Genomic DNA, 72089 nt, shown 5'->3' with positions numbered 1-72089 from the left:
GCTTCAAAGCTATTAACAGACTTTCCAGTTAATTCTGCATTCAGTACATTAAGCCAGAAGAGAATTGTAAAATAAAAATAAAAAATCTTATGATTAACCTGCGTTGTTCCACATTGCAGACATCTGGCTGTAGTGAAAAACAGCTTACTTCAGTTTTTGTAAAGCAAAGATGAGACTTACGAATGAATTTTCAACTGTAAGCACTGATGTCCTGTCTAGAGCCTTGCATTACCATGGAGAAGAAAAAAGTGATTTTTTTCTTAGCAGTTTTGTTTTTTTATTGAAATGGAGATTATGTTGTTGGAGAGCCTGAAGCATGTGAATTCTCAAGTCTTATTCCTAATAGGAGTATTTACATAGGAATATTTTTGAATAGTGGGATTTTTCAAAGGTGCATGAAGAAGCGTTTTAAAATGTTTGCCTTAGAAGTTTCTAGAATACACCATTTAAAGAGCAGTAAAAATACCTTTGTGTGTCTGCATTAAATTCCTGGCATATCTGTTCTTTTATTGAAGATCTTCTGATGTAAAAATAGTCTGGAGACCAGCAAATATAAATGAATGGAAAATATACTGTGCCCGGTAATCCAAAAGCACACTGAAGTATTTAACTTCAATGAAGTTTGTATAGGAATGTTTCTTTTGAAATGAGCTCTTATAGGTTGTCTTGGTGTTGAAAGAGGCATTTGTGCACCATAAATATTAAACATACTCCTATGCTGGAAACATGGATGCTGATTTTTGCAGTTGGATACATATGTATAGAAACTCACTCTTAGTGGGGCCCTATCAGAAAGCAGCGGGGCTCGGCACAGGCACGTTAGCATGCCTGAGTCGGATGACAGAATATAGGCCAGATTTTCAGCTGCCTGGAGAGCAATGACAAAAGTCATTGTTACCTTAAATCAAAAGTGGTAGCGAAAGCAGAACAAAGCAGTTCAGGAGGCAGAGAGAGATGTATGTGTGGCCACGGGAAGGATCGGAGGGAATTATGGAAGGACCTGTGAGAACTTAAGCTTGGGAAACTGGAGCAGATATTGCTGGCTCTCCAGCTGGGCGCACCACAGGACTAAGCAATTAACTACCACTCAGCAGCTCTTACAGTGCTGGTGTAAAGCAGGATACATTTTTGTCCAAAAAGCTGTAAGGCAGTTGGCAGTAGCGGAGAACTGAGTGTGTGTGGAAGCATATTTTGGGGAAACTGTAACTTTTCAGAAAATGGAAGCTCGTGTCTTGTCTTAGCATAGCTTAGTTTTTAGCATACTTAAACAGTTTCTGTTTACATGCCTTGGAATGCATCTAACCCAAAGTTCAGACTTACTTAAAAAGGATAAAACCAGTATAGGAGCAATATTTGGTCATGTTGTATCAAAATATTCTCTGATAACTTAGTCTTGGCTTGACCATCCTGAAAATTTAGGCTTGATCTTTACCTACAAGATGATTCCATTGCTTAGAATTTCAGCTGCTTTAAAGTCTCGGTGCTGTCAAGGAGGCTTTTTATTAAATCCTGAACTCCGTTCTCTACTGAAAGTCGAACCGTGATCTTTAAAGATGGGGATGGTAAGAGCTGGGGTTTGCATTCAAGTCTAACTCCACTGAAAACTGTTAAGCTTCTCCAGAACTGTGTGCCTACTGCAGGACGATTGTGACAGGAAGATAGGCAGTGAAAGCATGTCACAAATACGAATAATAAATAAACCTAAGATGTCACAGAGTTACAGTTACGTTTTACAGTTATAATTCGTGCTTCAATGTTATAGAACTCAGAAAGCCACACAGTTATATTAAACGATATGAGTTTTCTCCTTTGGAAGGATTTGTAAGAGGAAATTCTGCAATCATTAAAATCGGCTCAGAGGATTTATTCTAAGATTTATTTAGTAATTAAATGTGGCAACTTGGATTCAAATTTCAAATCTCATCTGTAGTGGGTTTTGATAACTTGCAATAAAATATTCTTGAAAATTTGTAGTTAAAGATGTGATTTTTGCCATCCATACAGTATCTCACAACAGCACTCTCCTTTTTTCAGGGTGTTATTTATAGTAATGGTCTCTGAATGGTAGGTATTCTGGTGTAATGCTCTTGTATACGCACACCAGGAATATATAAGTACACCAAGAATCTCCTCTTCCTGTTTTCCCTGCCCCCACAGAGATATGACTTTCATCCTTTATGTCACTGTTTATACAGACCAATTGTTTGTTTATGTTGCAAATAACTTTTAGTAGCAGGTTCTACTAAGTCCAACTCAAATCCTTCTTGCCAAGCTTCAATGAAAAGCCCAAATCAGTGCCTTAACATCTGTCCTGAGCTTGCTATATCTTAAAGTGAGAGGCTGGTAGGCAAATGGAAGGGAACCTATCCTTGTTTCTTGCTGGTCTGCAGGCTGATGGTCGCAGAGGAAGCCTGATAGCAGACTGGATGGGAATGGGTGGTAGGAAACGTCATTGCTTTGGGGGGAGATGGAAGATGAAGTTTCCAGCAGTGCTGAATTCTGAATGGGAAAATTGAGGTCAGATCAATCAAGTCTTTCATAGAATTGTAACATCCTATTCTGATGTTGAGTTTTAACTTTCTTTAAAAAAAAAAAAAAGTCTATACACGTATGAGATCTGATTGGAAAAAGAGACATTCAGGTTCAAGCATTCTCAGAATGCTTTTCTTTAAGTTTTAAAGCAAATCTTAGGAAAAATGATACATCCCTTCACAAAAGTTTCAGTTTTGGTGTGTGACGTTTCTTTGCTTGGTGAGAAGTTTTTGACTGTTGTACCTTGGCCTGGGGCCTCGGCTCCCTTCGCTTTTTAAACAAAAATTTAGTGAAGCAGTGCTTGGGGAAGGGTGAGTAACAACAGGTAGGGATCTCTTCATTTGTGCCGGTTGTGATGGCTCAATGTTTTTGCTTGTGATGTAAGGAGAGGAGTTAGCTTGGCTGATCTACCATGAATTAAATAGTACGAGTTACCCAGTGAGGAGGTGGTTCCCAAAGGGCTCTTAGGGGGGCCTGCATACCTGTATGTTTCCAAGCCAAAATGTTTTGGCTCCTGCCTGGAGGTTGAGTTTCTTTGTGCTGTTGATCTGTTTTTCCTTGCCTGATAGAGCTGTTGCGATTCTGTCCAGCTGCTGAGTTAGCCCCTGGTTGAGAGGTGGGACTTGTAACTGGGACAGGAACGCTTCCCGGCGGCTGCAGCTCTGGGCTCCCCTTACCAGCAGTGACACCAGCTGACCGTGAAAACAGTTCTCACCTTGATTTCTGTGCCTATCTCTTTCTTTTAATAGAGAGATGAATCATGCATGTAGAGAGGTGATAAACTGACTTACCGTTTTCCGTAAAATTTGAGATCCTTGCAAAGAGATGCTGTAGATCTCTTGAGACATATTTTATTGAGGAGAATTAAATGTAAAATAGCTTTAAGGAAGTAAGTGATCATTTTATTGTGAAATTAGTTTTATTTGTTTAAAATTCAACTATGACAGCAATGATTTAAAATTGCTGAAGTGATTTGGGACCTTGAGAGTCAAGTCTCTGTAAATATTCAGCTGTTGGGATGGGGTATTATCCTGAGACTTTTTCCCAAAGCAGAGATGGAGCAGTTTATTTGCAGTGAGCGGAGCTAGACGTGTATGCTCTATATATTTGCTCTAATACCACACTTGTATCATTAGCCTAAACTTTGATCCTCCTTTGCAAGTGCATTTTTGAGAACTTAACATACTCTATTTTCTCTCTTCTTTATTGGAATGCAATCAGGTATTGAGTTGCCTAGGCTTTAGTGAATGCTAGCAGTAGACATATGTGTAACTTAATTTAACTAGCATCTCAAAGTTTGTATATAAACGAATGTAGAGCAGACAAAATATGCCATTTAATGTTAGTCATTTTTGTATTTACCTCAGCCACTAAAAGGCAAGAAAACTTGTTTCAGGAAAAACAAAAACCCTGGGGCAGTAACCCAGGCTACAATGAGATTAAAAGCAGGGATTGCTCAGGTGGGTGCAGCTGTGGCCTCCAAGGCAGAGGCTGCTGCTCGGTGGAGTGTTTTTCTGGCTGCTCTGCCTTGGGTGTTCAGCTTACTTCATCGCTTTTGTTTATCCTAGCTCAAAATACGGTCATGCAGATTCTTCTGCCATCACACAGTGTGACAAAAACTGGCCTCTGAGATTCTAATGAAGCAGAGGACAGCAGAAGTAAATCGAACTGCATGTACAATGCCTTAACGCAGAGAAGAGAGAGTGGATTCAAGCCCATTTTAGAGTGTCTGCCTAGACCGCTCTATTTCTAAATGATTCTGTCATGCAGACAAGATGATATAGGCTGAAGCTATTTTAAAATAATAAATATTTTTTTACCTAATGCTGCAATGAACCCAGTAGGGAGCAATACCGTACCATTAGCCTAAGTCTTCCGAGAGTTAACTGTTTTATAGTACCCTAGCAGCTTGGACAGTAATTTTAAAACAAAAATAAAAACCTTTTCTCTTGTCCTCTGTAAATTATAGGCCTTAATACTGTCTGAGGTAGAGTGAAACTGTTCGTTGCAAATACATAAACGGGGAGGAAATGCTAAGGGTTTATTCTTGCTAGTTTTACAAGGCTTTAATTTTACTGACTTGATTAATATCCACTGGGGATTTATAGTGTCTCTGGGCCCAAATACCGTTTCAGAGAAGCTGCAGAAACTTTTATACCCTATTTCAGATTTAACTCTGCATGTTTCATATATGTTAGTCCTCCAGTTTCCACAGAGTTTCTATTATATTAGACTAGAAATTCTGATTGTGTCTGACAGTTTCCCTCAGGATGAAAAAATAAGAAAAGGTGTGAACACCTGACTCTGGTGGCAAATTCTTCATTTTTCCAATACATTTCATTAGAGACTTGAGCTCTCATTTGTATGACGCAACCAGCTTTATGTTCTACATTTTTAATATGATTCTTCATCCCTGTGTCTGGTAAGCTAACGTTGGGTCTTATAATAGATGTTAAACCACAAAATAAGACAAAACAGAAAACTGGGTAGTGAAAAGTTGACTATTAGGAGGACTGCACTTGGCCTTAAATGGGGAAACTGGGTTAAAAGAATACAGATAAAGGTGCTTAGAAACTGAATTTTGAACTGATCTTTACTAACTATGTTAGCAATGATCATGGTACGAAATTCCTCACCAGTTGGAGAAGGATTAGAAGAAGAGTTAAAGTGCTGGAATGGTAGAAATGCATTGAAATATGATGATAGGAACTGTACTATTTAAAGACTAGTAGCAAGCATGATGCAACGCTTCAAGAAGCTCTGAGTCCAGGCGGCCAGAATCGAGGGGAAAATGACAGAAATGATCAGAACTCTAGTAAAAATCATTGACAAATACTGAAGGAGCTACAGTTTTGTCTCCTCACTGCTCTCTTTTTCTAAACTGGCTTCATAGGTGTCATGAATATGTAAAAGTGATTGCACAGAGAAAGGTTAAATTTCTCTCTCCTTTCTTACCTCCTTACACTGCAGGTAATATAAGCTCAACAGTGTTGCATGGAACAGATTGCCAGAGACGGAGGGTAATCTGCCTGTTTGGAAGCTTTTAAGACCACATTAGGCGAGCATCTGGCAGGAACGGTTCTGATATAGTTTATCCTTCTTTGAGGATAAGGATGTTCTGGACTATTGTGACCAGCGCTCCCCGGTTTGGGGACATTTATGGGCTGAGGCCATTCACAGCGCTCTCTGCTAAACGTAGTGCAGGTGCAGAAGTGGATTTGCCTCCAGCTCCAGTCTTCGCCCTGTTATGCTCAAGATCTTGTTCGTGGGCAGAGAGGAAGCTCACCATATAATGTACTTGCATACAGAAAAGGTCGCAATAATAGTAGTGATGCTATTGAAAATGTTGGATGTCCTGGACTTGCCTCCACCTTGCGCCTTCGTTGGGCAGAAGGCAGGGGTGGGAAATCCCCAGAGAGCCCTCGCTAGGCTGACGGGAGCTTTGGGCCCCCGTGGAAACTGGGGAGGGAGGCAGTGATTTTAACAGTACCTGGGTTTGCAGTTCAAGATTACTGCTTGGTCTCACTTTTTAAATACTACTGCAATAGTACGGCACTTTTCTGTGTGCAACTAGAAATTCCTCAATTTTCAACCTGTTTTTTTTGTTTGCTTGGGGGTCTTTATTTTAAGTACAGCAAAATGCGGGACTCTAACTCAAAACAAATGTGTCTTTTAACTGAAATCAGCTTTCACAACCTAGGCCGGCTATTTCTGACTGCGCAATGCAAGTCACTTGGTAGGATAGTTCAGTGGTGCCTTTTTCTTTATGAATGTTTTTGTTTTGTTTCTCGTATAGCTATCACAGGTAGTAAATTTGTGATGGTGCATCATACACTGAAATGCATGAAAGCAAGCGGAGGGGCTAGAAATCTTGGTTAATTAAAACACGTGAGAATATGGTACCTGTGAAAGAGGTTGACAGCAATAAAAGCTGGTATTTGCACCAGCAACAGTAGCTGAGATGTACTTTGTTGTGTACTAACTTGTATTCTTGTCCTTCTGCGTGTGTTGTAAAATCATGCAAGAACTCTTCAGCTTGTTTTCCGTCAGCTTGAGCCGTCGTTTCAGACTGGAGCAGTGTGCCTGGGATTTTCGTGCTCAAATTTACAGTATCAATACTGATACTGTATCAGTATTGAGCTGCAGGCTCAATAATAAGAGATATTTGCTGAAGTGCCTTAGAAAAGCATTGCGTTTTGTTCATGCACCTTTAGTGTTTTAAACTTGCGTAACTCAGAGCTATTGTTTATTTTCTCTGGTTAAAGTCCACAACGTGAGTATTTTTATTCATCGGTTACCTTTAAGCGTGAAACCAAACCCAACACTAACCTTTTCTTTTTGAAGTGTAGTTGCGTGTGTGTGTGGTTGAAGTGCCCTGTAGAGTAGATTTTGAGTTTATAGGTGTTATAATTGAAGGATCTGAGGCAACATTTGCCTCGTTCTGTCTATTCTTGTATCCTTTATGTTGGGAGAAAAATGAGGAAAAACTCAATTAAAATACTTGTGAGTGTACTGCAAAAATGCCAGAGATGTGCTTAATTATTGCAGTCTGTCTTCACATTGAGTTTTTAAATTGAGACTATCAAATGTCTTCTCAGTAATGCCAGTGTTAATTTTTGGCATAAAGCGGTCATTGTACCTCAAAATTATTTCAGGCTGGTAGGAAGTAGCAATTGATTATATGTGAACTTACGGAGGAAAAAAAAAAGCAAACTTTCTGTTTTGATAGCTTATGTGCATTGATTATTATGACAATATTAATATGTATTGAGTAGTTGTTTTGTTTACTACCTTTGTCGTGTGAATGTGATTTGCCTGTTCAGTTATTCTCTAAAGCAAATGAAGCAAGTTGAGGGTAAATGTATGAGGTTCCATTGGACCATTTATCATCAGGAGAGAGAGGAACATGCTTTCAGGGAATAAATAGCAACAAATTCATGACGATGTGCAGACAGCTGCTGCTGTGCTGCTGGTCTTCACCACATGCGAGCAAATACCGCGAGCCAGTGCTGCTCTTGTTCATAATTATTCATGTAAGTACAAATTAGTTACAATTACTAGCTGCTGTAAAACCTCCTATAATTACTGCCAGAAATGGAAAACAAATGTTTCAGAAAGCAAAGCTCTGAGCTGGAACCAAAGCTAACCTAAACTTTCTGGTCAGATTTGGCTTTTGCTTACACCAGGGTGAGCAACTCCAGTGCAGCTGATGAAGTTAACGTGAGGCTGACTAGAACAGGGAACTAGGCCTGGAGATGCAGCCAATGATACGCTGTTATTTTATTCTTGATTTTAAGCAAGTCATTGTGGAATAAAAGTAGACAGTGATGCAGGTATTGCCGATGGAAAACTATTCCTCTGGGGAGTATAAATCTGATTAGTTTCTTTGGCTGATCCATTTTCATGTTCTTCAGCAGTATTTCTTGGGGAGCCCCCTTGTTAACATAGGTGACCCAGCAGAAGAGCAGCACACCTGGCGTGGAGTATCTGGCTTTCCATCTCCTTCAGAAAAAGTGAGATCTCTCTGTTCCCAGCTCAGCTTTCTAAACGCGCTGTCGTAGAACTAGCCCTCAGCCGGGGGGCAGCTGGACCCTGCCTGGTGATGAGCAAGCAATTTGCAGTTTGTGCAGTTTGGGCTTTGGATGGAAGACAACAACAACCTCTTGCTGACCTCTGTCGGAGCCTTTGTTTTTACTTTCTGATTGTAATGTCACAGGTTTCCACAAGCTCTGTGCGAACTGAAAATGTAGGGACTAGACAGTTTTTATACTGCCATCATGAGCTGTGAATGAAAAAAACCCAACCTAAGACATAGGTGCAAATACATTAATTGATTCTTAAGTTTCCTCAGCTCTCTAGTAACAGCAGAGAAAATGCAGACAGTGTCTAAGTTTAATTTTGGATTTTTTTTGTTCTTTCAGACCTTCTCCCGGTTGTTCCATGTTTCTCTGTCAAGCTGCTGCTGTTGGCTGGTCCTAGAGCTCGCTGGTCAGAACTCCCCGGAGCTTTAGAGCGCCCCATTTTTGCTGCTAATATGCTTGTTTCTCTCTTTTATTTATTTTTTCCCTGGGAAAAACAGCTTGGGGAGGGGTAAACGTTAACTTTTTCCACTTGTTTTAGCATACCACTGTTCTGCGTTTTAGGAGGAAAAGAGTCCTGCTGTGCAGCTGGAGCTGCAATTGCGTCTAAAAATACTGTGAAAAAGAGTGGCTGTCGTAAGGGATTTAACCTACTCTGAAGTATTTCTTTTCATGTTTTTGGTAGAATTTATTTTGCAAGATATAAACAACTTACTGTTTGATATGGAAATGGGTGAGAGTTGCTTAAAATCTTCTTAAGCAAAAATGAGAACCTGCAATGAATTCGCCAAGGAAGTCCCTGTCTTGCTTTCCCGAGGTTTTGGAGACTGTTGGAATATTTCAGTTAACCAGAACGACTATTTGTAACTGACTGTGTGTGTTTGTTTCCAAGTCTTTTCAACTTGACTTTCTGTACCGTTGCGCTGGTCTGCTCTTCATAGAGCTGTATGCTGGCTGTCACAGTGGAGTGAAGTTTTCTTGTTGTCAGGCAGAAATAAGTAGGTCTTAAATGTGTCTTTCATGGGGAGGTGAAGGGACTAAACCCCACCTCCGTATATGTGTATGGTTTAAAACAGAAGAAAATTATCTTTTAATTATAGTTGTTCCACGCATAACTTTGTATTGCTGTTGCTATCCGTGGAATTCTCTGCTCACATCAAGGGCGGTCTGTGGCTCTGGAAGACTTGTTAGGCAAGAATAACACAAACTGTTTTCAGTAAATTCTGTTTTTTTCTAGAGTGTTGTCACAGCAAGGCACAATGGTCTGGGATAAAGTCAGAATTTTCCTCTTGTGGATTTTCTTTCTTGAGTATGTTCTGTCCGCTTGCATGCATACGCAGCTACGCAGCTATACAGCCACATGCAGAATACCTGTCCTGTTCCAAAGACCGCAGAAATCATTGGGAACATTCTCACATTGCAAACGTTCAGTGCTAACAAAAAGCGTCAGTAAGAGTCTGACGTTTTTGTATTCAAGGTAAGAAGGGATGATTACTTTAAATGGTGCGGGCTAGACAGAGTAGGGATGGATTTGGCCCTTGCGAAGTCTGAATGACTGCACATCACTGGGAAAGCAAGGATGCAAAGTATCAGAGTGGAAATGGAAAAGCTGATCTTGTAAAGGACTTGGCTGAAACCCATTTCTGCATGATACAGAGCGCCCAGGTTGAAATGCAGTGTGCAGCACTCCTCCTGACTGCCAGCTCAGGCTAATTTCTGTCCTACACTTGATCTCTCTGAATTACTATTGCAGATGTAAGGTTAGGTTTTTATGTGGGGTGGATTTCTTGGCTTTATTCTTCTGGGTTCCTCACTAATGGAGAGTCATTCTAAAATGAAATGTGGAGGATTGGTGTTCAAGGTAGTTTTGGTTTTATTTTGTATGCTTTCCAGTTTTTCTCTCTTCCCCTCTTAGTGTTTGCATTGCAAGTATCCCTAGAAAACCTACTGCAGTCCTTATAATTAACCGGGTTATTGCATTGATGAGGCTGGTGGTGATTAGTTTTTGCAGAGTGCTGGTTGAGTTCTTTTTTAATGAAACTCGTGACATACTCTAAATTTGGGCTCCCTGCATCAGGGACGCTCCCTGCATCCCACCTCCTAAGGGCTAAGTAGCCTCACCTCAGCTTCTCTGACAAGAGGCAAATGAACAGAGGGATGAGGCTGAGGGCAGACGGAGGGAAAGCTTTGCATCGTGGCAGCCATGCCACCCACAGACTCGGCTTTGGTTGAGGACTGACTTGCTTACTGACGTAATTTTACAGTAATCATGTAAAACAGGCATGGAAGAGGCCTCAAGTGCTCATCTTGCCTGAAATCAGGAGCAGTCACCCAGTGTCATTTTTAACAGATACTTACTTAATCTCTTCTTAAAAACCTCTACCTCCAACAGTCCTTTTGCAAATTACTTGATCTTTTTAAACCACAGTGGAAGGTTGTATGATAAAAGTTCCACTAAGAAACTCCACGACATGGAAAGGCAAATTATTTTGAAGTTGTAACTAAAACCTGCACTTTTTAAAATGCCCAGAATAGCATTTTGTTACAATGCTAAAGAACTAATAGAGACAAAACACAAAGCAGTGGAAAAACTTCTCAGATATTCACTCTCTGTCACAGGCCTAATGAATGCAGTGTATATGCAGAGCCAAATCCCTTTTTCAGTGCAGACTGAGGCTGAATTTTGTGGGTGCATTATGCAGAACTTAGTGATGGAAACACAGGGAATTACCTCTTTCCGTTAACAGCATTGCATTTATTGAGCGCCATTAAGCTGGTACCTTTATTTTGTATAATGCTGCCTCTACTTCTTCTCAAAGAAGCAGCGTATGAAGAAACCAGCTCAGAGTTAGTTGGATTAGAAAAATAAATTTGTTGGCTGATATCATTCCTGTGCACCAACACTTTCTGGAAACCAAAGAGTGCACAAGTGTTCCTTGAAATGGTAGACAGCAAAGGGCCAGTCTTTTGGCAGCCATGCAGTGAGATACTACAGGGAATATTGTACCTGAGGTGTGGGAATTTATGGCATCCCTTTGTGCAGGCAATTTAAATATTAACTGCTAACTATACCAGTGTCCCTTTTGAATACTTTCAAGCCTAGCATTAACTATTTTTCTTCACTTGCTTTGCAATTTTAGTCACTTTGGTTTATGATGGAATACTTCAAATGTGAAGTCCTGAACTATCCTGTTACAGAAGAGTCTTTTAAAACACGAAAGCAATAAACTTGTCAAACTATCCTCTAAACCCTGTGCAAACACACAGCATAATATTATCCTTTATTTGTAATATCGAAGAATAGCTGATTTGTCCAAAGTTTCCAGATGCACTTGCTAATTTGAAGTCCCGAACTAAATGCTGCAAGTCTGGAGACGTCTGGATTTTTTTCCTTCTTTTTTTTTTTCCTTCTTTTTTTTTTCAAATTGCCTCTGCAGAAAGCAGCTGCTGCCATACGAACACGGTGCAGCCGCTGAGCCTCTCCTCTCCCAGAGCCCGTGGCTGGGCCCAGGCCAGCAGTCAGAGCCAAAGTCGACCACCTGCATGATGGTGCAAACTGGCTGTAGAGAGAGCCCGAGAGGCCTACGGTGCTGCAGCATTGTATTTCAGGGGAAGGCAGGGAAATACCTGAAAGGTAGTGAAGAACTGGGCAAGGATATTAAGGATATTCAATCAATTATTTATAAAGAAATGTTTTAAGGGCTTCTTTTCTTTCAAATCCCACACTAAAAGTTGGGTCAGATTGCATTTCTCAGAGAACAGGATGCTGCAGTAATTGAGATATGAAATTACAGTTTCACAAGCATTTTGCTTGTGAAGAAAGAAGAGAGACTATTTCAGAGGTGTTGTTATGGAAGAGAAGATAAACATAGCACAGATGTGAGGGTCTAGAAAGTTGCTTGTTTTGGAGGTCGTCCAAGCGCCCTCCTGGAGCAGCGGAGAGATGGTGATGCTCTCGGGAAGCATGAGAAGAATTTAGTGAATGAGGAAGAGAGGAAAAGATTAGAGACACTAACCATGTTGAGGCTTAATAGTAGCTTATACAGGGTGAGAAAGATGATGTGCTACGTAGATTTGGGCTGAGAAGAGTTCGGGTTTGGGAGGGACTGTAGTACAGGGGCTAGACACCAGCTCTGGAGAGGTCCTTTAGGAGTGAGTTGGAGGCAAGGCCAATTAATTTCCCTTTTTCCCAACTATCTTAGCAAAAAGGGGATCTTTTATTAACTGCAAAACTATTGTCACCCTGCTAAGTGTCATTCCCGAGCTGCTAACCAGCTGCCCAGCAGTGACTGCTGACCTGACAGCTCGGCTCAGCCCTTGCTGTTCACTCCTTGGGAGCGCCTGGATTTGCTCTCGTGGCAGTACTCGGACCTCTCGCTCTTATGGAAACTGAAGTTGTGACTGCGTCGCTCGGCGCGCTGGCAATCTCTCCCCGTCTCCGCGCTATATGTTGCTGCAGCAGCGCCGCTGTGTACGTGCAGCGGTGGTTTCCCCAGGACCTGAGGCACGTGCGTGCTGGGCTGTGGCGCCGGTTAGTCCCCCGTCCGCAGGAGGGGGGATCTTCCCGGTTGAGCTGGCAGCAGCTGGAGGAGATCCTAAAAAGCCTGCATTTCATACTCGAGCTGCTGATGTCTGTCATTAAAACATGAGCAAGAAGCGTATTTCCCGCCTGTAGCTGCTAGACGGGAGGAGAGTGCCAAGCTCTGCTTCGGAGAGGTTTTCCTGCGTGGAACTTCTCTCTTCTGCTTTTGGGGAAGCGAACTCTGCCTACGTGCTTATCGCTCCCCTTTTTTTTTTTTTTCCCCTTGCCTTTCTTATCCTTTGTTAGCATGGGAGCTGCAGTATGGCTCCCCAGCCTCCTTTGGCTGTGCTGAAATGGCTTATGAAGCACTAGCAATGTCAGTGGGTGCTCTGAAAAAAAGTGGAATCGTAAAATCAACAGAATTTATGGCTTTCTTGTATAAAGTTCCATGTTTAGTTGAAAGCGTTTACGTGTCTGCTAACCAGGCATCTTAGAATTGCTTTATGTTTGCAGTGCAGTAGGAGTCATTTTTAGCGACCGAACATTTTGGGACGAGGAGAAGTGGCAGTAAGGAAGTAGCAGGATGCGTTTACATTCTGCTCTCTTTCTTTTCGTTTGAAGTTACCCATCCTCGCAGGGTTGTTTTCCCCCCCCCCCCCCCCCCCGTTTTCAGCACTGAGAAAAATGCAGACCCGAGAACAACGTCATAGCTCACTGCTGTCCTTTTTAAAAATGTAAGCCAATTCAGCTAAAGTAAGCTGTCTCCTGAGGGAAGCATCCGTCTAACAGGGCAGCAGGGCCCGTGGTGGTGTTCCAGCTCCCGCCGCATCGTTAGGTGGGAGCCGCTGCGGGAGCGGGCGGCGAGAGCGCGCAGCGCGAGCGGGGCGCCCCGGGAAGGGCGGGAGGCGCCCCGGCCGCGGGAAGGCCTCCCTCACAGGTTTGTGCTCGTGTATCAGCTGGGAAACCCCTGCGTCCACGCGAGTTCCCCGGGGTCTCCGCAGGCGAGCGCAAGAGCTGTGCAGCAGTGCCAGCCCGCCAAGGGGAGGCCTCTTCTATAGACTTAACACCACTTAAGCAATCTTGAGCAACAAAATCGTAAGAAAACTTTGTCAGTGTGCCAGCTTTCAGGGCACTTGTGTTTAAACAACTCACTGACCCTGTGCAGGCGTGTTTCCTCTAGTAACACCAAAGGAAAAGGTTTGTCTGTTTTTTCCTGTGAAGTTTAAGCCTCTGCCTAAGCAAGGTGCGTGGCTGCACACAGGTTAAGGATACCGATGTTTCCTCGCACGTCTGCTCCAGTAACCACTTTTGTATGTGAGATGTCTGAACAGCCAGAGGAGGCCAGAATTAATGACTGGAGGATCCTCAGAATCTGCCACGTTTTATTTTCATGCCACTGGAACTAAAGGAAGCGTAGACCAGACTCTGAAGCAGCATTATTTGGGTCAGGTTTCCCCCTGAACCTAGACCAGGAAAAAAAGCTGTTGCACTGTCTGCCTGCTGCAGAGGAGGGACACAAAATCCTACTTGGGTTATCAGTTACCAGGGTTCTGGAAACTCGTCCTTGGCAAAAAATCTTTTCATAAGTATTGGCTCTTTCCAATTTATATTTTGTGAAAATCTGACTGAGACACTCCAAAACTAACTGAGTGGCAGATTGTCCCTGGTTTGGAGCGTGGAGGTTGTAAACGTACAGTCCCCTCCGAGGGGAAAAGTCTGTGCCAGGGCCGTTGACAGCTCCGTTTCCTTCGGTGGATTTTGGACAAGGGTGGAGAGATGCGGAGGGAAGGCTTCAAGGTTTTTTACATGAGCCTTTGTCCTAGGTCTGAGAAATCAATGCAGTTAACAGTTTCTGACAAGTCAGCGTTTGCTTAAAAAAAAAAAAAAAATTTTGGAAAATTCGAGATCAGTTTGGTATGAGGTCATAAATGATTTTTTCAAGTTGAAGGTAAAATTGCTATTGCAACAGAAATTCTGTGACGTCTTACCCTTTTTCTTACCTTAGTACTAGTCAAATTTGCATGAAAAATGGATCTTTGTTTCTTCAGATTTTAGTTAATCCTCTGCATAATATTTATGCTGTTTGTGACTATAAGTGATTGCTGTGGAAATTAGCATATTGTATAAGGTGGTAACTTCAGAAGTGTGAACTCCAGAAAAAACCCCGAAAGGATCCTCTTGTTCATGTAAATGTTTGTATTGATTGAAGAAACAATAGAGGAAAATGAGGGACTGGAGTTTTTCCCCTTTCTCAGAAGAGAAGTGTTTCCACTGGAGTTTCTTCTGTGTTTTTTTTTTTTTTTTTTTTTAAGCTGTGAACAGGAGTTCACATAACTTACGTTCTCATCATATGCAAAGGCAAAATTTTGTTTTGCTTTCTACCTGCTTAAATGAAATTTTCCTCTTTTCTCTTGTTATGCAAATGGAAAGGGAAGGAGCATTTAGCATGCAACACACTGCATGTGAGCGTCTTGACTTCAGTCCGAGAACATTCTCTATATAGAGAATTTATGGAATTAGAAATAGGATTGCATGCTAGATTGTATCAGAGAGAGTCAAACAATAATGCTTTAAATTGAATTAAGTTACTGGTTATTTTATATCAAATAATTTCTCTATGACTAGCTAGGTCAGTAACTTTGTTCAGTTCCCCATCTTTTCTTTTTTGCATGATATTTTGTAAATAAAACTTTAGGGATCCAATTAAATAGCAGTTATTCTACAAATACCAGTCTCCAAATGCATGCTACTTTTTCTCTCCACCATATTCAGCAGTTTCTCATTGAAAAGTATCAAATACCTAAGTATGGGAGATTCTTCCAAGCGCAGGACAGTCCCATGGGCTCTTCAGCTGTGGTGTCAGTATAAAGGCAGTAATGCATCTGTTTGGAAAACGCCTGTCAGAAGTTTTTAACAGAAAATGATGTTTTTATTAAATCAGTTGTCTGCAAATGCTATGTAATGAAACTTTTTTCAAAATAATTTTGAAATTGGCATTATAATAGAAAAGTAGAGATTATTTTAAAAAATTTGCTTAAAATTAAATTTTTAAGCATTATTTTGAAAAATATAATTATCTCACAATGAACAAGAAAATGAGTCATCTTTTAATAAAAAGACAGCTGGACACTGAGAAATTAAGACATTTTGTCAGTGTTAAGCAATGCCATTCTTAGCGATTGAAAACCCCTGGTGTTTCAGCTGCGCCCTTGAGCGCATGACTGGTATATGGTACAGCGGGGTGTAGGGTACTGTGTGCTATCACGGACACGTCATGAAATAATGTAAACAGAAGGAAATTAAGAGCAGAAATTGAACACGCTTTTGCAATGTGGTCACGTTCTTCAAAACCAATTGTCAGCGTTCAGACTTACAGTTTTATTGACTAGAAACTGTGGAAATGTTCTAGTTCAGATTCACCATGAGCTGTAAAGAAACAAATTCTGAGGTTCAGTAACTTTCCTAAGCTTCCCGCAGTTAGTTACCGCTTGGTGTGGGTTACAACTGCTTGCTATAAAATGACAAGGGAATACTGGGGTCTAAATGTCCCACGTAAAGCAATAGCATGAAGAAAAACTGTTTGCAGCTCTGTTGACCTATATGCCAGGCAGATGGAAGAGACTTGGTCTTGTGAGGGGAAAAAGACTTCTTCCAATAATAAAAAAGGATCATAGAAACAATGATTAAGCCTTTCACTTTTTAGACATGCTGAGTTCATTCATTTATTTAAAGGTAAAAGATTTAGTCTTCAGAGGCATGAAAAAATATACGTGCAGCAACTTGTGTATGTTCTCTGCGTTTCTCTGGGAGTGCACGTCCTTCCGTGCAGACCTGAGATCATTTGAAGGAAGCGTACAAAAGGGCAGGTTTATAAAACTGAAGCTTTTGAGAGTGCAAACGGCAGCCAACCTGAAAGATGTACTTAAATGCAGTATCAAGAGTTTTGATTAGGTGTTTATTTAGGATGGTGCTTAACTAAGTTATTTAAGCGTGGCTGTTGCAGCAGCCTGCCAAACTTCACTTCGCTTGCTCGTAATTCTGCAGTTCTCGCATCTGCTATATTTGACCCTTGGCTCCCAATTATGTTCTGATTTCTTCTTGGCCTCACATAACACACTCTGCTACTATTTTTGTGTCATTTTAAGGTCAATCAGCAGTCTTCTAAAGGCTCGATTTTTCTCTGGCTTTATTGCAAGGCATATTTTTTACTGTGTAACTTTGTTATGATCAACTTTTCTACCTGTTGAATTTAATTTTCATGTGAAGCCAGGTGTTGCACAGTTATTTTATTTTCTTCATACCTTTAGAAATAAAAGAAGTGCTATTGCACATGCTCAACATGTAACTCTACTTCAAAAAGGCTAATTACATACTAAACTGATGCATTTATCTGATCTGTTTATGTAAATATGAATGCTTTCTGTTTATCTTCAGTGTACCCACAGAATAGGCTGCTCTCTTTAAAAACCCATGCCCATTTTCTTCTGGTGTTGAAAGTTTTAAATCTGTCATTTAATTATGACCTTTGTTGTATAGCTGCCAGTTCTTCATTATGGTTAGTCATGTATATGTTCCAAAAAGTTTAACACCAAAATGTCAAAACTGAATCCTTTGAGAAATTTAGACCTGTTACGGGAAGTTTATGCAGAGTAATCATGAGTTGTGTACAATCCCTAAATATTTAACTGGCTGTGCGGTATCACAGCGTATTGTTTGGTGGGTTCTGTATGATCTTTAAAGAATTTTCTTGTGGTTAACTGTTCCTCAGGTAGATTTGAGGAGCTGGAGAAAGTCACGGTGCTCTTATGACGTCTGCCGACGCTAATGGCATGAAACATCAGCTACTCTTGTCCCTAGGACTCCTTGGAGCTGAGGATGGGGTGAGGGTTATGTAGAATGTCTCCAATACAAATTAAGTTCTGCCCCCCGCCCTGGGCACTGTAAGAAACTGCAGAAGTGGTACCACCTTCAGCTGCAGGATTTTTTTTTTATCTGCTTTTCATTGCTTAAGTTTGCTGCTTAGGATAAGGACCTTTTAATATTGTTAGAGGAACTCATTCAAGGGCTCTTAGCCCCTACTTGTTCCTGAAACACCTGCCCAGAGCATTGTATAGGGACATAGCTGTAGCTGTTAAAAAGGGGGGAAAAAATACCCATAAAAGCCCTCTAGAAAAAGGGGTTGAGAGGAAGAAGTACTTAAAAATGATCTCGTGATGCAGAGCGTGTTTATTTTTATTTTATTTTTTTGGTGGGAAATGTAAGAGAATCGCTTCTCTTATATGTTGTAAAGCTGCACAGAAATAGACTTTCAAGAAAATACATTAGACCTGGACCAGAAGAGCAGAAATTAGGGTGTTTGTGCAGGCCAGTGAATTCCGGGGGAATCTCTCCCTGGGTTTGGAGGTTCTGACTGGTGTGGGTCAGGGAGGCAGATACGTGGCATCTGTGGCGGGTGATTTTGTCTACAGTGTGAGAGGGGGCAAAGCAGCTTCTGAAAGTACCTAAGCACAGACGTGTTGTCAAACTGCAACAGAACCTGTCATTTGGGTTGAGAGCTTGCTTTATTTTAAAATGGGAGGAAAATGGCAGTTGCTACTTTGAGCCTTGTGCAATTTCAAATGGCAAAGTTATCAGCCTCTTGAAAACTGCTGTTTATAATAGTAACACCAACAGACCTTAAACTATAGTGGCACTGCTAGGCTTTGCAGTAATAACATTACAGCATTTAGGGCTATCAGGCTTAATGCCACTAACCTGTATTTAGAAGGAAAAAGGCAATGATGAACAAAAGTTATGGTTGGCAGTAATAGGAGACCGACTGTGAGCCCCTAAAATTACTGTAGGCAGATTAATGGGAACATTTCAGCAAGCTGCAGCACAGGGCCTTGCTCTGAGGGCATCTAACAGTTTGTCAAAACTAAATGCAGTTACAGAAATATAATATTGAAATACAAAATAGCTGAGATACCTTGCTCCCTATTGCAGCAAACAAAAGTGGCAGGATTTCTCAGTTCTTCTGCATCTTTCTCTGCATCTCATCACCAGTCATACTGGTGCCTTTTAAAGACAGTTGCACGTGTCTTTTCTTACAGAAGCCATGTACCTGACCTCTATTTTTCTAAATAGAATAAGAAGTACAAGCAGAAAGAAGAACTCATTTACTTTCTGGAACTAACGACCTAGATGACCATATTCGTAGTGTGGGAGAAGTCATCTTCACAGAGATGACTGTATTTCTTCCTCACATACATAAATTAGAAATACACACCTGTGATGGTTGCCATGTTTGAAATGTATGTTCAGCTCCAACTCCTCTATAAATACCCTTTGGGAATGCATCAACCCCCTGGAGCAAAGAGCTTCAATGCGTTGCCATCTCCAAAGTCTGTGTGTGCCTGCAGGGCTTTGCATCCCTGCAGAGAATCTGTTAATGCTGATCCGTACACAAACCATGATTTCAACATTTAGCTGTGCTCATTGTACTCTTTTTTTAGGACTTGTTCTCACCCTAAAACAACTAATGAATCCAAAGCCGTCTAGTAACTGACCCTACTGATGCCATTCAGCTACAGAGACCCATGCTATACGTTTTGCAGACATAGACATTTCATCTAGTGTCAGCCTATGCATTTAGTTTGTTACTCTGCACCTTAGATCAGTGATCTTTTTGGCACCGTGAAAAACCTGTTTGCTTGTTTTTTAGCAGTTAAGCACACTAGGTGGTTTATGCTAATGACATTATTAAACCCATCTCAGTTTTATCTGCGTCTGGCAATTCCTATTTCTGCTACATATTAGGAAAACTTTCTAAATCTCTAGTTCAGCGTTGGTAGCGTTCTCCGTCCTGTGTTCTGGATAATAATACGAAATGGCTGTCAAACTGGCTTGGCATTTAAAGAATTATTTAAAGGGATGCTTCAGTGAGCATCCTGCTGCTGCACAAAGGCTCGTGGTCTGGCGCTACCTCCTCTTTCCTCTCTCCTGCCATCTGTGCTCGCCCGGTGGAGTCCCACGGAGCGGAGGTACGCGCAGCGCTGTTACACAGGCAGTTACAGGCAGTCCTCGGTCGCTGGCGTGTTTTCGGTAGGGTCCGACACGTGTCCGTTGGATATTCCTTTACGAGCACGGTCCAAAGTAGTCTACTGACATATTTTAGATAAAATAGAGAGTTCTGATAACCCGAACAGGTATAAGGGAAGAAGAAGAGGAGAAAGCACCTGTTTAAAAGCTCAGCTGTGTGGGAGATAAAAGAAAAGCAGATAAAATACGGTAAACATAGGTCATGGGGGAGACAGAATCAGAAACGAATTTGTGTGTAAGGAGAAGCAAGGTCGATGTTAGCAGTGAAATATTGTATTTCTTGAAACTGGCCTTTCTGGAGAACCCTTGGGTAATTTCTGGTTTGCAGTTTTCTGTCATGAATAAACTTCCCGCAGATGTTTAGTGGGTATGGCTTCTTATACATTGAACAAATTCAGTAGTCCGTCTGCTCAGAGCCTGTTTCTTCTGTTTTATAACCTGTATATTCAAAGGGTTTAGTTTTCAAAATAGGTGACTATACTGTTTTTCTGCATTAGTTAGTATATTGTCAGATGCAAATTTGCTGACACCTTTTTTTTGCATTTCATATATCAGTTATTCTATTTAATTTTGTCACAATGGAATGACAGGGATGCTGCATTAGAGGCCACTGCTTTTCCAACTGTCCCAAAAATAAGAGTATTAATTCTTGAGTATTTCTTCCAGTATTCAGCGTTCCAGTTCAGTTCAATGTCCAGTCTGTAATATCCTCTTAATTAAGCACTGCTCACGATGTTTGGATGTGTTTAAGCTGAAGAGCCTCCTTTAAGATTTCCCTCCAAATCTGAGGACTTGAGCTTTGCCAGAAAGCTGCCGGACTATGACGGGGAGATACGTATAGGACTTCCCACTCCTCCCTTTTCATAAGCAGTCTGGGTCGCTAAGGACCTCCAAAGGAGCGCTCGGAGATCCACCCCTCTGCTAGTGTGCTGCGAAAACGAAGCAGGCTGTTCTGACTAGGATGCAGGTGTGCATCCCGAGGGTGTCACACTCGCTTACTGAGATGACTGACTCCCCAACATAAATGACAGTGGCACGTGTTTCCCATTTTAAATACAGACAGCATGTAAAGCTGCTCGCCTATAAATCAATTAAGCTGGCTGTTGTGGTTGAGATTTTCCAGGGCCAAAGTCCACCAATGCAATAACTGTCACGTCTTTGTTAATAAATATGGAATTCTTTGTATATGACCCTGGAAAATGGTTCAGTTCACAAATGGCAATTTGCATTTCCACTGGATGTAACCAGGGTGAACCATGATAAATCCATTAAAAGGGAGGACATGCTTTTGCAGCCTAGGTTCCTCACATACGTAAGGATCTCTCATCTGACAGAGATGCAGAAACAGGCTTGAGGTAAGGAAAAAGAACGAAAAGGTATAATGCGTAAGCATCTTATAATAAACCGTATGGATGACAGCAGTAAAACAAGATAAATCATTAAGGCTTCAGGCACAGAGAACAGTGTAAGGATATTTCCAACACGTGCAGAGGAAAAGATGCCCAATAACAAGCGAAAAATACCTGTAAAGCTTTGCCTGCTGTCCTTAATGAACGCCATGGATGTGATCGGCTGTTCAGTGAGAAGTTAATTTCTCGGTATATGATCTCTCTTTGCTTTCTGGGCAAATCTCTTACGAGCAGCCTGATAAAGATCTTTTTAAGGCCCCAGCCACCTTGGAGTGGGGGATTACAACGGGATAGTACTCCCCTTCTTCTTTTTCCCCCATAGAACTTGAAGGCTGTTAAATTTTTGGGAGACGTAACGCACTTTTTATGCATTTCTCCTCAAAATATACCAGTAGCCCCATCTCTGCAGGCGTCAAGTTCCCTCTTTCTTTGGAGTAGTCTCTAAAATAATTTCAGAAAGGAAGAAAGGACGTAATTCTAAGCCTTACAGATCTTCAACTCATACCTTAGGCACTTCAAATGGCAGAAAGATGGGTAAAAGGCATAGAAAACTTTTTTGTGGCTTGCAATGTATATTATGTCTAATATTGACTCCGTGAAAATTAATACCCTGTGTAACATCTATTGGTAACTGTAAAAGAAATTGCATGAGTTAAAAATAGCAAAAATTGACCATTAGGAAACTGTAATGTTTTGTAGACCCATGGCTCACCACATATAAGTGAAATTGCTGTTGCTCTTCTGTGCATTCAAAAGGCTTTAATGATTATCTGTAAAATAATTTGGGAGAGAGGAGGTCCTCTCTTTTTGCCTCTCTTTGAGTTGAGCAAGGCATTAAACACCAGCTGGTCAACATGAGGACTTGAGAGACGGTCAAAAGTACTGTGATCACTAACTGCTTTCCTTGGTGGCAAGGGAGAGAAATCACATGCCAATAAAGTAAATTCCTGGGTTCCCGTGAGCTATGTTTTTTCCTCTCTTATTTTAGGCTAGCGTAAAGTTGGACATGATCAAGAATGCCTCAAAGTGAATTGCGGGGAATGCTTATGGTTTGTAAGAGTACGGTTATCATTCAAACAACAGAATTGCTAGGTTCGTTTGCCACGTGGCCGCTGTGTCATTTTTGAGGAACTGGTCTCCTCTTGCGTTTCGCCCCATTACACCCCAGTCGGGTGAATTTCTCCCCATTACAGTGTTTTGGTGACTGTAGCAGACTCTTACAATGCTGCTTAAATTAGTCTATCTGTGATCAGCTGACGGGAAAAATAGAAAAATGATTCAAATGCAAATTTTACAAGATATAATTTGTTTTTAGTTTTCAGAAGCTGGATTTTATTTAAATTAGGTGTTTCATACATACGTTACAGAATAGTTGCTGATAAAGTGAAATTAAAAGCTGGTTTATTCAGGCAGATAAGACAATATCTGAAGGTATAAAATCTGACAAAATAAGCAGAAATACTTACAGGTGTTGCAGAATAATTAAAAAGCAAAAGCTATACAAAATCATAGGTAATAAGTGGAATTTTTAGAAATAAATAATCTTTTATTATTATGCAACCTTGGATATTTTAATGAGCTGTTTGCTGGCATAAAATGAGCAGTTGATAAGCTAGAACTTAAACCTGTGGATCTCACATTTTAAAATTTCTCTTTGTACAATAGTTTTGTTCCTGGGAAAGAAGTTGCACTAGGTTCTTTAGAAAATAAGTAATGCCATGCCTCTGTGCACGTGTGTGTGTGTGTGTGGTGTGTCCGTCCGTCCCTTCCAGGCTCCCGGTGTACTGCTGTGAGGGCTGGCCAGCGAGGGGATGCTCCGTGTCTGATGGTCGGGCACATACTGCAATTCCATGCCATGCTGTGAAGGTCTTTTACTTTGTGGTCTGCTTTCTAGATTTAAGTGATTTTCCACGCACTAAGTTTCTCTTTATGACATAGAATACCTTGGAGGAGTCCGTGTGGCTCCTAAGTTTACTTCTGGATGTTTAATCACAGCAAACTGTAAATTTATTTAGTGATAGAGAAACAGAGGAACATAAATTCCTGAGAGGGCCAATTTTTGATGCATTTGCCTAGCTGAAGTTTCATGAAATCCGGAGGTGTGAAAAATGTGAGTAAAAATACTCTGGCTACACAAAGGAACAACTCTTCACTCTGTAACTTTCCTTTAGGGTGTTAGCTAGCTTCAAATCCTTCAAATTCGGACAAAAATGGGTTAGCAAGTGGCTGTTGTTGTGAATAGTCAATGTTTAAAAAAAAACCACACACACACACACACACACTCTTCCAGTCATTTTTCTTAAGCAGCGTTCATGCTTGGTCCTAGTGCCGTTGTGCCCACGTGGCACCGCGCAGCACTGCGTGGGATAGTGCAGCCCGCGAGCGCTGCTGCCGCGCAGCCTCTGGCCGGCTCGGCTGTAAGGTGGCCCTCGCTGCCCACCCTTCCGCTTGCTGGCATTTGCATGCCCACTTTAGTTACAGAAGTATCCATAAAATATTATCTCTGTAAGGATGTTTCGCCCGTCCTTGTTTCATAGCCAGTATTTATATCTTCATAGACTTTCCGTGTGTCTATAACAACTCACCTGGTTTTGAAACTATTTCACGTGACGGTCAGAAAGTGAGTTCCCGTGCGAAAGTGCTGTGATGTAGGCTGCGGAATAATTGAGCGTCATGTAGCCAAAACAAGAACCGTGGAAAATAACCAGGTTTTTGTGTTTGGGATCTTCAAACTGGGCCTTTGAAAATAGTTCACAAAAGGTGCGGAAGATTGCAGAATAGCTAGTAACTGAGGTCATGGCCATGACTGTTCCAAGATTTGCATGCCGTGGGACTCGAGACGGACAGGAGGACACCGACTTAGTGGCCAGGACGCTCAGCTGGGGTGAGTAATATCGCTGCTTCATATTTCTTGACTAGCAGTTCCCATCCCGAATTGGTAACCCTTTCTGACAAAAGCTTTTTCCTGAAGACGAGAAGTTGCTGTAATGAAGCTCTAATTTTAAGAACCAATGTTTTTTAATTGAGGAAAAATTATTTAATTGAATCAGCTGAACACAGGGCAGTTTTTTTGCAAAAACGAACACACACGAGTCTTTTAGCACCAATAGGAAACTGGAGATCTGAGCAAGTCCCAGAAACTCCCAAAGGAAAAAGTAATGCGAGGCTCAGGAGTGTTTTAAGGTCAGTTTTGTGTGCTGCTTTGTGTTACGTGGATAACTTGAGGCCCTTACCCTCTGCGGAGTCGGGGCTGCGGACAGCTGGGCTGCGCGCGGCAGCAGGAGCAGCGGGTGGTCGCCGCGCGCGTGGTCGCTGCCGTGCCGCCTCACGGCCCGGCCCGTGCCAAGGTCGCTCCTGTTTGAGTCGGCTTTTCAACTCCGTTCTCCGCTAAACGAGCCCAGTGTGGTGCTTGCTTATGCTGACCGCTGACACTTAGCTGAGATTATTTATGTTGCAGAGTCTGTTGGCGCCTGGGTTTGATGGCATAGGTTCTAATAGCAAGGATCAATCAAAATAACGAGGATGTGGCTGCTGATGCCATGCTGAGAGACGGGGGAGGGAGGGAGCTGCTCCCTGCTCTGTGCAGGCTGCAGTGGGGGGACGGCGGGAAGCTGTGTAGGCGTTTCTGTAAGAAATTGTCTTTTTGTTGTTGAAAAATTGGTCTTAGGCTAAAACTAAAACAACTTTGGACAGTTCTTATGCACAGAAAGATTGCTGTATTTCCATTTGTGGTAATTACTTCACTTGATTCAAGCAGCCATCCATTCAGGAATTTCTTTGGGATGTTCAATGATTTTCTTGTTTGGGGCGACTTTTTCCTCAGCCACTTTTAAAACAATAGTTCTGTATAACTATCATATAGTAACTGTCTCTGAAGTTGTAAGTCAGAGAGCATAGTCTGCATTACCTTCTTACCACAAGTGTGGTCTGCGCCCTTGTATTTGTGGAGGATCTCCACGGCCTGGTCTCGTTTCTGCGAGCCCCGTGTCTTGCGGTAACGAGAGTCGGGCTGTGAGAGGGTTTCAGCTGGACAGGCGTACCTTAGTGTCTTGCGGCAGGATTTACTGTTTTATATGGCCAATTCTAGACTACTGTGTTCTTGGGTGGAGAAATACACTGCCCATCCTGGGGTGCCGGTTAGTGGAGTGGTGCCCGCGGGAGGGAGCTGGGAGCTCTTGCCACGTGGTGGAGAGCCGGCATTAGCACGGACCTCACGGACAAACACTCTGACTGGTGCTTTGTAGCTTGGCTCTGGGACTTGATTTCTTGGAGATTCCTAAACCAGCAGCCCTTTTTGATTTTTAACTGGAGCTCAGCAGTCCCGAAGGTAGGAAGCCGACGACTCCGGTTTAGTAGTGGCTGTGGAAGTTCAGAGCTTACCCTTCTTCCTCTGGAAACGTTCTGCAAAACAAACATAGTGCTTAGTTACATCGGTCCAGTGCTGAGAACATTTGTCACATGCTTGAGAGATGAAGCTTTCTTCACGGATTGCAGAAAAATTAAGAGGAATATTCAGTATTTACTTTTTTTTAAATGATAATCATGATTTACTTCTAGACGCCATTTTTCTAGAGATACTGTCCCCTCATTCTTATAATAAGCTGTCTGAGCGTGCATGTATCTAGGTATTTGCTGTTACAACGGTGCACCGCTTGTGCTTTGACCTGTGCAAATGCAGAGGTCCTTGTACTAGAAGCAAAGCGAATGAATTTCAGCTGTATAATTAACTGTTAGACTCAAATAGCCTGTACTGCGCTTCTGAAATAACGGATTTTGTGCGGTGATCCCAAGCTGGCTGAGCTGTGTTACGCAGGAGTGTAACTTCAGCATCACCATTAATTAGCCATTGCACTTGCAGTTTTTAATAGTTGCTTATAGTTAAATTTCTGAAATAATCACTATGCAAGTGCCTTTCCAGTATACCTTGTGGAAAAGGGACATTTGATTTAAATCTCCGCGTTTCAGCAAAATGGTATCTTGCTGGAAAATGAGGTGCAGATGGTATGGAAAAAAAATCCCAAGAAATAAATACAGTTCTCTTTCTCAGCCACAGATTTTCAGTTTTTCCTATCAATGTCTATCTTCATATTCCATAGCACATATATCTGTTTTGGGTTGTTTTTTTTTTTTTTTTTAACCTACTTGTTGCTCTTAGATGGACAAAACTGGCACTGGAGTTTAACTTTCGTTCTTGCTTTTTAAAGACTTCCCTCTAATATCCTTAAAATTATTATGCATTTGTGAATGTGCATGTCTGAAGTAATGCTGACTTTAATTTTCTTATCTAGTTTTCTCTTCCTTCCTCGCCGCCCCTGAATGCTGTTGCAGAATAAAGTCTAATGTGTGCAGTAGGCACCAAATGGGATCACCTCTTCCTTTAAGGTCTGGTTCACAGAGACTTTTGCTCTTCCTGTGCAGAAAAATAACACGCTGTTTAATCTACTTCGAAATGCACCTTTCTGTGTATTAAAAATGACTTCTACTTATCTTTTCTAGTGGCATAATTTGTAAAATCACATTTATAAAGCTGAAACAGCCTAAATGTAACCTGGTTCGTTCTTTTTGCGCGTTTAACATACAGAGGGTGAACGTTGCAAAGGTCTCTGGGCATGTGATGATTAAAATAGGCACCTGGGAAATTATCAGGCTTTTTAGGCACCTAAAGATTTATAGAAATCTGGCCTAAAGGGCTCACAGTGATGCTAGATGATTTCAATTATAATAATAAAAAAATCATTCTACTTCTTTTCAAGGGGATTCGCTATTTCTAGAAACCATTAAGTGCTCAGATTGAGGACCCACCCTTTATAAATTAATGTGGCACAGAAGAGTAATTAAACTTGGTAATCTCATTAAAGCTTTTAATGAAACTGATCATTTCAAATAATTTTTCTGGTTATCAGAATTTCTTAACAAGGGGGTCGCCATTGGATTATTACTGCTGTGTTCCAGTTCCAGTTCGTTTTCAGCTACCATACAAGTCTGTGTTTCCATGACCTTGATTTGCTTCCGTTGAGAACGGGCCCAATGAGAAATTCCCCAAGGAGAGATGAGAAGCCCAGTTGTGGTATCGTCCTCCGGCTGGTGTTAGAATTTTTTTGCTAAAGGTGGTTAGAAATTTAGATCAAACATTTCTTTAGAAAATGCTTGTTTATTAAAACAAAAAATTAAAAAGCAGTCAATTTTGACCTGACGTTTTTGGAAATATGTTTAGTAAATGCACATTAATTGAAGTGATGTTGGTCAGGATCAAAAGAATAATTCTAACTACCTGAATGAAAAAAGTTACTCAAATCTATTTGCTTTGTGTAAAGAATACTTCCAAGTGCAAGGCAGCGTTTACTGGGAAATGAATAAAATCCTTATTTTAATTTAATTTCAAATTATAAACTGTTAAAAGTTGTACTGTTGTAATAAACTGCATGGAACTGTAGTATTCCTATTAAATTTCTTTGCAGAGCTGTAATTATTTTTCCAGAACTTTGCTCATTGTTTAAAATTGAAGACAAAATGCAAGAAGGCGAGAACAATCATACCAAAAAATCCTGTTTATTATGGCAATAAGTTTTACAACTTGTGTATGCTAGATGAAAATTATTTTCCTTTTGTTTGTTTTTAAACCTGCTCCCTTATCGTTTTGGTAGGAGCCATTACTTCTGACAGCCTGCTGCATGCCGGAGTACGGTGGGAGAGGACTTTTTCCCCTCCATCATCTCTCTTCCAAACTGAGAAGTCCCACTTATTAATCCTTTTCTGCATGACAGTCGTTCTGGACCTTTGATTAACTTTATCTGCCTAATGATATCTCTTGCCAAGATATCTTTTGAGATGTGAGAGGCAAGAACCACATTCGACATTCAAGATGGAGGCATATAGAGGATTTATCCAGTGGCAGCTGTTCAGGGTTTTTTTCTTGCAAGTAGTTCTGAACGTTCCCTTCGCCTTTTCCATCCACCTCCAAATTTGTTCCAAGACCAATCCGTGGAGGCACCAGAGTCTCATTCTTAGGTGGGAACAGGCATTGAGTCCATCGCTGTGGCATTGTAGTCAGGGTGGGGTTTTTCCCCTAATGGTGCTAATTTTGTTTAGCCACCCTGAATTTCAGCCTCTGTTTTCCCATCTAGTCACTGAGTAGCATGCGACTCTGTGCAGTCTGTTTTAGTTTTGGCTGTTGGGGACAGTTTAGTCAACTGCCAGCAGTTCCAGTGTTTGACCAGTAGCCCCAGCCCCGGCGCAGGTATCCGTGGGTTGCCTCTGATTGCTAAATTAGTGTTTATTGCTATTCTTGCTTGCTTTTTGGCTGTGGTTGCTCCTGGAGAAGACTTGCAGGATTGGAAGTACAGAGGTTTTCTTCTGTTTATCAGCCTCCTGTATGCCATACGTGTTCTCCCTGAACCATTTGTCAGCGTGCTCCGGGATGGATTGGGTTAAGGATCTCTTCACTGCGCTGAGCAAACCTCTCGATCTGGCCCTTCGCAACGAAACTGCTTTTTTTATTAAAACTGACAGTGATGGTAAACTTAAAGGCAATGAGAATACAGGTGAAGTCGTTGCCTTGCTGGTGAGAAATGAGAAGTGTGGACCCCTGGCCAGTTCCCCCGGTCACAGCGTGCGTTGCTGCTCAGTGTGCAGGCCAGAGCCGCGTGCGGGCCGAGCAGGGGACAGGCGACGCGGCCCGCCGCACGCCTCCGCCTGCGGCGCGCTCGTGGGAGCGGGGTGCGCCGGGGGCCCCGGGGCCGGCGCCGCCTCTGCCCGCTGCTAACGCCGACCGAGCGCTCGTGCGCTCCGAGCAGTGGCCTGGGCAGCTTCTCGTGGCTTTATAGACTTGGTGATTTTAATGTGAATTAAGGCGTCCTTTCCTGCTTGTACTGCATGAGTCGAACAGAAGGTGAATTCCTTTTAAATTGGGATTTTTTTGCAATTTTATCCCTCCTTCTGTTGCTTTCTGCTCTGAGTTACGCCAAACCCTCATTCCTATTTAATGCAAGTACATTTCATGCACAGAAATGAGAATTTGTTGAAATACACGGTCTTTTTAAATAAAAGGCTTATTTTTGTCAGAAAACCCCAAACCAACTTTTTTGCCGTGCAGTCTCAATTTTATTTCAAGTAGTTTTCTTTAAAGGATAAGTTAATATTCAGTGAGGGCCTAGAAGAGGTTTAGAAATTAGAAGCTACGGTTCCTCTAGGTTGTCTGCAGTTGTGACAAGCTCTTACTGTTTTCCTTTCTTGAATGTCCACCTTCTCATAGCAAACTTCATTTCCTTCTTCATCTGTTTTCTGCTTGTCATCAGCCAGAGTACAAAATTCTTGAGGCTGGTGAGGAGCACATGCGGCGCTGTAAAACTTGACTTTTGTGTGCGGGCTGTGATTGGGGAGCACGTGAGGGACAGGAGCGAGGAGGCTGATGTGCAGAAGGTGGCTCGCTTTTGGTTTTCTTTTTACTGAGCTTTCTCTTACTATACTCCAGCTATGGGATCTGACATGTTTTTCGGACAGCCGCATGTGACATCTGGCAGCCTCTGGCTCTATTTTACGTTTGTGGCTTGGATGGGTTGTTTTCCTGCTGCGGATTTATGAAGGTTCATGATCTGTACAAATATGAACAGATGATATCGAAGCGACTTGTCTCAATGTCCTTGCAGTATTGCTTGTGTTCCTACAGTTTGTCAGGTTTGCCATTTGTGTAGCTATTTTTACAAAATACAAAATTATCTGTCTCTGTGCCTGAATTTGTTGAGTAAGATATCTTCTTTCTTGGTAGGTTTACTGGAGATCAGTGTTTTGGACTCATTACAAAATACCAAGCAATGTGCTAATGAGTAAGAATTTTTGAGTTTTAAGGAGTTTATTTAAAATGGCCTAAAGAATAAGGACAGACCTACATATCAGCATAGAAAGTGCCTTGAAAATGCCAGGATAATATACTGAACGCTTAAACATGAAATGAAATGTTCATTAAAGACTGCAAGTTTAAAATATGGTGATGGTCTGCAGTGGCCAGAACCAGGGGTTTAACTGGCGTATACAGTTACCATGATTGTGCTTATAAACTTGTTCTCGTTTACCTAGGTTGTCGTTATCTCTGTTACTATAGCTAAAGCTATGCGGAGACTACAGTGCTTGAGCACTTTTTAAAGTTACTTTCGTAACCAAAGATCCAAACTAATTCCTAGCGGTTTGTCCCGTTTCTTCTGTGTGTCTGTGTCACCCTGAGTCCAGCCTGCGAGCCCAGAGATGTCTCTGCCGCTCGCCTGAGCGTTAGTTACCCTTCGGGCTTTCGCGACTAGAGCCGATGCGCGGCCCTTGCTTGCCGGAGAGCCGCTGCGCTCGGTGACGCCGAGGGAAGAGCTGGCTGCTGGGGTGGTCAGCACGCGCGCGCCGCAGAGCTCTGGCCGAGGCTGAACAAGGGAAGCCGCAGTGTTTGAGGGTTTCCTTGTGCGGAAACGGTCAGTTCTAACTTCAGGGGCATCTGCTTAATCACTCACCAATTACCTCAAAACTGAGTAAACTATTTTCGATATAATTACCATGATTAAAGTGCTAATAAGAGACTCTAGCAGTAACAACGCTGACATTAAAATTAATCTTAGCCTTACTAATTATCAACCTCGTTCCTGTGAGTGAAAAATATATCAGAGTTTGTCTCCTCGTCTGTCAAGCAGCACCAGATACTACCTGACAAAACCATCCTGATTTGAAATCAAATAAAGCAAAAAAATGAAACATTCCTGCAGGGTTTTCCCCCTTTCGGTTGACTTTTGTATGACTATGTGGACTTCAGGAGGCTGAAAGGTGGGAGGAAGGACAGTCCAGGGGCCAGAGCGAAGCGGCAGCCTCTCGTTTCTTGACCCCAGTGTGCTCAAGGAACAGGATTTCTATATGCTTACAAAACCAAAGGGCAGCCAAAAGGAAATGCGTGATTCCCACTACTGGTTTCTTTTTAGACAAAATGAAATTTAGAATTTACTTTAAGTAAAATAAATTTTGAACTTTCTGATATCTGGCCATTTGTTTTCAATGGATACACTTAGGGCTGCATTTTGGTGGAAAGAGTTTATCAGTTTATAAGAGAATTTCCTAACTTTTAAGTAGTGTTTCAAAAATTACTCTACAGTGCACTGATAAAGAATTATATCTCTGATACGGACTGTCAAACCACGTGAGCCAAAGCACTGAGTCCTTTGGAAACCAGCTACTGAGCTTCCTTCACGTTTTCCCGAGAAGGCCAAAAAAATTTCTTGCGTGCAGTGCAAGCGCCATCCCGTACAGACGGCACGCTCTGCTCTGAGCTCTGCAGCGTGGGACGGCGCTGGGCAGAGAGGGACGGGGGTCAGTGCAGGCCTTCCGCAAATATTGCCATATACATGTGATAAAGATAGAGCTTCTTTAGTGCTAGTATGACATGATGCTTGTAGCTACAGCAGGCAGTTGTTTCTGTGATGTTGTGCTGAATTGCGTGTGCCCCACTTAGCACGTGAGTTTGCCTCAAGGATGCTTTGCAGACGTCTGCAGCAGAAGGGCAGACCCTAGACGGGGTCTGATTCCCCATGCAGGGAGGTGTAATGTCATCATTTGCGATTAATCAGGGAGTAAGTTTGTGTCTACAAAAACAGTTTGGTGTGCTGGGAGCAGCCTTTATATTAGCTCTTAGCAGCTCTGTGCGTTGCTTTTTCTAATGACAGTCTTGCTGCATAGCTGATTTCAGGTCTAGTTTTTCAGTGCAAAGTGAATATAAAACACTCCTCAGTAACACAAATTAATGATCAGAATAGTAATGTTTGGCACACACTCTGTCAATATGCTTCACATGCTTCAGAAATCCGCAAAGGTATTGGGCAGTTTACCCAAGGGGCTCAGCTAATTGCATTAACTTTAGTATAAGCTATTTTCAGATACTTTTACACATGGTTTGTAATGTATCCTACTGCATACGCGAGCACATGATTTGACTGAAATCTTTTCCAGATGTAAATAACTTGCCTACTCAAAAGTGAATTTAGCGGGAATTCCTTTTTTTTTTTTTTGTATCTTGTTTTTAAGGTACTTGATAAATTGAAGGCGTTCTTTCTTGAGGTCACAGATTTCCCAGTGCTGCAGTTCTAAAGGCGGTGGGGGTTATATGGGGGGAGGCTTACATCTGTATGAGCAATTAAAGTTTAGTGAGAGTTGTTTGCTATGCTTCTTTTGGCCCTATAATGTAATCAGCACAGTTAATGGTACCTTGCTGGCAACATTATATCAGAAGAGGGACTATGTTTTCATTATAAACTGTTCAACATTTAGCCTACAGCAAATTTTAGGCTTAATATTTTCAGGCATCTCTTTCAAAACCAAACTCAATTAAAAACTAAACTTTTATGACTGTTAGCCCATCAAGTTATAGTATCTTGGCACTTTGAGGAAAAATAGCAACTTAGAAAGGTCTCACATTGTCTTGTGGAAACCAGAGACTGTCTAAACAATATTATTTCCTGTCAACATTAATAAACGTGTCTCCATGTAAACCGCAGTTGGCAACTCTAAAAAAAAAAGTCATGTTTTTCTTTTGTATGTGTGTGTCCTCTTAAATCACATTCATCTAGGTTCTTCTTTCTTCCTTTGATTTATGGTAAACAGTATTTTTAAAAATCAACAGTTGAAATTTTTCAAGGTTAACAGTAGGCATTGAGTGAATTTGCCAGCTTGCAAGTCGTTTTTTGTAGGAGACTGGTGAGTCTAAGCAAGAACTCCTGAAGCTCAGGTTCACATCAGTTCTTGTGTGGCAGAGTCCCTAAGGACGCCTTTTGGGGGACGCAAATCCTATATGCGATTGAAGAAGGATAGCCTTTGTGCTAGCCCACTGGCCTGGACTGAATTCAGCAAGAAGGAAGTGGTGTTCCTGTTGCTCCAGGGTTTGTTGTGTGTCTTTTTTTCCTCTAGCAAATGTTCTCTGCTGACCTAGGTTTCTCCTCGTGGAAGCTAACACTAGAAATGCTTAAAGGCAATGGTGAGGAGGTGAGCCCTCCCTAATGTTTAACTGCACAGTGAGGATGTTTCCAGCGTCAAAGAGCACCTAGCCTCTCTGCTAGGGCACGTGTGTGTTTGTAGAGCTGGGCTCCGGTACCCTCCCCAATTCTCGTTGTGGAGTCCGTGCTCTGAATAAAGACCTGTTGCGCCAGAGTGAGGTTATACTACAGGGACTTGTAACACTTGCATGTTTTCAGAAGAGATTGGGCTTTGTTGTAATTAATAGCTTTTTTGGTATGTGTTGATTGAACTGCAGATTATTTTTATGCCAAAATCTGCAGGCATATAGCTTAAAGATGAGATGGAAGCTTGACATTGTTGCTTTAACAGTGCTAAAATGAACGTATCTGTTAAATTTGAAGAAATAAATGTACTTGTGGTTTACTGTCTACAGGGAAAATTAGTTTTCACTTGAAAATATTGAAGTGCTAGCAAATTGAGAATGTTAATTATATTCGCTTGTGCTCATAACTTTTTATTTTCAGGTGTTTAGCACATGTGATTGTGTAAGCCTGCTGCTATGATCAAAATGCCAGTCCTACTTAGCCTGGTAATAATTATTCGTGAGCGTTTATACAGCCACAACTCTGTGTAGGTGCTAGAAACCTCTCTGAAGCAGATATAACATTGACTTGCAAGAGGCAGCTCTGGATACCTCCATTGTTTTTTCCAAAACATTCGTAGTTACAAGATTTTCTTTTTAAGCCACTTCTCTCTCCCTCTCGCTACACCAGGAGCCAGCTACACCAGGAGTATTTTCTAACAGCCTAAAGCAGCCATATTCCTTGCACGAAAATTAAGAGTAGTTCTTCACCAGTGGCCCTCGTATAGTGTAGCACAATACCTATCCAGAAATCATTAAGTCATTTTGCGAGGGTATTCTCAAGAATCACTGTGAAAGATAGACGTTATCTATATGCAAATAATCTTGCCAATAGTTCAATCTCATGTTACTGGAAACAAAATTAATAGTGCATAGTGCATTGCTGTCCTGTCTCTTGCTCCCGGTACTCTGATGCTGAATTCTTCCTAGGGTTTGTGTTTTCCGTCCTGTCCTGTCCTGTCCTGTCCTGTCCTGTCCTGTCATGTCCTGTCCTGTCCTTCTGCCTGTCGGAAGGCAAACTCTACAGCTGTTCACTCTTCACCCAGAGGAGCTGTCCTGGTTTTCGCGTTTTGTGGGATTTCCTCAGCCCTTAGTCAATGACTGGATTCATCGTCTAGGAGCTAGCATGTTCCTTCAAAAGGTGCTCTTTCTCTTTTCTTTCTCAAACCCAGATGGATTTATAGACCTACCATCTCATTTCCCAAAAGCCATATAGGTTAATAACTGCTTTCAGTTGTTGTTTTTGTTGCTTTGAGCCGGTGGTTCATTGGTTCAATGCCTTACAGTGGGTCGCTCTGTTACGTCACCCCTTGTCCGAAACCACAGTTAATGAGCGTTACTAAAGCCAGCAGTACTTTCTGTACTGCTCGAGTGAAAAGTAAGGCAAGTGGGGCAAATCTCTGGGCCAGAAGGTACTTTAAGTACTCACAGGTAGAAACCATGGAGCTCAGGCCACACTGTTACTGGTTTTGTCTGAAGCTAAGGGAAAGAAATAAATCTTCAGAGGAGCTGTTAAGGATGAATTTTCAGAAAGGTCAGCTCCTGAACGTTTTCTGGGTTCCAGAAATACTTGTTCATTCAGTTGCAATGCTGTTGGCAGTTTAAAATATGGGCTTGGACTTGTGTGGGGGGGGTAATCTATTAATTGACACTTCATCATCTACAACTGCTTATCTTCCCTTTTCTATAATTCCTCTTTTTAGTTGGACATTGGCATTGTCTACATACTTCATATCATCCATCAGCAGGAATGAGTGAAGTACACAGCAATATATCAGTTTGACTGGGCTCAATAAAGCCAAGGAGAAGCAGAAAATTATTGCAATAATCTTAAATCTTTAATGATAGTGGAATTAAAAATATATCACTTTACTCATTACTGTAGTGATAAAGCCTTGTGCTAGTCCATAGTTCTGCTGTGACACAGAAAGTATCTTCTTACTCTGTAAGTAAAGAGCCTATTTTTCCTCTAGAAACTTTTGGAACAAATACTATCTGAACTGTTCAATACTGAATACCAGAGTTTTAGTAGATCTTGGAGAATACTTCTTCCAAACTGTATTTTAAAAAATTAACCAAGCATTTGCAGGAATTAACTTCACCCCAGCTGTGCTTCTTTTTTGTGTGTTTTGCAACCAAACAAATTGTATTGGCATGTGCCAATTGTGTGGCAGTTATGGAAAGTGTATGGAAAAGAGTGGACATGCATCGAAGCCAAGGAGCAAACCAGGCAGGATTGTACGCTGTTCACATCTAAGGTTTTCCTGTTAGAGTAAAAGCATGCAAGCTGACTATTTCCATGGCATCATCTTTCATGCTGGTGGGTTCATGTTATGAACGGACGTGATTATATAACAATTTTGAGTATTTAGCATGTTGATGAAAGATGGGATTGAACTAAAACATGATACAACTTACAGGATTTGGCATTGTTCAGATTTGAATCGTAAGGCTTTAGCCCCACCTTGAGAAACAAAAAGGGCAAAAAAGAAAAATTTGATTTTTTTTAAAAGTCAGAGCCACACCCCTGATGTGTGTTGTCTCTATATAAATCCATATTCACACATGAAATTGGCACAGTTTTGGAAGAACAGTAAAGGTTTAATTATTGTTTTAACTTCCAGGTGTGTATTCAGGTCACATCTTCATCTACTGGCTAAAATGCCCAAGCCCACGCTACAGCCGCTAGGCAGAGCAGCAGGGCTACCTGTAGTTGAGGTAGCTCAGTTTTATGCCCCTTGAGAGTATCCTTTTCAGTTTTTTTGACTTCCATCCTGTAATCATTTGGATTTCTTTGTTGTTGTTTTTTCAGGTTATTTTTGTTTGTTTGATTGTTTTTTTTGTTTCAGTTTTGGATGAAAGAGATGTAGCTGAGGTATTTCATTAATAAATCCTAGTGTGTGTCCTCCTGTCAGAAGAGGTTAAAATTGGATGGGAATGTTAGAACTGTTCCTGTTGCCATTTGTGTGCAAGTTCTCCCAGCTTGGCAGAACTACATTGTGGATGTAGTGGTTTCCTAGGATCGACTCTCAGGTTTTCAGAGGGTTCTGCGGCTGTGGGCAAGCGCTGAACGTTTGCCCTGGGATTAAGGGTTTGGGTCAGCCTGGGCAAGGCAGTGACAGCAGAGATGCTCTTGCCGTCCTTAGGGGCATAAGGCTAAACAAAAGCAGAGAAGGCAAAAGTCAAATGAAAGGAGAAGGGCAAAAGAAGTGAACTGAGAAAAGGGATTGGTGATGCTGGAGGAGGCAGGAATTGCTGGGACAGGAGTTGCAGCAGGAATGTTGAACCGATGCCAACAACAGGAGAAGAGGACCCTGATGGGGAACACAGAGATGGAAATGGGGAACCACGTGGGGCACTTGAAGGATGGTGGCCAGGTGGGAAGGGGCAGGGGGCCAAGGCTGGCGTGTCTCAGGCAGGACAGGTGGTCGGAGAGGAAGGAGGACAGGCCTGTGGACGAGAGCCCAAGTGCCCTACCACAAAAGGGCAAAACACAGTTCCCAAGTGACAGATTTCTCTGCTGTTAGTAGTAATGGGTTGTCAGTCAGTTTGTGTGTGTTTTTTAAGTTTAAATCTCTTACCTTACTTTACCGCATTCTCTGCTGTGTATTCAACTCTATTGAAGAACTTTGTGAGGAAGGTTAACATAGTGCCACCTTGCGGAGGGAACAGGTTCAGATAAAGGTGTGTTTTCTTCTTGTTTCTTTTAACCTGGGACATCCATGCGCAGCAGCTATATCAAGGTTAAGCTTTTGAGACTTGACTTTACAAGCTCAGAAGTGTTAGAAGTACCTGCGCAATGATGGATGGGGCTCTGCAGTCAGGGCAGGGAGAAGACGGAAGGTTTTGGCAGCCCATTTGCCAACACTTGCAAGAGGGCTGACTCAGCAGCGCCGTCCACCCTACCCACATGCTGCTTGAGGCAGGAAAGATCGTTTCAGTAGCTCTAAAAAATGCAATTCCCATTGTGTATCTGCCAAGATCAGAATCAAAGTTCTGATTTAAATTCTCTATAATAACTTATATATGATAACTTTTCCTTTCTGTACCCTCTAAATTATTTTGTCTATTCTAGATGAATTATTCTCATCAAGAGTGAAAAGTATCCTGGATTTAGGGCATCTTTTGTGAAGCATCAAATTTTTCTTGGTAGATTCAAGATATATTGACTTTGTGCTGTGCACAAAGGGAATGTGTCTGTCCCCTCTCTCTTCAGAGGCCTTTGGGAATGTGATGGACTGAATGTAGGAGGGTTTAGGACACTTCTGTGTAATGAGGGGTCCTTAATAATGTATCACAAGTTTTAACTTAGGGTCTGACACCCAATGTATGGAAAAGGGACCCTTTGAGGTTCTTTTTGTCTAAAGAAGTCCATCCAGGACTTCCAAATCTGTTGTTCTTTCAGGCATTCAGTATGTAATAAGATGTTGCTCCTTGCTGCAGGCTCCAAACAGAAACTCAATGAAATGATTAATTTTAAAGCACAAGTCTAAACATAATTATGGTAGGATGCATTACTGAGATTACAACATTGAGTTTTTGGATTGCAATTGCAAAGATAATGTTCCTCAGGGAAACCTCCCAGCAAATCTAAGAGGACAAGTTGTAATCTAGTAGCCTGGACCACAAGCACAGTGAAGATACATAGAAGATGGATAGCAGAATGGCAGAAGCAATGAGGTACACATTTCAGAAGCAATAACATCTGTCTGTGCTCCTGAAGATGCCTCAGGAAAAACCGGGAGATGTTCTTTTAAGCGTTTAAGATGTCTGCTGATGACAGCTATCATTCCGGAAAAAAATAAGCTTTGGCTTACGAGCTATATTTATCTATCATTTATTTTAGCTATAGAACACTATTCCTTAAATATAGCATAGTTGATTCTCAAGCATAGTTGATTTTTATTCAGAGCATTTATGATACGTTGCAAATGTTTGGACCCATGAGCTAGATTTGCTCAGAGAATCAGAAATACATAAATGTAGATATTAAAAGCCCTAATAGACTCTACTTTTTTAGATGTTGTGGAAATATTAGCATCTTGGTCAAAAGTGTATCATTTCAACCAAAGCAGCATTTGAAAATTCATTTGATTTGCATGAATAAGAACATATCTTTCCTTCCTGACTATTCTTTTGCGGGAACCCTAGCAAACTGCTTTGATTTTGCCTGGAAGCTGTAGTTAGCACTAATTTAGCAAAATGTAAGGAAGAGTATTTTATCCAGCTCTTTGTGTGTGATGATGAAGGATTAGTGGGAATATATATCCATTTGCTGTGCTTATATAGCACTTCATAACCATGGTAATCTTGGATCACTTCACAATCTTCTCTGTGAGCTAGAGGCAATATGAATGTCCCATTTTTGTCAATGGAGATTGAGACCTGGAGAGCAGAGGAGCTGCATTTTCACTTTATGTTTTTTTCTGGGTAATTATTTCAGTTGTATTGGCTTAACCTCCCACCCCATCTATCCATGCAGATAAACTGCTTAGCAAACTTTGGAAGTGCTTCAGTCAAGTTCAGATATCTTATAGGACCACGTGGTTATAGTTCTGAACTTAGGCTCTCTCTGTGATTAGGATCCCACCTTCAGGGAAGGAAGAATGAGTGCACTGAGCTCTCTCCCAAGCATTTCCCTTAATTTCAGTGCAAGGGAAGACAAGGATTCCTGCAATTGAATGTCTTCACCATTTTTGCATTTGTCGAACTGTATCTGTGGCGAATCCAGTCGCTACATGCACCAAAATACTCTGGAAGATGAAGTATGTACAGGGCTTTGCTGTGTGGATGGCTCTGTGAAGATTTGTGTGATCCAGGTGCCTGTTTCTGGTTAACTAAGCTATGAAGCCTGAACTTCAGTGACTGGCCTGATCCTTGCCTTGCCTGACAGTTCTGTTGCGGAGTAAATAATTTAAACTGATATCTCCAGAGTTAGCATCCTACTATTCGATGTCGATATCCTGATTAGAGTATGTCTGAGGGAATAGGTCAGTACTTCAACTCTTCGTGAGTGCAACAGGAGCTCTGTTCTGAGTGTGACAGCTTCTAGCACGGTGCCTCTTGCCAGGCAATTTTTGGTTGAGGTGTGACACGGGGGGAGAGCGCGTGCCCCGAGTGCTGCAGCTGCGCTCCTTCCAGCGAGCCCCCAGCCGAGCGCTGCCCAGAGTTTAGCTCTCGGGCTGTCAGCTTTCATGGGCAGAAGGTAGTGCCTGGTGAGATGTTTCTTCCTCTTGATGGTTCCTCATTGCCTTTTCTGGATATGGAAAAGTAGTGATTTATGTTTAAAAAACAAACAAACAAACAAAAAACTTTACCTTAGCAGAAGATAACTCTGTGATTCTTTCTTTTTTCCTCTCTTTAATTTTGTTCTTTTAATGCTGTTTCTGATAATATTGTCTTACCTTTATAGTGAGATAATTATTTAATCTTACCACAGTGTCTGTGCCAAGTTCAATTCCATCTGTTTTTCCAAGTGCTTTTCTTTCATTTCTGCGGTTGTTGTTAATTTACTTTTATTAAGCAAACTATAGGAATACTTAATGTGATACTTAATGTGAAGTAGCCCGCTCTGAGCTGTGATCTTCTCAGGAGAATTCACCCTGTGCCTGTCTTCCGTCAGCTGAAATTTACTTTCCTCTCCCAACTGTCTGATATTTTTACTATCATAATAATCTTGATTCAAGTCTGCCTGTTCTCAATCGACACAAACAGGTTTATTAAGATTTCTAATTACTGTCTGTCTGCCAGATCTCATGTTCTGTAACTTATTTTACTTCTGTCGTATTTACCTTTAACCTTATCGATCAAAAAATCCTTTTGCAGCATTCCTCTTTTTCTTCTAGCTTTCAGAGCTTGTTGTTCAAGAGATTTAATAGGTCATTTTATGTTACGGTATTTGCAACCATAATCTCTTAAGTTCTCATTTAATTGTGAAAGATGCCTCAAAATTCCCTTCTCAGCCAATTAGTATTTGCTATGTAATAAATACTTCTGTCAGTGTTGTTCCTGACAAATCTTCTCTCTTCTGAAGGTCTCCGGGACTCCACTGCCGTTTCCTACTTATCCCCTTTAAGACATAAGTGTTACAGGTTGATGACCTCCCCATTCACAGCAAGTATCTTTGAGAGGCAGCTGCTGTACAATATCTGAAGTATCTGCAACACCTGTACTTGAACAGCAGTGCTGACCTAAAAAGAGCCAGAAAGGAACCTGACCCTGAGTTAGGGATTCTGTATGCCTTCTAAACTACGCCTATGCCTTCCCCGTTCCCAGAGAACGCTGCTTCTGCTTGTTGTACTCTTCTATATATTTATGTGTGTATGTATCGGTAAAACTGGCAGAATGTGATAATTTGTGCACACTTTTTTACATGGTTAGGTCTATGTCCTCTTTTGTCCTATAGAAGAGCATAGACAATGGTTTAACAGAAGAGGAGAGAAACAAACTTTCCTGTAGAAGCTATCAAAGAATTTGGGTTTGTTTTTTTTTTTTGCCATGGGTTATGCCATTCTGCCCTCAAAACAGCTTATAGTCACAAGGCATGATTTCCATGCTGGTATCCCCATAAGAATTTCAACAAGAAACTTTGTGTCTGATACCTGTGTAACTCTGGGGCTGTGATGTAACCGCACTGGTTTAAAACTGTTTTTCTTAGCTATAGCTCCACCACTGTGTTAAGGAACTGGTGAAGGTGCAAAGAGGAAATGCACACAAGCATTCGACGTTCTTATAAAACACAGCTTTTCTGAAGGGTTAAGATTGGACAACTTGGTGCACAACTCCTACTTGCAGAGTTGGTGCCTGGGGATCGGTGCAGTGCCTTTTGTCCCGCACCGCTTTGTGGTCGGCATCGAATGCAGCGATGTTTGGAGAGCACCTAGGGACAAGTGGCCTCCTGGTGCCGGCGCTGTGTTGTGTCCCTGTCCTCTGTTCCTAGAGAGGCAAACGTGGCCCTGGGGTTTCTCCAGTATGCATTTCCCCTTCGCTCTAGATGCCGTGATTGGGTATTTGCCTACTAATGAAGATATGGGGCTAATGGAAGTGTCTCTCATACCTGCTGGCATGGCAAGGGACCTGGAGGAATACAGCTTTTAGTTATAATCTTATAGTGATGAGCTGCTTCCACACTTTACAACTACCATTTTAGGCACTGGCAGGCTTCAGCAGACTCCACGGCACTCACATGCTGCCCTCAGACATTCAGTGGTGATTTATGTTTTCTTTCATGCATCATCAATGGATGTAAATTGGTATGGTTAGCAAAATGCCAATAGATCAGGATGACTTACTTCAAAAGAGCCTAAAGCTGGGTACTGTAATGTGGCACAGAGTGTTCCTGGCTCCTGGAAAGAGTCTTTGTAAATTAATGAAGCTGGTTTAGTAGTTAAGCAGTTATGTGGGTATATACGATGCTTTATAAGCTAATACAACAGTAGAATGGCAGAGGTTATGATTGCACTACATAAATGGACCAAATGGAAGGTAGAAATGTTATTTAAGCTGAAGGGCAGCATTGGCACCTGGGATAAACTGTCCATGAATAAATTTAATTTGGTAGAGAGAAGGTTTCTAACCACTAGAGCGGTGAGGTTCTAGAACAACTTTCCAATTAGAGTAGAGGGGACAAGAAACTAAATTACTTCTAAGATGGATCTTGCTCATTTATGAGGAGGTTATATTATGTGGTTGTTCATGATAGCAGGGAATTGCATTTGATGACCCAGGAGGTCCTTTCCAGTCTTACTTCCTATGAATATGCAATCATTAGGAAAATAAATAAAGCTTCTCATGTGCTTCGCTGGGTGCAAAATCATTTCTGTAATAACTGTAGGAACCCAACTGGAAATAATTAGTAGAATTACCTGAAGAAATACCCTGAAGAAACAGAAAGCTGAAGTAAACTAAAGAATAAAGTGGCGAGGGTCTTTTTCTCTCTGGGTCTGGGCAGCAAGTCTGTGCTGGGTAAGTTTTCTTGAAAAGGTGCGTGCCTGCATGCTGCTAAAGCACAATCCTTTGCTCACATTCATATCAGAACTTATTATGTGCTCCTGTATATTCCGTCTTTACTGTAGCTGTGTGCATTTTTAGCTAACCGTCCCATGCACTGACAGCCCATGACGTATTTAAATGAATAAAATGAGTAGCAATAGAAATTGCTGGCGTTTAGTGAATATCCAATCCAGAGTTGTCCAAGATTCTTTCTCTTCTAAGAAAGTGTGCGCTCCTTGCCACTGCCAGGACGAGTAATCAGGGATTCCCAGGTGGGAATCTGGTTCTGGTTTTCTATTCAAGTCTTTGAGATGGTTCCCTGGTTTGTGTTTGTGCTGACAGAATACGTCATCCTGAGGTTACTGAGGCTGTTGGCTGTATTTCTGAGCAGATAAGACCAAACAAAGCAACAGGGCCGGAAACTCAAGTATTGTTCTGCAAAGTATCATCAAAATATTAACAACAAATCACAGGACTTCATGCTGTGCTACAAATCCTGTGATTCAATGTATTGAAAAGGAACTAATGTGTTTCCAACTTGGTATAAAATAATCACAGGAAAATGGGTGAATCTGTCAAGCGTTATCAAAAGATAACGCTGAAATATACAGCAATCTACTCAGCAGTAAGTCTGTCAAACATGGTAAATATTAGTTTAGAAAATGGGAAAATAGACAATGTTTTTACATTAGTGTTTTGAAAATAATTTTTATTTGGCTTTGCATTTTAATATTTGCATCTTTAGCCTGCAGTGGAAAGTTAGAGTGAAAAAATATTATGCAGAAGAAGCTATTATGTTAAACTGCTTTATGACCTTGGCAGAACAGAACTACAAAGAAATGGTTTGTATTTAAAAAAAAAAAAAAAAAAAGTATTACTCAGGCAAATCCAGTTTTCATTTAAACAAATCTTTAAGGTTCATTTACAGTACAAAACCCTAATGACTCTGGAGACCTGACAAGAAGGAACAAAAAGTTTCAGCTTCTTCCCACAAAATTACAAAGTCACCTTCTCCATTATCAGTTGCCATAAATCTCCCTGGTGTATATAGCAACCTGAAAGATAGTTAAAATATATTGACTTACAATTGCAAAAGGATCACTGATCACGCCAGACTTGGACAACCCAAAAGTCAAACTGTCTACAATGTACAAATACAAAGCCTACATTTTTAGTTTTCTAGTTTCATGTGTAGCAACGCGAGAGCAAATCTGCTTGAAGGACATGTCATTACTCTCGGGATTGTTGGTAGCTGGTCAGTATCACAGATGCACGTGAATAGTTAGGGTGCAGCATCATGCACATCCAAATTATAACTTGCCTATTATAAGGGCGTGAAGAATTTGGCAGATGCTGCGGAAGGCAAGAAGATGCCATCAATTTTTCATGACCATTCTCAGCCCTCACCACATCCTACCTATAGCTCAGATAGGAATAAATTGATTGTCCTCTTAACTTCTCAGAGATCATTAAAAGGTGATACACTTAGCTATGCAGTGCTTTAATGTCACTGTTCAGTGCTAAAGAGTGCAAGCTTGTGAGATATGGGGTAGGCGCAGCTAGTTATGCTTCCTAGAGTTAAGGTTACCTTGTATGTCCCTTTTGTAAGATTTGTGTCTGCTGAGTTGAGCTTTGTCAAACTGAGGTATGCTTGGCTGCTGCTATGGGATGAATTTGAGAGTTTGTCAGCAGAAATAATGGGCGTTTTTCTTGGAAGGAGACTAACTTAATTGTTGGCTGAAAAACTCTAACACTTTCATGTTTCAGACCAGAGGCTTTGTTCAGAGGGTTGCTCTGCTGCTGGGGGAGAGTCTTTTGTTCTTCCTGTAAGAATGCAGCTAAATTTAGTTGTGTTACTGACTTCAACAGACTTTATTTGCATATTCTTCAATAGAGACTGAGGGGGCTTCTCAGTGCAAAGATGTTGCCTGTCCTGGACATGCCTAGCTGAGGAGCACCTGCAGAGCAGCAGCTGCTTTGTGGTGGGGTGGTACCAGGCATGCTGACACAGGGTCAGTGCTCAGTGCTCCTGCCCAGGCACTGAGGCGGGATACTCCTTGAAGACTAAAATGTGGCAGGGGCTGGAACTCAAGGGAGATAGTTTGCTCGGGCAAAGGACACTGGAACCTGAAATAAGAACTAGTTGGGTAAGGAGAAGTGACGTGAAATTGCTGGAGGAAGGCTGTAGGCACAGAACGAGGTACAAGCCCAAGTGGGCAAGTTCCTGAAGGGCAGGCACGGGCAGGGGGTGCCTGGGGTAGCAGGGCCTGAGGTCAGAAGTGTTTAGGATATGGGGGACTTTGAACAGGTAATGTTAACTGAACGTGTAGGAAATGAAATCTGCAACTGTGTCTTGAAGAACAGGGTCCTACGTGGTTAGGATAACTGGTTTTTGTGAGCATTGTCCGTGAGATGTTGTTCCTGGCAGGGATAAGAGAATGTGATTGTATAATTAGACAGTGTCATAATACATCAGTTCAAAGGAAAGGAATTAAGCTTGACTGGACCTGACTTTGAAACCAGAATGATCTTTTACCACAGCAGCTGGCATACAAGAGGTGCGGAAGCTTGGTCTCCACTGGGTTTCTGGGTGGTTCAGGGGGAAGGATTAAAGAGGGCTCACTCATCTCCCTTAGCCCAGCATTCACTGCGCTCCTCCAGAGCACCTCCCACGAGCCTGGGCAAGGCAGCCTGTCCTTCCGCATCCTGCCAGCAGCAGTGACATCCAAGCTGTCGTTTAACTCTGCTTTTTGTGGACAACTTAGCTGTAATACCAGCCCCTGAATCTCTGGTGTGCATGTGGCACGCAGCTTTGCATTCGTAGGCGGGTATCTGCTGCAGCCTCATGCTGCCAGCAGCTTAACGACTGATGTAGTCCAGAGATAATTAAATATTGAGTCTTGAATACACTCTAATATCCTAGCCCGAATTGAACTAGTGTAACGTGTTTGCCTGTGTTTATGGCTCTGTGCTAAGCCAGCTGCATTTCATCATTTTGATCCTTTCCATGCAACTTTATTCATATAATGCAGCTTCACGTGTAAGCAGTGACAGTTAGTAACAGCTCTGCCTGTGCTTCCACCCATCTCTGGTATAAGAACAAGCTACGTGCAACAAATGCAACCCTGTTTTTAAAACAACGCGGAGTGATTGCAGAGATATTCTGCCGTCAGCAATTGGAAAGAACTTGCCCAAGGTATTTTTCCTTATTCCCTTGAGTTTTCCTGACGACTACTGATCTCTTCTAGGTTTTTTTTTTTTTCCTTAGCTAAGAGGTATGTTTTCTTTCCCTGACTCTTTCCGCTTGCATCCTCTATGTAGCCTGATTTATTTTTACTGGATCAGATAATCCCATAGGCTTTCCTGGAACTGCTCTATACAAAAAGCTATGGCTTTTGTTCTGCCACAACTGTATAAACTTTGCAAACAGATCAGCATTAGGGGCCCATTTAAGCTGCGCCTAAGCCTGGGTGCAAAAAGGAACGAGGTGAAGACACTGTTGCCTTTGAAATTTGTAGCACTGCCTGTTGGTCTGGGGATGGCAGAGGACTTTACCTCTCGATTTGCCTGTTGCCTTTGGGTGGAAATAATGGTTGTGGCTGTACCATCAGCCTCTATTAAACTATCTGCTGTTAACTAGTGTTAGGAAGACAGAAACTGGAAGTACTGGCTTCGCAGGGCATCGTCTTGGCAGACTCCACAGTACTAAGACACAAGATGTGAAATGCTGTGTTTACGTAGCACACCGATAATTAGCCCAAGAGAGTTTGTTGTAGTTTGTTTGCTGTAGCACCACCCTAGGTCCTGTGTTATGATTGCGATCTCCTCTCCCTCTTCCTTTATGTAGCTTACAGTCGGAGGTATTGCTGTATGATCTTGTGCAACAAATCAGTATCTGGGAGAAGGGAAAGAAGGCAAAAGAAAGAGTAAAACAGGTTGCATGGAAGGCTAGCTGGAAAATACCAGCCTAAGGTGTTTTTTGTTGATTGGTTGGTTTGTGGGTTTTTCTTTTTTTTTCTTTCTTTCTTTCTTTTTTTTTTTTTTTTTGCTTAAGGGGCAGAACCCAGATTTGTTCCTTCTTTGCCCAGTCCATGAGGCAGCAGTGCCCAATAGCATATATTCATTATTCACTATAAATTAAAAAGATATTCTAATTAGACAGCACTATAATCTGCTGCTTTGGATCAAATGTCTTCCAGTGTAAACAAATCCTCATCAGGCTTTAAGTGTGCCAGATCAAGAGACGTTGCATCACATGATAGCCTAATCCAGTGCAATTTGCTCTAAGATGAGGCTTCTCTGTGGGGGGAAGGGAACAGTGGGCTGCAACCTTCACTTGAAGAAAGTCACTTTATGGGAAGAGTATTAAAATGCGCACTGTTTGTCAATGCTACATGCTTTTTATTTCAGGGCATTTTGTAGGTGATGCACTTATACAAGGAAACCAAAATAGTGTCTCTTTCATGTGCTTTGCCTGTCAGTGTTACAGAAAAGTTGGAGTGAAATACACTTTCGAAAGTCCGTATGCAGGGCAGTGAAATGAAACCATCTTAATCTAGCAATATATAGAAGCATATATGTTTGGCAACAGGCTGTGGGTGTATAATTGTATAGCTTATGTGTACTGCATTAATGATGCATACAGCTTGTCTCAAAAACGCAGCTCTGCAGTGACTTTCCACAGATCCATTAGAAGAGCATATCAGTGAAGGTGTATGATTTCCATAGTGCGTGGAAGACATTTAAGTGTAACGCTAGTTGTCATGCAGTTTGTGCAGCTGGTGTCATGCAGTTGTCATGCAAGGCCTGAGAGGTGTGAGCAGTCCACGCTCCTTAAGTTGAAATGTTCCCTGTTGTTCCCTTCCTGGATCTTTGCATCGTGTTTGCAAGCTTGGGGTGAGGGACTGCTGACACTGAAATTTGGGAAGCAAAGTAGAGAGGCAAAGTTGAGCTCAGCATGTGAATTGGTAAGAGGAAAACCTGTATTTGATCCCAAAATGAAAAACATTCTCTCTTTCGGGAGATGGATGACTAGTTTTAAAGAAACGGGAAGCAGAGTAACAATATCCCAGTGCTTTCAACAGCGAGGTAGATAGAGTTGACACTGACATTACGGCAAGAGGATTTGGAAGATCTCAAATCTGACCCAATTCTAGGATGCTTAGGAACATATATCATACTTACCAGCCTGGATAATTTAAAAAAAAAAAAAAAAAAGAGAGAGAGGGGGGAAGAGATTATCAGTCCTGTGAAGAACTATAGGATGTATGATCAAAGTACCAAGACTTTGATGATAATTTTTGTTTTGATGTCAATTATGAAATCAATAACATTGTTACTGGTTTATGTACATGCAAAGGAATGCCTTTCCAAAGTTGATGAGTGTTTAATTTCTGCACTTTGTCAGCATGAAGTATGTAATCTGAGCTTTTTTTCTTAATCAGTGTTGAAGGGAGATCTGTTAATTATACCCTTCTCAATATGCGTTTTCTTTCTTTTTGTGTGAACGTGAAAGCAATGAATGCTTTAACAAAGCAAGCAAGCGACCAAATAAGTCTGCATTAAGCACTCTGTTGCAGCACTGGCTTTGCAGGCACAGAACGCAAACCTGTTGCCTGTTGTGTTTTGAGAGGAAGGCTCTCTGTCTCCTCTGTGAACGAGAGAGTTGACTAGAAGAAAGAACAGTTTCATTCCTAATTCTTTGTCAAAGTCTTAAGCTCTGCATAAAAGCAATAAAGCTAGCATCTATTTTTTCTGCGGTGGTATCCTGTCAGCCCAGGATACCACTGTGGTTAAACATGTGGAATATGAGCTTTTGTGTTGACTTTGTGGCTTCAAAGTATGGGTATGAGTAATCAGAGAATAAAGGAATGACATAATTAAACACATTTTCAAATGGATCCTGAGTAGACCTTTAGTTCAGATACAATTGTTTGTGGTCCTGTTTTTTGTGCTGGTCTGGTTGTATATAAAATCATGTTTGCACGTTCTCTTTCCACAGTATGTTTATAAAGATGGGTATAGGCTTAAGTTGTTATATTCTAGTATGCAGAAATACAAGTTGTGCTCTGAAAGCTGTGTATGGCATTAGATGTGTCAAAAATAAGAAAGAAAACAGGGATGAATGTAAAATCAGTGGATACACTGAAAACATCCAAAACTTTGGTGCTCACAGATAATACATATTGGCATAATTTAATATTTAACATGTTCATTTATAACATCTGCTATGCTCTCACGGGTACATAAGAGAAATAAAAAGTTTGTTGCCTGTGTGTGTAAAGCTTCAGTGCTCTAATAAACAAAACTCTTTCAAGAGCAGTCATCAGGAACATCTTTATCACAGGGCGCATTCTTATATAAACCTAAATCAGCAAGGGGAAAGTTTGCAGAGCTAAGCTGGTTATGGTCTGGCAAAGTGTAGCAATTGGCGTGAATGTAGGAAATGCAGGTGGAGGTAGAATCTGTGGTAAGTCCAATCAACAAGTTGAGAAAGTAGAAAAGTACATATACCAAATGGGATTCTTGTACTGAAGAGAAAGAACTACTCTTTAAGTACAGTTAGGGAAGAGGACAGTCGCACGTTCAGAACCTCAGGTAATGAAAATGTGTACAGATGACATACGCATTAAATTGAGGAGAGAAGCATCTGTGCCAGTAAATATAACAGTGAAGTTGTGAGAAGTGAATAATATGCAAAAGCGAAAGAGTGAAAAGAGTATATGGGAGGAACAGTTCCTGTGTAAGGGTTTGGTTTCACCGGGAGATAAACACCGGCTCTGGGCCTGTGTGTCGTGGGTAATTGGTCTCTGTAAGACAATATACATTAAAGATGGTCTGAAAAGTATCTAGAGCAGATTTAAATGTATTAATTACAGTACCCTGTGAGAATACAAACCCCTCTGAGAGGTCAGCAGGAAAACTGTTCAGCAAACTGGATATATCTGCAGGTCATGAGTATATTTTCTTGGCATGAAAGGTTTCAAAATAGATGCTTTCGATTTGTTAGCTGGCAGCCTCTGACTCCTGACATTGCTCTTGATACATGAGCATCTTGGGAACTAGTTCGTTGTATGGGAAGCCTAGACGGTATCAGTGTATGTTACTAAACTGAGTAACCTGAGATCAGCTGCAGCCACTGACCAATGGTAGTGATTAAAAAAAAGTCTGGAGATTGTGAGAGCAGGTAGCCTTCAATTTAAGAGTGAAATGCCTGTTTCAGACCATAGCAGTGACACGCTGAGGAGAGAGGCTGACATCAAAAGGGACTCGGGTGCAATGATCCAGCCATTGAGGAAGTAATGGGTTGAAGTGTGAAAGTAAAAAGCACTAAATGCATGGGCTGGTGGACGTGTTGATTATGTCAGCATCTTTCTGACCAACTCCTGAGGTCATGCAGTTCACCTAAAACATCCCCTAATGGGTAGGGAATGCTGTAACTTGAAAGAGTTTGGTCATTTAAAGTACAGTCGATATCAGCTCCTGGCAACAATTTTTTGACCTACGAAAAGACATCAGGCTGTCAACAGATACCTCAAAAGGAGGGCCAGGAGCATTACTGCTCCAGTGTCGGAGTTAACGTGTTGTGCATCGTCCAAGTATGAAAGTAGAGACATGATGTACGGACTTTACCAAAAAAATACAGAGGAACAAAATGGAAAATGTGTATATTCCTATCTTTAAAAAACGCAAAACTTTAGTGGCGACCAGTGATTGGGCATTGGCTAGTGAAAACTAGAGGAACCAGAAGAAGTCAGCCTTTTCACAGATAAAGGCAAAATTATACTAAAGAATTGTAAGCTTCTTTACAGGTCTTCAGTTATCTCAAGCAGGAGACTGAAGTGGTAGACAAACGAGTAGACAGTAAATGCATAGCTGAGCCTACAGTTGTCTGTATCTGTAACAGCTTGTCACCAGGAGGAACTTTTCTATAGCTGATTGACAAAAAGCAAGTTGAGAACATTGTTGATACTTGAGGAAATGATTAAAACATAGTGAAATTGTGTTAAAGCGATAAAGAAAGAGATCAAATCAGTGAGGTCTCTGTTACTTGATAATCTCATCTGGTTTTCAGTTAATGTACTTGAAAAGGACTCGTAGGAAAAAAAAGGTTGTTGAGTTATTCTCTGAAAAGCAAATACTTCTCTCTGCTCTATTTGTGCTTTTCTTGCAAGGCTGCAGAGAGGTGCAGAGCTGGGCATGAACTCAGGCTCTGGCCAGAGAAGAGGAGGATCTTTCTTAAGCATCTTTGCCTGTTATTTAAAAAGAGTTTACCTTGGAAAAGCATGTGACGTTTTGATGTTGTGTTGTATCAGTAAGCTACAAAAGCCACTTTTGCCTTGAGACCCCAGAAGCACGCGTGCACTGTGGGGTGGTGCAGGGACTCCCAGGAGACCCATAGCCGTGCAGCATGCCACAGAGCTGCGCACCGCGGGTCTGCGTGTGCGGCTGCGTGGGGAATGCCTGCCCGGATCACGGCCGATCCTCCTCCCGCTCTCTTCTGCAGCCCCATCTTGGTTTAGCCTCCCGTTGCTGCGGCTGATGCTTTGTGAGCCGTCAGCTTTCCAAGCCAGCTGATGAAACAAATTGCGTGAGTGGAGGCACTCGCTGCGAGAGTGCCAGAGCGGGACGATTCTCCCAATGGGCCTTGGACCTGTGTTAGTTTATTTATTAAAAAAAACAAAAGTGATATTATGATATTGCATATAAGTGGCAGTATGTTTCCTAGCAGTACAGGTTTCTTGAGCATTGAGGTTCCCCTATACATTCATGGTTTTATTGCATTATAATTTTGCCCTTTTGCAGTCTTGCCTGAAATCTTTTATGATGACTATCTGGCCGTCTTTTATTAATTTTTAAGTTTCAGAAAAGTGATTCCACTGTTTATGTGAAGGAGATTAAAGGAAATTATGTTCTGTTCAAATTTTCTCAGTGATCCAACTGTAAGGAAAAAATTGTCACCTCTAAGCACTTAAATTTACACAGAGCTTTCTCAGACATCAGGGCTATGTTTTTTTTTTTTCTTGAAAATTCAAATTTAACCAAGTTCTAAGTCTCTGAAAAAATCAAGTTCACGCAGGCCATGTCAGATTTAGCACTAAAAAAGGCAGGGGTCCAAATTAAGTGGGCGTGTGGGCATGTAAGTGAAGGCTATATCAAGTGCCTAAGTACTTCAGAAATGGATTAAGGCTGCATTCTTTTTATGCAGTTAGATCATGGCAACCTAGCAAAGGTACTAATTCGTGGTAGCTTAAAACTTATTTTCTTCAGTATAAAATGTAATATATTATAAAAGATATGTAAACATAAGAGCAATCTTTTTTACTCTAAGTGTAATCAAACCCTGGAATAGGTTGCCTAGAGAGGTCATGGAGTCTCCATCCTTGGAGACATGGAAAACCCAACTGGACACAGCCCTGAGCAACCAACTTCAGCTGTGACCCTTCTTGAGCAGGGGGGGTTGGACCAGATGATCTCCAGAGGCTCTTTCCAGCCTCAGCCATTCTGTGATTCTGTGTTTCTATATTTGCAACATTTTTCTGTAATTTTTTTTTTCACAGACTGAGGCTTTTGATGCCAATTTTCAGCCTGAAGAACATTTTTATGACCAAGCTTAAACTCCTGATAAGAGGTTTATAATGGAAGTGCTGGCAAAACCTTTACTACAGCAGTGCAAACATGCAACTATTATATAGAGAGAACATGAAATAAGGTCTAGAGTTAGGGATTGACTTGTAACTCATGCAAGACAAAGCAATAGGAGAATCACAAGTAGCAGTCCCTTATGATTTTCTGCATCATGTAGCCCTTTGGTATCTGTTTTCAATTTCCTCTTAAATTAATAGAATATCTATTTCATAGTGTATTTGATCTGATTTCCTTGATGTGCTTTCAAAAATCATTATCAGAAGACCCAGCTGAGCCCACTTTTATTTGTTTGAGAGTTGTTTTTTCATTTATTTTGAATCTCATCAGGTTCCTTATCTATCTTATTTGCGTTGTTCTAGGATTGCGTTGTATCGTTTGTATAGTGATATGTTTTCTCATTGGAGAGACTGTCAGTACAGCATCTGCTGTTTTAAACTACATAGCTGCTTAATGTTTGAACTTAGACACAAAAGTTGTGGGTCTCTTTAGTGTCATTCGTGGATGGGATTTGGAAACCAGTTTTGAGACGTATGTGTGTGCTTGGCAAACGTTGCCCTTCCCACTCGGAGTCTGCTGCTCCATTCGAAGTATGAAGAGTAAGATGGGGAAAAGGATGTTGCTCTTCTCCACTTCATCTTGAAGGTTCGTTTTTGTGCTAAGAACAGTGATCCGATGCTGCCGGACGATTACCGCCTGGCTCTGATTCTGCATGGTGCAGGGCACTCTCCTTTCCCATTAGTTGTAGCGGCGGTTGGGAGCTCTCAGCACTGTGAGGCCAAATTATGCAAAGCCTGTTGGGAATCTTCCTGGAGGAGGGCAGGGACTGCAATAACACTGAACTACTTACTCTTTTAGCTCGGTGGGGAGGAGCATGGTCTGGACAGGAATTTGGAAGAGGAGCGAAAGGAAAAGGAAAGACTGATTGATCTGGGATTGTAAGAAGGTACCTGTCCTCCTGGTAGTGCCCTGAGAACTTTCTTTTCAAAGGGAGGACAAAAATCCACTGCTAAGAACAAGGCTAACTTGTGTGTTGTGTGTGTGGTTTGGGAGTTTGTTTGTTTGTTTTTTAGCAGAAGACTCTAACACGATACAGGAGCCTAGGAAAGTCAAAGAAGAGGGTTGTTAGGAAGATGTGCTAACAGGGAAGACGTTTTCTTGCCTCGCACCTCGGCTGGGGCGGTAGCTGGGAAGCCTGGCCGCACTCGTGCTGGGGCCGCCGTCCCCTGGGCTGCTCTGCCTGCCGCGCGGCAGCGGCACAAAGGACTTGAAAGAATAAATCTGCTGCTGCTCAGGCTGGTCTGTTACCAGGAAAGGAAGGTGGTAAAATCTATATCTGTCCATCGAAAAATAATTTTCTGGCTAGGACTTCCTAGGAGTATAGACCTTGACACTATGTTGTCATTAGCGGTCCGCCTCCCGTTTCATAGGAGGAAGCTATTACCCCAGTTTCCTGAGTAACATATTTCTTCCCAGTTATTCATACTTAGAGCTAGCAGTGTTTTACTTTGGCTGTTCAGGCTGGTTTAAGAAGCACGCTGGCAAGGAGGCCGTGCACCACACCGTATTTCACGTCTGTACTCTTCTCGCTGTGGAATGTATTTCTGAAATGATAGACAAAACATGCGCTTGTTTTTTTGACTTGAAGCACCTGTATATTTACAGTCTATGTTTAAATATACCCTGTTTGTGTTGAACTGTCTTTGGTCACTATCAGTGTTTAATCATTTCTTTTGTCATAAGGTCAATCCGTATGGGTTGATTTTTAAAAATCATGTGTCTGTTCCTTCCAGTAATCTCTGAAAAGCAAACTCGCTACATGGAATGGCGTTTTTCTTTTTAATGGCAGACTAGAAAAGGGAAAAGTAATATTATATCCATCTTATGTTTTAATTGTATGTGACTTGCCAAATATGCTATATTAAAAAAATAAACAAAATGGCTTCAGGAGACAAATTATGGATAGGATTCTGGTGGTAACTGCTCAATTAATCTTGAGACGCATCTGCTTTACTGGTGAACTTCGCAGGCGGCAGTAACTTTACTGCCGCTGCCTCATGTTTTGTTGCCTGGGAGAGTAACTGGGGCAATTCTGATCACAGCGAAAAGGATTTTTCTTTTCTCTCTGCTTGGTAGGGCAGCAGTTGAGTTTTTATCTTCTTTGCATCTATCTATCCCGAAATTTTAGGATCAGAGATTATAATGATCTGTCAAGTATTTCTGAGCAAACATATCAGTGGATTAAACTGAACGGCACCTCCTAGAAGCGATTCTCCCGAAGAGCGGGTAAGCGGCAGGAGGGTGGCGGTGCCGGCGCTGCGCTGCGCGGCGGAGCCACGGGCGCTCTCCGGCCGCCTTCGTCCGCGTCCCGGCACCGACGAGCCGCTCGCCGCTCCCTGGCTTCGCCGGGTAGTAAGGGTATCTGATAAACGCCTCACCTTGTAAACGCACGAGGATTTGCAGTGGTCCTCTGTGCCGGATCCTTTCAAATGACAGGAACATCGGAAGCGAGGGATCATTTTAGTGTCTGTGCCTGTTAACTGGGCCTGAAGTCGGTGTGATCTGGTAGCCAGCGTGCTTTCTTGTCTCTGATGGTGAAATACGACTTTAAACCTCATCGGGCTTCAGGTTTTTTTCCTCATCTATAAGTTAGGCAGCAATTATGCCTTGTAAAACCTGACTGCTAAATATCCTCTGGCAGCCCAGGCAGCTGTGCCAGTCTGCTGTTACGCTGAGTTTTCTTCCTTGCTCCATTAACGCCGTCAGCTCCGTGGGAAAGCGGGGAAGGTGGGCTGGCGGATTCGCACAGGTTCACGTTGGAGGCTCACGTGCCTGCAGTGCGTAGGCGCTGGCAGGGCTGATCCTGGCAGTGACTGCGATTGCTCGCGCTGGGTGCGTTCCCGCTGCGGCCTCGGCACGTTCGCCAGCTCCTCTGGTCCGGTCACAGCCCCCGCGCCGCTTTGGTCCGCGCTCGGCGTGTGGGTGCCGACGGGGAGGGTTGCTGCAGGGAGAGGGGACGGTTGCGCGCCAAAGGATTCTGCTCAAAAAGGGCCACTGTAGTCCGTCAGTGCTACACCGCTCTCGTTTCGCTGAGGCAGGTAGAGTCCGTGTTACCGTGGTTCTTCACAGTGTTTGCTGAACTTTGAATCCGCTTCCCCGCACGTGAAGACCCTCTTTGAGAGCTAGCCACCCGTGTTGGTGCTCCGGCGTGCTGTTGAGCTATTGGCGAGGGTGTACAAAGCCAAAGGCACACACGCAAGTGGCGCAAGAAAAGAGAAGCTAAATACCGAAGGCCACCGGGAATGTGTACTGGTCCCCTTTTTGTCAGAGGTTTATAGTTTCATTTTAATTAACTGTCACAATTTAAAAAAAACGGTCATTGACAAATACAGTCTTTTCTTTGCAGAAATAAATTGAGTTCTATGCAGGGCAGCAAGAGTATATAGTGAGAGTTTGGATGCCTGCTAGCGACCTCTTTTAAAGTCCAGCAAAACTTGTCCATTCGTTGCACTTTGGGGGCTGCATAAGCCCAGCGGAAGAACATTGTCATTCAGAAGTCAATTTTGCTAACTCGTTAGGAAAGCACATTCACCCTAATTGTTCTACAGTCAATCAGTAACAAAGACCTACAGGAAAAAGATATATGTTGCATGGTTCACTGATCTGGCAATTTGATCAATATTATTTTGAATTAGTCTTTTTTGATTTCATTGGTAACGTCTCTTTTTACAGGCTGACTTGAATGCACGCCGTAAAACTCTACTGCAGGCATTATTAAAAGGAGTCTGAGTCCACTGCAGAGGCTCAACTTCATTCACCCACACAGTTTTATGTTAGTTTTCAAATGAGCTCCTGTGATTCTGCAGCACCCTGAGGGAGTTGTAGCTGTGATCTTTGTGCTGACTCCCTTTGAGATGTTGCTGTTCTCGCTAGTAGAATTGCTCAGCACAAGCACCACAGGCTTTGGGTACGCTTCTCCCAAAATATTAGGGAAGCTTTTGGACCCCTTATATATTGCTGTTGTGCTCACAAGTGCAAAAATGCAAGAGTGACTCTGGGTTTACCTTTTATCTGTTGTAGGTGGGCTTTGCCTGTGGTTTTAAAGTCCACAACCTGTAGTCCCGGGATGGACCGTAGCCAGTGCTCCCTGCAGTGCCTGAGCCGTCTGTGCAAAGGATGGATTGATCCCCCCTACTCATCTCCCACAGGCTGGATGAAGAGGACATTTGGCTGGTAAGAGTCAATGGGATCTGCATGGATGTGACTTTGCTGCTCTCAATAATGCTATGCAAAAGCAAAGAAGAGCTGCTGCCAGTTTCATTTCCCCTTTGCTTTTCACTGTTGCAGCTGAATGCAAGCCAGATTTCCAAGGAGAAGTTAAGACTCTTAAATGAGAAATATCTGTTCTTGCGAGCCAAATGCAATTCCAGCCAGAGAGGGAATATTGCATAACAGAGAGAGCACAATGGAGATTAGAGGCTTGTAGCAGAGCAATTTGTTATTTATTTTCAGCCAGTCTAGTATCTCATAGAACATGTGACTTCCTGTAAGTTATGTATTACCAAGCAACAAAAACATCTGTGCACTGGGTATGAAACAAGTGGATGGTATTCACATGCCAAGACAGCTAGAGGGAGCTCCACAGGTGACCCGGTAATCTATGGTTCTGATCTTATTCCTCTGCCGTAATGAAATGGCTCGTAAGATGTTTAATATTTAGATGTGTCAAGCACATTAGAGAGGAAAGAAACCATGATGCCTGGAAGATGCCGTATAACTGTATGGAAAGTGGTAGGCCATTCAGTGCCTTAGGTAACTTAGAAAGTGGCACAAAGGAGGAAGTGGAGAAGATAATTGGTGTAGCAGAGGTGTTGTAGAGACAAGAGGAAACATGCCTCAGTGTGGGCATGGACAGCTCTGTAAGGCTTTTAAAGAAAAGAGGAGTTATGTGACTGGGATATTACAATCAAGAATATGTCCACAAGTTATATCACCTGAATTTAGAGGATATAATTGCTTTTAGTTGTAATAGTTCGAACAGAAGCAATCATTGGAAAAAGGGGTTAGTACAGTTATAACTGAAGAAAAGAGAGTGAAGCTTCTGCTGGATAAGGTACAAGAGAAGGGCATAGTCACAATCGAGTAGGATGGGCACTTCGCTGGAACGTGAGTTTTCCTTTGACCTGCTCTGTGCTTTCCCCATCTGTAAAATGGGGAGAATGACACCATCTGCCTTCAGAAGTCTCTAGTATCTTAACCCAGCATATTAGTTAGATTCATACAATTAACAGTAAATATGTAAGTAACTTCTCAGAGATGGCAGTAGGTATTACTTTCTAAAATATATCTGTTCTTTCCTGGGGTCAAGGCCAAAATGTTCAGCTTCTTGCTGATTCAGAACTAATGTTTAAATTCAGACAATATAAGTAGCAGATTTATGGAAAAATAGCAGTGGAATCCTGAAAGAATTAGCAACCAACATCATAATACTTTTTTGGGCTACAAAATGTGTTGAGAAGGAGTATTTTTATCCAAAACAGGTTGAGATATCTCTGCATTTTAGAAAAGTGTTATTGGTAAGTTTTCATTAGAACTGTCCCGAAACTTCCTGTTTTCTCAATCTTCTAACAATAAAATTCTATTATAAAATGTAATCATTCCAAATTTAAAGTGACTTGTTTGAAGCGCATTTAATAAAATAAATGGTAGAAGTGCATTTATAGTTTATGTAACTGCTACCATGCAAGAATAGCTACAGCCAAAAGTGCCATTTTACTAATGTATAAAATGTATTTTACTTTGTAATCCCTTTGAAAGATTTTTATTGGCATTTAAAACAGATACTGTGTTGGACATCAGTTAATGTAATTGTTTAAATATAGGTTATTGATTTTTTTCTTTTTTAAATCACTTAGCAAGGAGAGTGAAAGCAAACTTTGCAAAACCACAGACTAGATGATCAGTTGACTGTTTGTGGACTTGCCGAGTTTGCAAAACTCGAGTGCCAGTCTGTGAATGTTTTAGCCTATCGTTTGAAGAGAGAAGGGAGGGAACAGATCTGACCCGTGAAGGTTACAGACCCGGCGGTCAGCAAGAGAGAAAGGCAGGATGAGTGGGTGCTCTAAGGTGTCCCCGCAGGAGCCGGCCTCTTTGTGCTGACTCTGCAAAATCCTAGTGTAGATGCTGAAATTAATTGTCTCAAACTAGATGGTATGAATTATCCCTCTAACCAGTCACCATTTTCAGTATTTCAGCATATTAGATTTTTCAAAGACCAATCTCTTAGCAGTGTCTCGAAGGGACTAGTATCGCTCCCTTTGATACCCGGAGGAGGTGATGATTCGCTGTCAAGGCAGGTAGACCCAAATGCTGCTGCCTGCTACATCTGCAGGTGACTTTGCTCAGGCAAGTTTTCATGTTATGTAAACGATATTTTCCAGTGTGTAAACTTTTTGGTCACAAACTTTAACAATATTCAGTACATGGGTACCTACCTGATCACGTTGCCAAATCTTAGGAAATCACAAAAAATTACCTAAATGGTAAGACGTAATTCCATAAATATTGTAATACATAATTTGTAATAGTTCATCCTTTTTTTTCTTAATCTTTTTTTTTTTTACTTTTTTTCTAACCTGATTCCCCAAACTGGTGTTCGTATAGCAGTTTCTCCTTTCCCTTTCTTTGGTAGCAGTTGTGTTCAGATTTCAGAAATGCTGAAGAGCTTGAACATTAAAAGTTCAAAATGAGAAAGCATATTCTAAGAAAAATCCCAATAATTATGACTTTAAACCCCCCAAAAAGTTGAGAAAATTACAGTTTTAAAGGCTGCTTAGTAAACTTCTAATATTAGTACCAGCAATGCAAAATTCAAACTATTATGGTAATTTTAGGTATTTCCATATGTCATGCTAAGACCGAAGACACATCTCTAATGGGGAGTTTTCCATCTCCTCCATTCCACCGTATTACATGCTAAGGTTGAAGGAAATTTTCCTAACTGCTCCAAGCTCCTTCTAGTGAATTTTTATTAAGCACTTTTTCTTTCATTGTGAGTGCCAGTGTTCCTTTTTTACTCTATTTCTTCCATGAATTTTTCTTTCATGGTCTTATATTTATCAAAATGAAACTCGATTTTGCCCCGGTCAGCTTTCAAAGCCACTTGTAAATTGTAGGCTTGAAATTAAGCTAATAATATAAACTTTTCTTTTGCCTGTTTAAAATAAATGCTCTCACATATAGCTATTTTGTTTCAGTATCATATCTTTCATCCTGCCTCATTTTTTTAAATACCAGGACAGGTACATTCTTTTGAGTTAAAAGATGGTTTTCAGTTGGTCTCTTCTTTCTTGGTGTGAAATTGCTTGACCTGTCAGTCAAGTTTCTCTGCCTGTCGACGAGTGTGTTGCTGATAACAACCTGCGTTTCCTGCAAATTAATAATGCACTGAGATCGTAAAGTTTATTTTTCCTCAGCTGTTTGCTCAGATAATATTCAAATAATCTCATGAGAACTCTTAGTAAGTGAAAGGTTGTGCTGCTGTTCATTATTTTGTTTAGGGCAATTCTGTAAAAAGGTTATGGAAATAGTCTTGCTCTCTCCTAAGCCTGCTATCTTTGTCCCTATAGTACAGAGTTAGTCCCTGCGTTTATCGCATGTGACTTCCACTCAAGCAGGCATCCCTTTTATAGCTGACTCTTCCAGTTTTGTTGTCACTGTTGTACCTAGTGGTGATTAGTAGCTGTATACACCTAATGAGGTGCACAGGACAATTATCGGAGACAAATATGCCGCAAGCGCTTTGCGGACCTTTCACCACGAGCTTTGGGACCTGCACACTGACAGCAGAAGAGGAGGCAAAGAGGCAGAGGTGAACAGGGAAGTGGAGTCAAATCGGGAAGTTTGTATTTCACAGGGAGATGTTGGCTGTCAAATTTTGTCCAACTTTGCTCCTGAAGTGGCCCAAAATAGACGTGGAAATAATAACAAAGTCTCTGTGTGATGTGTTAGGGAGCTGCTGATCAGCTTTTACTCGACTTTCTGCAAGTCTCACAAGCCTGACGTCTGTCAGGGAGTTTTGCTGCCTGTTCCCGCGGGCGAGCGTGGCTGTGCTTCCCAGCTGGTCGAGAAAGCCGATTTCCAAACCAGCCCAGAGAAATCCAGTCTTGTACATGTGCTCATTGAGTCAGTATCTGGTGCATGGCAGGTGCCACAGACATGCAAGATTAATATTAGATAATTTTAACTTAATTGCGCTGTCAGCAGACGCTGTTTAAGAGTCAGTTGATATTTGCCTCTTAGATTTAAAAACAGAGGCTTGGCATTTTTTCCCTCTCTGTATTTTTGCTGTTCCGCACAGCTGAATGCGTATACTAATACACTAGTATCTGATTAAAATAAATGATAGCATGATATTTAAAAGGAAACTTATTGTCTTTAAGATGTCAACTCAAATTAAATAACATCCGTCCCACTCTGGCCTTTAAGTTCAGAATTTTGTGTTCTTACTGCAGTCCTTTTCATGGGCTTTGCCTTCATAATGTTATTGCATTGAAGATGGTCTCCATATGGTGCAGGTGCCGTCAGTTCTGCTGTAAGAGCACTGCCGTTCTTTAGTAGCTTGGAGATTCTGAACAGAGTAATAGCCAATGATTTTAAGAATTACATACGTAATTAAATCCTCGTTTTCCAAATAACGAACCTCTTCACAACTAACATTATTGCTTGCACTGTATCATAATTTTTGAAGCAATTGTCAGAGCACGTATTCTCTCTCAAAATGAATTCTCTTGAGGATGGTGTATTAAATGAGGGTGAAAATAGATACCTTCAATATGACTGCATTGGAATTATATTCATAACACATTACCATGATTCTAAAGAGATCACCAAAGAAGTTTTTATCATTTTATGTTTGTGGAGCGTTTTAAAAAGTATAATTGAACCAACAACCGTAGCATGATTTTAGGAATGTGTGATCACCAAAGATGCGATTCCATTTATCTGATAGGATTCTACCCAAATCCCTGAAGGGCCTAATGAATTAATGTCTGCCCAAATCATGTTATGATGATCCGTAATTTATTCGTAATGTTTATTCCGGAAAGGGAAACCTTTTTGAACTTCAGCTTTTTGTACTAACAAAAATGCTCTTTTTTATTGCTACGTGGAATAGTTATGTGCTTCCCATGGTTACCTTCTGTTTCGTTCGTTTGTTTAGTAGTGTCAGTCTGTTGATTAATGAGCATTAATGAGCTATTTATGTTCTGAATATTAAATATCTGTAGCTTGTTCCTAAATTTTTACTCTTCTGTGAAGACACTCTTTGCCTGATCCAAAGCTCTTCTGAAATCCCTTAGAGAGTTCCCATCGCCGTTGGGGGAACGGGCTCGTCCACATGGTGTTCAGTGCCTGCATTTAAACCAAACTGCACTCATCTCTTAATTGGAAGGGCAGAAGGAAAAGGCTGGCAGGCTGGCTGGCACCGGGCACCTGAGCACGGCTGGGCTCCCTCCCAGCCGGATCCCCTCCTGGGGACGGGACCGCGCTCCGGGTCCTGCTTGAGGCAGCTGGAGCCTTGCCAGCTGGGTGCGAAGAAGGAGACACGGTGTATCTAAACACCACCTGCGGTGTAAGGACTTCAAACAAACAGGGAAGGGTTAAAAAAAAGAGAAGTGCTGCTCTGCACACACACACATTTGTGTGTTTAACTTTACAGTAATAAGCAGCTTCACGCAGGCTCGAGGGCTGAAACTGGAGGAAAGTTTGCCCTGGCCTCGCTGTGCAGTGGGTCTAGGCTGGCCACCCCAAGCCGTGCCTTGAAAATGCTGTAGGCCAAAAGTACAATACTACTACAGTTTGTAATACATTATTCTTAGTTCATTAATAATTATAATCTTTCAATTTTTTGGATGTAGATTTTGAAGCAAACCATGTAAGTCTGTTTAGGAAGTGTTCCTTGTCTCTTATTTATCAGGATAAGTCCCAGCTTTTTAAAGTTTTACTGTGGTTTCATGCTGTTTATTTTAATCAGTAAAGGTGAACAGTATTGTGATCCTCTAGAGACAAACTTCTTTTCAGAATGTAGAAGGTTTTTTATTACCCCCTGCAATGGTGATACCTGAGAACCATTTTCTTTGGCAGGCAGTGGAAATCATGCCTCAAAAGTACTTCAAAACACCTGTCAAGCGATTATAAATCTCCCTTAGACTGCTTTTTTTATCAGAGCTATGATTTTACAATGTATGATATTTAAATGAAGTTTGGAAACTGTTTAAATTGGCATTGCTCTGCGGAGCTCAGAGTGCTAAAACAGAGAGCGCTATGGAGAAAGCTGGGACCGCGTTTGGATCCAACTAAATCCATCAAGATAAGTGACAGGTGATTTACACTAACAAGGAATTGTCTGAGAGGAAAAGAGAACTGAAAGAGAATTGAATTGGGTTAGACATGAGTGAGGAGGACGAGACACTTGAATTTCTCAGATGTGCCTAAGCGTGTAATTGTATAGCCAACTTGTGAGGGAGCCAAAAGAAATCACTGATCAAGCAGAGAGGCAGCCAGCAGGCAGCAATGGGGGAAAATCGTGGAGAAACTCATTTAAGTATTCTGGGCAAAACTAGACAACGAAGAGTGTGCCTTAACACCAGCTTACTTGTCTCACTGTCTTAAAAGGTCACTTGTGTATTTACTAAAATCATTTATTAGCACACCTTTATATCATAGCTAATCAAAAATCTGAAGCACCCCATGTGCGGGGCGGCAGGAGGAGCATCGATCCGTGCAGTGTTGGTCCGCGCAACGCTGCTCCGTGGCAGCGTCGGTCCATGGCAGCGTTTTGCCCCTGGTGTCTGGTGGTGCGATGTGGTCTCACTAGAGCCACCAGCTCAGCAGGCCTCGGTGGCTGCGCCGAGGAGTTAGCCCTTTTGTCCCTCTGTCCTCAAACTGTCGTTTCCCTTTCTGCACACCCTTAGCAGTGCTTTTTTTCTGGCGATGCTTACACTGTAGGCGGCTTGGAGTAAAATGACCCGTTTGGAGGAAAAGGCCACGGTTGTAACGTGTCTGGATTGTTAGCTCCTTGGAGGAGATGTTGTTCCTAGAAATGGCCTGCCAAGCTCACGTTTCACATCTGACTAAATGACATTCGGCTTTTCAGGACTGGCCAAGTGTGAGGCTGAGGGACTCCTGCAAGAGGGCAGGAGCAAGAGCAGAGAGGTGGCTCGTGCAAGCACGCCTGGTCCCCCGGCAGGCTCCTGCCTCGCTTCCCCTCTCCTCAGCTCCGGGGGCCTTCCCTTCTCTGGGAAGGGGAAGCAAGCCACGTGTGCTTATCAGCCTAAAATCCCTTAGAAAGGGGGATTTGCTTAGATTTCTCACACTTCCTTTTTATCAGAAGCAATGAATATTCTGTGTGTTGAGAGCTTAAGTGTAAAAGCTTGTCTCTGGTGCAGATCAGATTTATTCAGTTGGAAAGTATCTTTCTTTCTTGTGATTTTTGGATATAAAAAATGCCTTGTATTTCAGACCAACTGCTCCTTTTTTCCTCGTTCATCTTTCTTTTTTAAAGTAATCTTTGAAATTCTAGAATAAAAAGCTGGAAAGAAGTGTCAGAGCCGAGCAGATCCAGTTCACCTGCTTTGGTTCCAGCATTGCGTAATTAGATCTTCTGCAGACATAACTGAATTTTCTTTTAGTGCTATTCAGATCTGCCTACGGCTTTCCATTTGGTTATATAATAAACCTGTATTCTGTTGTTTAATCACATCAGCTGTGTTGGTAGGCTGAGCTGACGTCGTGTTGCTTACATGAAGATGTAGCGTTTAAGCAAAAGAGAGCATTTGTTCTCATTTTCTTCAGAGCGTGCTTTGATGGGTGTACTGTTCACCTGTGCTCATCTGTTCAGTGTTTCTAGGTAATTATTGCAATTTAAGACCCATTTAATTATAATGTATTACATTTATTTGAATAATATGTCCAAAGAGTATATATTTTTCCAGTCCGTATGATGAATTCTTTCTATGTAGCAAGTGCAGTTCTCTTTTCAGTAATGATGGCTACATTCTGCTAATGTACTTAAGTCTAATTGGAATATTTCTTCTCGCAGTCCTTAAAAATAACTTGGTAGGTTCATTTCCAGTGCATTCTAATGCTGCTTACTCATATAATTTGTCTTATGGATGTCACTCTTCTGCGACTCTGTGGGTATTAAAAATTCTGACTGTCATTCTTATAGATCCTGTTAAATGTTGAAACCATCTGGGAATGTCTTAATAGATTAGTCTTATGCAAACATTGGATGCAGAATGATAGCAGTAAATTCTCTCTTCAGTTTTGCTGAAACTACTAATGCTTTAGTCATTATGAACATTTTCTGAAATTTTTTAAACATGTAAGATGATTATGAAGAAAGCTGACAGGTTTGGGGCTCAGAAATTGGTGCAAGTTGCATAGTGGATATGCAACTGGTACCATTCTGCATTGGTTACTGCATCAGTGTATGTTTTACATACTTAAGAAGAAAGATAAATTCATTTGCTGCCTGAGTGGATGCCATTTTGTGTTTAGATGTAGTTTACAGTGAAGAAAATGCATTTTTCTGCCCTCTGGAAGAGCTGACTATCGTACCTCCATTTCCAGTTTGTATGTTATCTGCTGAGCTGAGGGATAGCAAATACTACACATAAAATGTAGCATCTCTACTAATCTGTAATAAATGCATCTGTAATAAATGATTCTGACATTTTCCAAAGATTTTGACGTTTAGTAGTTAGCTGAAGCAGAGTAAGAAGCTGCTTTTTTCACACTTGGAAGATCTCCAAAAGATTATTGACTTTTGCGGCCCATAGTTAAGCAGAGTGACTGCCTCCTGCATACCTGTCCCGAGGGTCAGGCGTCATCCTGCTGCCATGCCGCCCTTCCCGGCGCGGGGCCAGGTGGTGGCGAGGTCTGGCAGGCCCCAGCGCCTCTCCCCAGCAGTGGCCAGTGACGGATGCTGCGAGGAGGATGCAGTGCTTCGCTTGGCTCCGGGCCGTCAAGGATACAGTGACTTCTCACGCTGAATTTAGGAACTCCCTAAATTTATCATTTCAGTGTCAGAGGTTGGTAGAGATCGTCTGTGGATGGTGGAAGTTATCAAGAGTTACGTTTTGTTTTTTTTGACGGAAGTCTGTCACCTGAACATGCTGTTTCATCAAAATCCAAATTTTTAAATAAAAACTACTAATTTCAAGAAATGATTTCTTGGAAAGATCCCTCAAGTCAGACTTTCTGCTCAAAAAGGAAAGGAGGAGACAGGGACTGGAAATGGAGAAAGAAACAGAGATCCCTTCCTCATGCTTCAGAAGGTCCACATTCTTCTTGGGTTTCAGTATATGAAGCAGCAGCTTATTATATGACCGTTTACACAGTATGTTATCCATCACTTGGCAGATTTTTATTTTTCTTTGTCCTCCATTTAAAGAAACATACTATTTTCAAGCAGGTAGGAACATGCTACATGGTCGTCTTGCGTTAACCCCTTGCAGACTTGGGCACTATACTTTTGTGCACAAGGGCACCTTAAGAAGAACTTTTTTCAGTTTGAGCTAGCAGCATCACTTTGTAAGTATGCATGTGCATGAATAATCGAAAGGTATTTGAATTTTCCTTCACATGACTACCTAAGAGACTTGCAGCCCATTATATAAAAAGTTAAAAAAAAAAAAAAAACCCTATAGCCTGAAACAGTCTGCAGAGTCCAAAAGAGTTGTCCCTACACAACTGCATACTGGTAGTAGTGAAGCAAAGAGACTTTGAATCATCTTGTAGTTTTAATTTCTAGATTTGCCTGGTATGGTGTGCTGGAGAAAAGAGTACTAGAAAGCTCTGATAACACACACGTATCTTGAGCAGAGATCAAGGTAACTATCTACTATTTAGCTCATAATTATTCGAGCCTTAGGGTGCCATTTTCTTGAAAACATACACAAGGGAAAAATGAAAAATAACCATAATAAATTATTCATTTCAGGGAAATTAACATGCTAGCTACAAAAATAATCACTCTGAAATGCAAATATGGCTAGACTGGTTTAGCTGGCTTGATATGCTATATTGATAATTAATATTTATAGAAGTATAGGTTGTCAGAAGGGATGGCTTCAGATGCGCAGTGCCCTCATTTTTTCCACTTCAAAACTAATTCTACATGAATTTGATAAATATAAATGTCACTATTTCCTACAATTATTTCTAGACTTTAATTTTATTTTTATTTTGACCTAAATGCTTGTTCTCTTCGTATTTCTAATTCTCCAAGGTATAACTAATGTTTAATCTGCTGTATAAGGAGACAGTTTGCTTATTTCTGAGCAGGAAGCCTTTAAATACTTAACAAAATCATGTTGTGATTGCAAAAATAGAACAGGAAAGGTTTTGGAAATAAAAATGCTGACTAAATAAAGTTAGTGCATGTAAGGAATGTGTGGTGAATAAAAACTTCTACAAACTGTGTCCCTTGACCACATGTGTATGTTTTCAGTGAAGTGATTCTTTGATTCTACTTTGTTTATTCTACAGCCTGTAGGTAAAGAAAGTCACATTGCCATTACTTTAATTTTTCCCTTTCTCGACCAGTCTTCCACATGAGACATACTTGCTATTGACAACTCGTTTTAAAAACCTCTCAGGAATTTTTTTTTTTAATAATTTTGTTAAGGAAAAAAAAAATCCTTTGGAAAAAAGTTATCAACACGTCTAATGATTTAGAATTGATTGTAATATTTAATTTTGGAAATCCGGTATTGGAAATCTGGTGTTAAATGGTTTGGATTGGATTGACCTCAGATGAAGCAGCAGTTCAGTTCAGTTCATCAAAAAGAAACCGCTCTGTATATAGGCATGTCCACTTTTACTTCCCTCACAAGAACAGCTTTGTTTGGCAAACATGCTCCTCACCTGTTACGTTCTGTAGCCTTAATGATGTTGTGGCTGTAGATAAAGATGCATATTGCAGTAAACGTCCTGATCCTTCCTGAGGCCATTTATGCCTTCAGGTACAGTCCTCTCGGTAGCGGAGCTGCCCCAGTGTGCCACAGTGTGGTCCCTGCCTCCACGGCAGCTAGGACCTTTTTTTTTAAGAGGGGGGCAAATCTTTCCTAATATCCTTTATGTTATCTCTTTTTCCTAAATATTGTATTTCTTTGCATGTAAATTGAAATCCCCTGTAAAAGAAAGGAGTTTTAAGCAACCAGGGTTGTGCCGAGAGCACAGGTCCCTTTGCCCGCAATGTTTGCGGACTCACGGAAGCTTATGTTCCCAGACCGCCCACTGAGCAAATACTCGGGTGAATGATGTTTTCTCTCTTCTACCACCTTTATTAGACTCACTTTACTACTTTTTCCTATCTTTGATATATATTTGTTCTACAGCAACAGGAAGTCACAGACAAACAGCGTGAGACCTCAGTGCAGAGTAAAAAAGATCAGGTGTATGTTCCTTACTGCCTTATTTATGACTGTGCAAACATCATACAGAATAGCATCACTTCTTATCCAGTATAAGAATTTGTACAGTATTGCTCTTAAGGTTTTCCCTGGAAATCCATCATAGTAGTGGCACTTGCTAAAGTGGAACATAAACATTGTTTTTAAAGTCCCTAAATATTTAAATGTGCTGATACAATCATATAAGATAAATAATATATTTTAAGACCCGAATTATTACCTAAATCATTGCATTGGTAATGAAGGAACCTACTGTTGGTCAGCAGTTTGCAGATGGTTATGTTCCATGACCCACACTAGCTGATAATACTTGATTTAATCCATGTTCTTCAGGAAAATAATGATCACTGAGCTTTGTTTGAATTCTGGCTATCAGGAATAATAAAGATGCTGTTAAAATGTTTTTCAAGGTTGTGTGCTCTTCAGTTCCAACCGTATCAAGAAAAAAAAGCAAATTTTTACTTTGGGTCTGTAGAGTGAATGTGAATTAAATTATGAATTGCTGTATAACATTATTCCTCAGAAAACTTCTTTTCCCATTAGTAAATGTTTAGTGATACTTACAATAAGGAAATGCAGGAGATATTTAGTCTATATAGTACCTTGATTTCAGTCTCCCAAATCCTTGCATTCTGAGCTTTCTGTTTTAATTTCACAGATGTATCTATCTAGAGTGGCAGAAGATTTTTTTCCCCTGGAATGTAAAAAGTAAAGCCAGAAAAGGGCAGGTGTTCACAGTGGTGCCTGCAGGGTTTGGTCTCTTTTCAAGTCACCTGGAGGTCAATTTGGTCCTTGACTCTGGACTTGCTAAGGAGACTGGGGAGGAACTTTCACTTGTTGCTATAGGAATCCTCCTCACCCCAAGAGCACCTGAAGAGCATTGTGGAGTTGGGGGCATCAGCAATTAATCGACTGAAAGCTAAATAACAATTCCGTTTGTTGCATGAAGAGTACCATACGTTCATAAATCTTCAGCTTAGTACAGGAATCCTTGTCCAGTAATTCCTGCGTTAAACCAGCATGTGCTTCGATGATGATAGTCATCCAAGGCAGAGTTTCTTGAGCTGTGGCTGGGGTGCCACCCCGCTTCTCGAAGACTTCAGAAGGATGCCAGAGGAAGTGTAAAGTAATAGAAAAAGCTTTAGAAGTGTTTGAGATATTCTGTCAAATATCTCAGACTTTGCAAGCAGATAGAAGCAGATGAGCCAAAAGTGGGTTTTACTTTCAGTAAGTCTGAGAAATATTGATGGAAGGAATTCTTAAGCAGCTCCATCCCTCTTTATATTCAGACTGTAAAACAAGGGTATTTGCACTTTTTTCTGTGCATGGATAACCACAGAGGATGTGTGGTGGATATTTCTCATCTTATTTGAAAGAGTATAGTATACCAGGGAAATGCAAGAAAGCAGCATTAGGAAAGTGCATAATTTATTTTTAGCTAGCCTTTAATATGTTGTGGAATGTGAAAATAAGTAGAAAAGTAATAGCAACACTCTGAACCACTATAGCATCGACGCCGACTTGCACACTCTAAAATTGCTTTCACTCATCCACGTTCTGCCTCTCTCCTTGTCTGTAGCTGTAATAGATATAGCCGTTGATGCCCGTAATGGTACTGCCACCTTTCCCTAATGTTCCCTTGCAACTTGTGTGTTTTTGCTTATGCTTTGCTTTGCCGAAATTCCTTCCTTTGGAATATTTTCTATATAGTACAGCTAATATTTGCCATTTTCTCTGTATTTCATTTACCTGGCCTTATCCCAGTCTGTTTTTGCAGATAAAAGATATTGTGAATTACTGGAGCTGAGGGGGATGAGTGATGTTCAGGAAAATGCAAAATTTAGCCTTTTCTTTGTACATTCGTTTGCTTGGTTTTGACTTTTTTTTTTCATTTTAGTTATATTTATGTCAGACTTCTAGTTTAAAATGAACACACTTTTTCTTATATTGTGACAATCTCAGGAGTTCCCTTTCTGAATCTGCTCACTGTCTGGAAAGCCATGGATCTGAGTTTCTTTTCTGTGTGCAGGCAGCCTCTTTCGCCGCCTTCCCCACGTGTCCCTGGGAGAACTCTGGTCCTCTGGAGCTCCTGGCTCGGTGACTGGTCAAATCTGCCTAGGATGGGTTTGCTTCTGGCTCCTTTGGCTCGGTCAGTGTCTCCTGCATTGGGAATAGGGGACAAAGATTGAGAACTGCTTCTGGTATCCGCACAGACAAAAAAACTGCAGTTCAGTACAGTTAGCTTTAAAAAAAAAAAAGGGGGGGGGAGGAGGGAGTGAGAGATTACTCTGGAAAGCCTCCCAGGTTATACATACATCTGCCCCTGTAATTCAAACCCCAGGGGCTGGGACTTAGCAAAACAGTAGTGAAGTTGATTGAGTAACTTCATAATGGCAGAATAATCATTGTCTTACAGTGACATGTGTCTTTGAAACCCTCCTTCACTTGCCATCCCCTAGCCGTCAAATGTTTGAATGCTGTTTAGTGTAGTTGCCAGATATAAAATTAAACACCTGCATGGTTGTTATGCACAGCTGTACCCATCTGCTGAGCATGCCACTTGCCATTTGCTTTGATTAAGAGTAGGTTAAGAGAGGGTTTAATTAAAGAAAGTCTGTAACACAGTTAAGCATTAACCTCTTCAGCCTCTTTCCTTGATGATACGTTTTTCTGCCTGTCTTTCTGCAGAAGACAAGGTATTGGCTCCAGAACAGGTGCAATTTAATAACAATAGATAATCATTTTCCGGCTTAAATGCAGAGTATCCAGACAGCATTCTCAGACTGACTCATCAGCTGTGATTTTGTGAAGCAGTGGTTATCCCTCAAAACGTGCTATGGGGCTCTTGACAAGCAGGCAGTTTGTTCCTTATTGTAGCTTCAGGTTTTAGTAATATTGTGCTGTCCCTGTGTATAAAAATCATAGTTTTCTTGGAACTGTAGTTATCTGTAATTGAGATAGGAGATACTTTAAGAATGCTTGAATAGTGCTTTTCTGTTATTCAGGGCACCAAACAGGTTTGGAAAGCTGTCCACTGGGTCTTGTGACTTTAGACTTCAGGCCTTGAATCTGTAATAGAAATAATCCATTTGAGCTGGAGGAGGAGAATCTAGACCTGCTCCGTCCGTGAACCTAAATCCAGCTTTCCTGGCCTCTCTGCTGCCGTGCTTGTCCAGCTCTGAAGTACGCTCAGGAAGTCTCATCGGTAGGCCACCAGGCTCTAGTCATTTGGGATGGTTCAATCCAGGAAACAAAGGTACAGCGTTATTGCCCTCCTCTTCTCAATCAGTGATTTTTTATGAGGAATCCGCAGCCAGTGGACTATCCCTGAAAGGTATGTGAGCGGAGGTTACATAGGAGTTTAAAATGGGAAAGGGGAAAGTTCAGCCCACCACCACCGCTCATCGTTGATGTTGCACTTGAGTGTAAAAATTCTGCATTGATTGGAATGAGTGCAGAGTGAGACAATTCCCTGCCAGAATAAAATGGGCAGCTCAAACTTTTGAACAGTGTTCGTAGTTATGGTGAGCAAGCTTTCTGGCATGCTTATTAGAGGTTTTGATTCATTCTAGTACTTGCAGTGCGATTCCCATCGTTCCTCCATTCTCCTTTCCCCTTTCCATCCCACTACAGAGATAATAATATGAAAAATATCTTGCAATTACAAATACTGCAGGGGTATTTATAAGTAAATGAGCAGAGATTATTTTCTGGGAGAAGTATTTCTCTGTAGGCAGTGGACCTAGATTTGCCCGCTCTGTCCAGGGTGGAAATGGGCCCTGTCTGTTTTTGCCCCAGATTTTTCCTGTGGCACAACTGAGGAAGGGCCTATGGTTTCTTCTGTGGTTCCCCTTGGGGGAGCTAGAGTCAACAGCGGCATTGTGCGAAGTGCCATGGTCACTGGTTGCCTCGCTGCGCTGGCAGCCCCGGCTGCTGAAGGTCTGGTCATGCAGCGAAGCTCCTCCTGGTCGTCTTTGGGGTAGGCATAGGAGCAAGAGTGTACAGTTGATACAAACACCTCTTTGCACCCTCTGCTGTAAAAGGTCAAAATAATAGCTGTGCTTCCAGAGTGATTTGTCCACCTGAAAAGACACCTGAAAGATGGATGGTAGGAGCAGGAAGCCTTGCTGATCCAGCTCATCTTGTGAGCACCTTTCGGTGAGGATTGGCTAACCCTAATGAGCTTTAATACCACTTACTGTTCTGCTTGTGCTAATAAGGCCACATAGCAGATAGTAGGAACTGGATAGAAGGGGGAAAGCAGTTGTTAATAAAGTTACAAGAATAAATCTAAACCTCTGCTGCGAGTCCCTATATCTTAAACATGAATCAAACCCTAGTCTTGCAGAGGTACAGAAGCCAAGAAGAGGTTTCATATGATAGTTGTGTGATAACAGGGGCATTTCACAATCACCGCAAAGCAGCCCGTCAGCACTGTAGAGTGAGTTACACCTGAAAATACTACATTGATACCTAAGCAAGTTAGCTCAGTCAAATCCCAAAAGAGCCTTAGAGCCAGCACTATCTAATCAACAGGTGACACTTGAGTCCTAAACTTTCTTCCTTCAAATACCTGTGACTCAATTAATTTACACCTTAATGAGAATTAGCTATTTTGAAATAAACAGTAATGAAATGCACACAGTGATTACTGCGTACAGTTAATAAACACATTCTTTCTCTAGCACTTTTACCCTGATTGCAGTCGCTACTCGTGGTCTCTCTAGTTTGCAGTAAGAG

Source organism: Struthio camelus, chromosome 10 (genome assembly GCF_040807025.1).
Source record: "Struthio camelus isolate bStrCam1 chromosome 10, bStrCam1.hap1, whole genome shotgun sequence".
Taxonomy (NCBI): domain Eukaryota; kingdom Metazoa; phylum Chordata; class Aves; order Struthioniformes; family Struthionidae; genus Struthio; species Struthio camelus.
Note: the sequence above shows the minus strand (reverse complement) of the source record.